This window comes from Pyrus communis, chromosome 12 (assembly GCF_963583255.1).
Source record: "Pyrus communis chromosome 12, drPyrComm1.1, whole genome shotgun sequence".
In the NCBI taxonomy this organism is placed as follows: domain Eukaryota; kingdom Viridiplantae; phylum Streptophyta; class Magnoliopsida; order Rosales; family Rosaceae; genus Pyrus; species Pyrus communis.
In genome coordinates, this window is record NC_084814.1 from 13,201,115 (window position 1) to 13,273,203 (window position 72,089).

The following is a 72,089-nucleotide window of genomic DNA, read 5'->3' on the forward strand; positions in this document are numbered from 1 at the left end:
GAGAATACTCTATGATATGATTTAGAATCTCTGGCCAGAGTATGAATGAGATGTTGGAATGCGTTCCAGATCACATTCAAGGTAATCATATAAGTACAAGATTCACATTGGATAGTAGACATGAATAAACTATCAAACCAAACAATGTGATCAAGAGTATTGTATTAGAGAAAGACCGTATTGCATTTGTAATCCTAAACTGAATAGGTTCTCCACCTCTTCTGATTAGCTTGGGTAACCATGATATGCTGCTAGGTGTCACTCATGGTTTGTGGAAGCCCTAAACGTGTATAAACACTAAAGGGAGAATTGAAAGTAAGTTTCAATTCACAATCGATTTGAAAGAGTTTGAATCGCCCACTGCCTCGCTAAAAGGAACCTAATGGATCGTACACCGTGTAAGGTAGAGATTGAAGATTCAACGGAGATGAGTAAGAATAATTAAATGGTTTAATTATTTATGGCAAGGATTAATTAATATGATTATTAATCAAACGAATAAGTTCGTTAAAAGACCTCGGGATAGTTTTGGACCTTAAGGCCTAATGGGCTTCGAACGTCAAGTCCATTGACTTAAGTTGTGTGACAACTTAATGAATAATGATTCACAAAGGCCCAAATAGCCCAATAAATCCCATATGGCCGGCCATGTTAGAGAAGGAGTGGTTTTGGACTTATTTACAAGTTAGCCACTCAAATGAATTAAGGAATAAGTATGACTTTATAGCCAAAATTCATTAAGGGTTTCTTTTGGGGTAAAGATGAGAACACAAACCTCTCTTTGCTCTCAAAGAGGCCGGCCACCCTAGAGGAAAATAGCTAGCAATCTTACTTCCTCTAGGTCACTCATTTCTTCTACAATATGCCTTGGTGTAGAGACTTAGAGGTTCTCAATTTTGGGAACTTGGAGAAACCTTTTCATCCATCCAAATCCATGGATCTAAGATGCAAGGAATGAAGGCCCTCTCTTTGGGTGATTAGCCTTTGCTTATGCAAAGAGGAATCTACAAAGGTATTGATTTCTCAACTCACTTTGTTTTTAGTTGAGTCTTGGTTCACTTATCTACTAGGCTTTGAAGTTCATGGGTTAAGTTTTGTTTTTTAGTGCATATAAACATGATTCCGCCTTTTAATTGTTAATTGCATGTTGTTGATGTTGCTCAAATGAACTTGTTTTTCACAAATCTTCCTTCAAGGTACACTAAGACACAAACAAACATAAAAACAAAAACAACTTTTTTTTGGGTTCTTTAAACACTGTTTTTCAATTTTTTTTCTTCAAATTGTTGGATTTTCTGTTTAAGACACATAAAAACACTTCAAAACACACTAAAAACACTTAAAAAAACAGTGAATAACAACTTTAGAAGTGATAGCTGATAAAATCCCACGAAAATCATTCAAAAACAGCTTGTTTACCCCCCCTACCCACACACACACACACACACACACACTTAAACCAAACATTGTCCTCAATGTTTTAAGCATAGACTCACAAACAAACAACCAAATAACACAACTAACAAAAATGACAAACATGGCAAAGTAAAAGCAATAAAGAGTAGGGTTTAGGAACGCAAATCTGGTTATGGAGTGTTGAAGCTTCCTAGTTCTTATTTATTTGCGTGGGTTGCCTCCCAAGAAACGCTTGCTTTAACATCTTCCAGCAAAACGATACCTCCTTTTAGGCTTCATTGGAGCCCATGGCATGGAGGGGTATATCCTCCACTACATGCTCCTCAAAGTGGTCATAGTATGGCTTCAACCGATGTCCATTGACTTTGAATTCATTTTTGGTCTTTAAACTTTGAATTTGAAATGCACCATAAGGAAAGCCATTAGTAATAACAAAAGGACCAATCCACTTAGAACGTAACTTACCTGGAAACAATCGAAGGCGATAATTGAAGAGTAACACTTTCTGCCCAATTGAGAATGTCTTGGTACGAATCATCTTGTCATGGAATGCCTTTTTTTTCTCCTTGTAAATTTGGGCATTCTCATAAGCTTTATTCCTTATTTCCTCAAGCTCGCTCAATTGAAGCTTCCTATGGATTCAAGCGGCATCAATATCCATATTGAAGGTTTTGACGGCCCAATGTGCTTTGTGCTCTAATTCAACGGGAAAATGACATGGTTTCCCATAGATGAGCCGAAATAGGGACATCCCAATTGGTGTTTTGTAGGCCATACGATATGCCCACAATGCATCATTCAAACGCAAGCTCCAATCCTTCCGATTTGGCCCAACGATCTTCACCAAAATCTGTTTGACTTCTCGATTAGAAACTTCGGCTTGCCCACTTGTTTGAGGATGATAAGGTGTCGCCACCTTATGTGTGACATTATACTTCTTGAGCAATGCCTCAATGGTTCGATTGCAAAAATAGGAGCCCTCATCACTTATAAGAACCCTTGGCATTCCAAATCTTGCAAATATGTTAGTTTTCACAAATTCTACAACCACTTTGGAATCATTACTACGGGTGGCTTTTGCTTCCACCCATTTCGAAACATAATCAACTGCAAGTAAAATATAAACACAACCATGAGACAAAGGAAAAGGAACCATAAAATCAAAACCACAAACATCAAAAATTTCAACCACAAAGATGGTGGCTTGCGGCATTTGGTATTTTGAACCAATGTTTCTGGTTCTTTGACAACGATCACATGTTATGCAAAATGTTCTAACATCCTTAAAGATAGTAGGCCAATAAAAACCACATTCAAGTACTTTACGTGTAGTCCTTTGAGTGCCAAAGTGACCTCGACATGCATAAGTGTGACAAAAAGTTAAAATTGAATTAAACTCTGATTCATGCACACATAAAACTGAGCCTTTTTTTTTTTAAGTTTATCACGTTGGTGTTTATTTAGGTTGCTTGGAACTTGTTTAGACACCAAACAATTCACTAAATCGGCATACCATAGCTCACTTACCTCAACGTACAGCAGCTGCTCATCTGGGAATGTCTCTGGGATAGGCATGGCATCTTCTTCATGCACCATACGGCTCAAATGATCAGCCACCATGTTTTCACTTCCTTTCTTGTCCTGGATTTCAATATCGAACTTTTGAAGTAGAAGCATCCATCGAATAAGCCTTGGTTTGGCCTCCTTTTTGGTGAGTAAGTACTTCAACGCTGCATGATCAGTGTAAATTATAACGTTAGTACCAAGTAAATAAGAATGAAAATTATCTAAAGTAAAAACAACAGCAAGAAGTTCTTTTTCCGTTGTGGAGTAGTTCAATTGGGCATCATTCAAGGTCCGGGATGCATAAAAGATGACATGTGGCTGCTTGTTCTTCCTTTGGCCTAAAACAGCTCCTAATGCATAATCTGAGGCATCGCACATAAGTTCAAAAGGAAGGCTCCAATCTAGTGGAACAATGATAGGGGCCGAAGTGAGTATCTCTTTGAGGTGTTTGAAGGCCTTCTCACATTCCTCATCAAACTTGAATAGGACATCTTTTTGGAGAAGTCGGCAAAGGGGGTTGGAAATCTTTGAAAAGTCCTTGATGAATCGCCTATAGAATCCTACATGTCCAAGAAAAGAACGAACCTCTCTAACCGAAGTGGGAGAGGGTAAGTAGCGTACAAGATCTATTTTTGATTTATCAACCTCAATACCCTTGGCCGAAATTATATGCCCTAGAACTATGCCTTGTTTTACCATGAAATGACATTTTTCCCAATTTAAAACAAAGTTAGTTTCAATGCATCGTTCCAAGATTAATGTGAGATTATGTAAACAATCATTAAACGAATCACCAAATACACTAAAATCATCCATAAAAACTTCAATAATCTTCTCCACAAAATCTGAAAATATACTTACCATGCATCTTTGAAAGGTGGCAGGTGCATTGCATAAACCGAATGGCATACGACGATAGGCAAAAGTACCAAAGGGACACATGAAAGTGGTCTTTTCTTGGTCATCCAGAGTTATGACAATTTGATTATATCTCAAATAACCATCAAGAAAACAATAAAAAGAATGACCGGCTAACCTTTCAAGCATTTGATCAATGAACGGCAAAGGGAAGTGATCGTTCCTTGTGCTGGCGTTGAGCTTCCTATAATTAATGCAAACTCTCTAACCTGTTTAGATACTTGTTGGCACAAGCTCATTCTCAGCATTCTTCACCACCATCACTCCATATTTCTTTGGCACAACTTGAACTAGTGAAACCCAACGGCTATCCGAGATAGGATAAATTACTCCACAATCAAGTAATTTGATAATCTCTTTCTTCACAACTTCCATCATTGGAGGGTTGAGTCGACGTTGAGCCTTTCGAGTTGGTTTAGCCCTCTCCTCTAGAAGTATGCAATGCATGCATGTTGTAGGGCTAATTCCCTTAATGTCGGCCATGGTCCATCATATGGCTGTTTTGTGCTTTTCAACACTCGAACCAATTTCTCCTCCTCCATTGCCATGAGTGATGAAGAAACAATGACGGGCAGCGTTTCTTTGTCTCCCAAATAGACATACTTCAAATGACTTGGCAATGGTTTAAGTTCAAGAATGGGTGCCTGAATCACTGAAGGTAACAACTTGTTAGTAGAAACGGGAATTGAAATTGGGATTGGGGGCTTACTTTGATATTGATTCAAGTACAGCCACCATCTCGCCAACTTCATCATTATGCACAACCAGATTGGGTTTTAAGCCCAATCCTTCGGCAATTGTTGTTTCAAGGGGATCTTTGTCCAACGAATCAAGAAAGTCCTGCGCCAATGAATCAAATATATCAATATAGAAACAAGAATGATCATCTTTAGGATATTTAATAGTTTCAGAAAGATTGAAATCAATAACTTCCCCATCAAATTCCATCGTTAAAGTCCCTTTGAACACATCGATCTTGGTGCGGGCTGTTTTCATGAAAGGTCTCCCAAGTAGGATCAGCAATGGTGTAGAATGGGTTGAATCTTCCATGTTAAGCACGTAAAAGTCCGTTGGAAAGATCAAATTGTTAACCTACACCAAAACATCTTCCAAAACTCCTTTTGGATAAGCATTAGAACGATCGGCCAATTGGATAATCACACCATCGTTTTTAAGCTCTCCTAAGTTCATAGATGCATAAATTGAGTAAGGCATGACATTAATTGAAGCTCCTAAGTCTAGCATAGCATGTTCAAACTTAGTATTGCCAATAACACAAGGAATTGTAAAACTACCCGAATCTTTGCATTTAGGTGGTAGTTTTCTTTGTAACACCACAAAAACATTCTTACTTACCTGGACCACCTCCTTGTTCGAAATCCTCTTCCTTGTTGTGCAAAACTCTTTCAAGAAGTTAGCATACTTAGGAACTTGCTTGATTACATCAAGGAGCGGGATATTGACTTGAACTTTCCTAAAGGTTTCCAGAATGTCCTTCTCATTCTCTTCTTTCTTTGATTGCCTAAACCTGCTAGGAAAGGGCGCATTTAGTGGAATAGAACTAGAAAAATTCAAATTTGGACTTACCTTGGTGGTGTGGGACGGTTTTGGTGCACTAGGGGGTTGCGACAAGCTTTGTTCCACCCTTGCCATGGCTTTGACCAATTCATCCTCTTCTTGCAGTAGCTTTTCCTCTTCTTGGCTTGTTTTGGACGGTTTTGGGGTGGTTCCAACCTCCTTACCACTTCTCAACGTGATTGCCTTGGCGGTTTCAAAACCTCATTTCGGATTGATAATTGTTGAACTAGGCAATTTACCTTCCTCTCTGAATTGGCCTATGAATTCCGCCATTTGTCCCATTTGCTTCTTCAATTCTCCCATCTCCTTGGCTTGATTTTGATAGCCCTGCGATAAGGTAGTTAGTAATTGAAGAACATTATCATTATTCATTGACAAACCTAAATTTGGTTGGGTAAGTTATGATTGAGGTTGAGATTGTGTGAATGGCTTTTGATATATCCCAGGAGGTGGTGGACAAAATCCTCCTCCATTGCCATGAGTTTGTTGAGGTTGTTGAGGCTCCCTTCACTTGAAATGTGGGTGATCTCTCCATCCCGAATTGTATGTATTTGAGTATGGATCATTCCTTTGCGGATTTTGGCCTTGATAACCTATGGCATTGGCGTTTTCCCATCCTCCATTCTCTATCAATTGAGGACATTGATCATTAAGGTGCCTTGCATAGAGCACACGCCACACACACTTGGTGTACTTCCTTGCACTTTGGATCCTTCAACAACCTGAGACATAAGCATAGTGAGATTAGCTAATTGAGATTGAATTTCAGAAATTGCACTTACCTCATTCACTTGTTGTTGTCGTGGAGTGTCTCTTTGTCCAACATATTGTTGTGCATTCAAGGCTCGATTTGCAATTAAGACCTTGGCAACCACCGGTGTTTTGTCAACCAAAGCACCCCCTGCTGAGGCATCTAGCATTTGTCTCTCAATTGGAAAGAGTCCTTGATGTGATAAATAATAACACTCAAATTAAACCCTCTTTTTAACAATTAGTATAGATATAAGTAGGGATCGTTCTAGGCCGAGGATTAGGAGGGATTGCTAATCTAATGAAAACTGACTCAAAGATACAAAAATATGCTTAAAAACACTTAAACAAACTCAAAGACTTAACTAAACTTATATGACTCAAAACAAACTTAAAAGACTCAAAACAATAAAAAAGACTCAATTTAGACTCTAGGACTCAATTTGGACGAAAATAGAATTGGTTTTGACTCAAAATACTTAAAAAGACACTTTAGGACAGATTTGAAACAAGGAAATAAAGGGGATTGGGTTTTTGACGAATTTAAGAGAAAAACAAGTAATTAAAAGACTTGAGTAAACTTTGGACGAATTTGGGAAAAACAATCGATGATTAGATAGCTAGAGGATACTTGTCCACACATGATACATTCAAACACAAATTGATTTCCGGTTGCTTTTCCGATAAACCATGAACCTCAACATCCCAGATTAACCGTGACATCACTAATTAACCCTCAGATTTTCCTTAAGTTAGTGGATTGGATGACATCATATGACAACCCAAATCATTCTTCAAAAGTTCCCTACATGACATCATAATAGAGATACAATCAAAGATCATTACGTTCAATGAAAATCATAAGCATTGACAAAGCACTTGTAACTATGACATCATGATACTCATGCTAGGAATTTACTTAACATGATTGTGAAAACAATCTTAACTACTTGTGAATATAAGTTTGTGACGATTATGTGAAACTCCCTTATATTCTAGCACCAAATTCAAGCATGCAAATTAAGTAGGCCTCCCTAATCAACATACAAGAATAAGTTATCCATCAAACGGTTATTTTAATTGCATCCATAACTTATGAAATCACAACTGGAATTAATCAATTCATATGATAAATATAATCATGGTTTCAAAGCCTCCCCTAGCTAAAACGAGTTTAACCTCTCATATTCACAACAAAACAAAGAAATCTTGAATTAAACATTGAAAACAAAAGATAGATTACACCTAAAAATGTTCCAACACTCCAACTTGAATGCACAAACGTCCAAGGCTTCTTCTTCTTCTCTTATTCCTTGCAAAGCTGCGGCACAAGAGTCTAGGGGTGAGTTTGGATGAATTCCTGGGTTGTGAATGGATTTAGGTTGGTAGGGTGGTGCGGCAAAGGTTAGGGAAGGTGTATGAGTGTTTGGGTGAAGGTATGGAAGTATGGGAATGGGGGAAGAATGGGTTGAAGGCTGCGGCAAAGAGACTTGTTTCTGTGAATGATGGCAGATTGTGTGTAAGAGTGATTAGGGTAGAATAAGGGTGTGGCTTTGGTATTTATTTGAGAGAAAGAATGCTAAGGTTTATTACATAGTCTATGAAAGGTTTCAACCCCAAATCCATAAGGAAAAGGAGATATGAAATCAGAAATCAAAGGGAAAGGGGAAGGAAACTTGCAACATTCAATTGTATAAAAGGGAATGTGATTTAATGCTGAAATTAGGCAAGAATTTAGGATAGAAAGGGTATGTAAGGTACGGCTAAGAATGGGGTGAAAAGGAATGTGATTTTGTGACATAAAATAGGAAATAGGTACTTCCCTTGCACGGCAAGGAAGTGATGTGTGATGTGTGCCACGGCAAGGACCATAAGGGTGCAAGGAAGACTTGGTTTGTGTCCTAAAATGCATAGGAGTCTTTAATGTTGCTGAAACATAAGGTCTTTTAGGATTAGGAAAGGTTAAACCAAAATAGGAAACCTTGGCTTAACTTTCCTACTTCAAATAGGAAACCTTCTTTGACTAGGATTCCTCCTTTGATTAGGAATCCTCTTGTGATTAGGAATCCTAACACCTTTAGGTCTTCAATTTCGTCCATTCCTTTTGCTCCAAACATATGCTATCCATTCCAAGTCCAATTTTGCTCCAAAATGCTCCAAAATGCACATTTTTGCTTTCTTAGCCATATGAACCCAAAAACACACGAAAATAGCTTAAACTACTAAAATAACTATGAACTAACAACATAAATGTATGAAAACAAGCTAACTAAGTCGCCTAAATATGCTCTTATCAGTCCTTCGTAGAAATATTGAATTAAAAGTTCTTCCTTCATTTGATGTTGAGGGCATGATGAAACTAGAGTCATGAAACGTTCATAATATGTTGGTAAAGACTCCCCTTGGTTTTGTTGAATGCCACTAATTTTCTTCCTCAAAAGAATCACTCTTGAAGTTGGGAAGAACTTCTCTAAGAATGGCCGCTTCATGCTTTCCCAAGAAGTGACGGTTCTGAGTGCCAATTCGTAAAGCCAATCTTTAGCCTTTTTCCAAAAGAGAGAACGGAAAGGCTTTCATCTTCAAAATGTTCCCATCGACATTGATGGGTGTCATGCTTGAACATACCACTTCAAACTCCTTAAGAGGCTTGTTTGGATCTTCCATGGACAGCCCATGGTATTTGGGAATGTGATGCAACAAGCTAGACTTCAATTCGAACTCATCGGTCTTGCCTTGAGCTGCCATAGGATATTGAATGCATAAAGGCATGACATTGTCTAATCCCGAGGCTGAAAGTTCTTTGATTGTTCGATTGTCCGCCGCCATGCTTTCTTCTTCTTCAAATTCTGATTCGGACTCTGAACTTGAACAAGTTGGATTAGGTTCCGGTTGCTTCCTCTTTCTTCTCAAAGTTTGTTCAAAATCGTCGTCCAAATCCAATATGTTTACACGAATAGGTTGAGAACGATGAGTCATAAACTAGTTCCTGAAACAAAGAACAAAAACAAATCAACAACCACTTTAAAGGGGCACGGCAACAACAAAAAAAAAGACACAAAGAAACACTACGCACTTTGACACGACACAAACAAAAGGGATAAGCAAGTTTGCTAATCCTCAGCACCGGCGCCAAAATTTGATGTGAAAATTAACTTGACACACAAATTAAACCCTATTGATGACAATTGTAGTATATATGCAAGTAGGGATCGTTCTAGACCGGGGATTAACTAGGGCTGCTAATCAACACAAATAAGACTAAAAAACACTAAACTAGACTCTATAGATTCAAAACTAACTTAAAACACTCAAAACAACAACAAACAATCAAAAAGACTCAATTTTAGACCTAACAATTGATTTTGACGAAAATAAAACTTAACTTGACTCAAAAGACTAAAACAAAACAGATTTTGACTTAAATAACAAGACTAAATGAAAGGGGGATTGTTTTTGATGAAATTAAAACTTAGAACAGAAACTTTGCATAAAACACTTTGTAAAAACGAATTTGGGTGACTTAAATCAGTGAAAGGCTAGTTAGAGGGTCCTTCTCCACACATGATATATGTATACAAACCTATTTCCAGTTATTATTCCTTTAGACTATGAATGACAATGCCCCAAATTAACCATGAAAAGCATAAATTAACTTTCAGATTTTCCTTAATTCATTGAATTGGATGGGATACGCATCACAACCAAATTATCCTTATCAAGTTCCCTAATTATGAAAAGCATGATAGAAAATCATATCAAAGGTCATTAAGTTCTTTGAAAACCATAAGCATTGACAAGGCATTCATAACTATGAAAAGCATGATACTCATACCAAGGATTTACTTAACACAATCATGACTAGTGACTTCCACTACTTGTGAATATAAGTTCATAACGATTAGGTGAAACTCCCTTATACTCTAACATCAAATTCATGCATGCAAATTAAGTGTCGACCCCTAATCAACATACATAAACAAGTTTTGATAACTTTAGACAAGCAAATCACATTCAAGCCTTAAGAAACAATAACTGGATGTAATCAATTCATATAAAACATAAAATCATGGCTTTGAATTCACCTCCAACTATAAAGAAATTTGTTCCACATGTTCAACATAATTGAAAACTAAGTTAAAATAAACATCGAATTAAAACTAAGGATAGAAAGAACCAAGAAACGCTCCACACTCTAATGGCATGCACGGCACTTCCTTGGATGGCAGATTGCACAAGTCCTCTTCTCCTTCCTTCTTTGCTTGCAGCACTATGGTGATGTGGTGTGAATTGTGATGTTTGATGGCTGATTGTATGAATGAATGAATGAGTGAGTGGATGAATGGATGGTGCGGCAAACACTTGCATTTATAGGGCTAGAGAATACACAATTTCTGAAGGAAAAATGATTGCACAATCCTAGGGAAAAAGGACTTAGGGTTCCACGGCAAAGACCACGGAAGAAAAGGAAAAGGATTGCAGGTTCTTGAGCTTCTAGAAGAGGGAGAGGTGCCACCTTTCTAGGGATTCTAGAAACAATGTGTTTTGTGGCAAAAATTGGATTTCTAGAAGGGATAAAGGGTGCGGCACCTATTTAGGAACAGATAGGGTGTTCTAGAAAGAGTATTTAGGGCAGATTTCTTGACCTAAAGGGACGAGAACACACGACATAGGTGTAAGAGAGGGATTACAACTCCTAAACCTCCAAGGAATGGCATATATGCGACACATAAGGGATTAGGCTTCTAGAATCTGAGTTATGTGTTTAAAGGTATAACTAATCCCTTCTAAATAGCTAGAATTAAGGCACAAACTAATTTGGATAAGATAAGATTGGATAGGATAAGATAATGTTGGATAATGTTCCTTATTTCTTGCTCCTTCCTTATCTTCTTTGCATTTGAACTTCTTTCTCCAGATTTGTGGCCGTTCCTAGTCTCTCTTGACTTCAAATTTGTCCATTCACTTTGCTCTATAGTTAAGCTATCCAATCCATGCGCAAAACAGCTCTAAATGGCTCCAAAATGCACTTTCTTGCTCATTTTGCCATTAGGATCTACAAACATTCGAAAATAGCTTAAAAGACTATAATAAGTAGTAATTAACTATCTAAATGCAAGGAAACAACATAACTAAGTAGCATAAATATGCTCTTATCACCCGGCCCGTGACCCCACCATATCCCGGGCTCGACTCTACCGTAGCACGATATTGTCCGTTTTGGGCCCCTACCACGCCCTCACGGTTTTGTTTCTGGTAATTCACAAGAGAATTTCCCAGTGGGTCACCCATTATGAGATTGCTCTTGCACAAACTCGCTTAACTTCAAAGTTCCGATGAACTCTGAAGCGAATGAGCTCCCAAAAGGCCTCATGCTAGGTAGAGATGGGAATATACACTTCCGACCAGGATTGGCTCTGATACCAAATTGTCACATCCGGGCCTAGGCCCCCACCACATCCTGGACTCGACTCCACTGTAGCATGATATTGTCCGCTTTGGGCCCCTACCACACCCTCACGGTTTTGTTTCTGAGAACTCACAAGAGAACTTCCAGTGGGTCACCCATCTTGGGATTGCTCTCGTGCTAACTCGCTTAACTTCAAAGTTCCGATAAACTCCGAAGCCAGTGAGCTCCCAAAAGGCCTCGTGCTAAGTAGATATGGGAATATACATATATGGCTTACAGGATCCACTTCCCTGGGCGATGTGGGATGTTACAATGAACTCTGAGATGTGATTGATAATTGTTATAGATGGCGATGATTCGTGATGTCTTGATTTTCGTGCTTGGGAATCATAGCGCGGACCTCAGGTGAGTGGGTATTTTCCTTTTATCCTAATAGATGTGACTGATAATTCCACAAATACTTTTAAATTGTCACATCCCGGCCCGGGCCCCCACCACATCCCTATCTTGACTCCACCGTAGCATGATATTGTCCGTTTTGGGCCCCAACCACGCCCTCACGGTTTTGTTTCTAAGAACTCACATGAGAACTTCCCAGTGGGTCACCCATCCTGGAATTGCTCTCGGGCGAACTCGCTTAACTTCGGAGTTCCAATGGAACCCAAAGCCAGTGAGCTCCTAAAAAATCTCGTGCTAGGTAGAGATGGGAATATATATAAGGCATACAGGATCCACAAATTGTCACATCCCGGCCCGGGCCCCTACCACATCCCGGGCTCAACTCCACCGTAGCACAATATTGTTCGTTTTGGGCCCCGACCACGCCCTCAAGGTTTTGTTTCTGGGAACTCACACGAAAACTTCCCAGTGGGTCACCCATCCTAGGATTGCTCTCGTGCGAACTTGCTTATCTTCGAAGTTCTGATGGAACCCAAAGCCAGTGAGCTCCCGAAATGCCTCATGCTAGGTAGAGATGGGAAGATACATATAAGGCTTACAAGATCCACTCCCTTGGACGATGTGGGATGTTACAATCCACCCTCTTTAGGGGCCCGACGTTGGCACACTCGCACCACACGACAAGCTGGCTCGACTCTACCGTAGCACGGTATTGTCCGCTTTGGGCCTCGACCACACCCTCATGGTTTTGTTTCTGGGAACTCACATGAGAACTTCCAGTGGGTCACCTATCCTGGGATTGCTCTTGCGCGAACTCGCTTAATTTCGGAATTCCGATGGAACCCGAAGCCAGTGAGCTCCCAAAAGGCCTCGTGCTAGGTAGAGATGGGATTATACATATAAGGCTTACAGGATCCACTCCCTTGGACAATGTGGAATATTACAACCCTAGTGCTCAAATTTATTTTCAAAACTGTTTTCTTTTGTTTTCTTTAGGATAAATTAGAATTAGATGCCTCATTTTATATTTTTGTAAATTAAAAATCTGTTACTTTTCAACTTTTGATTAAAGTGCTTTTACTTTTAATTAAACTTTATATTCCTGGTATATTCTTAATTTAAGTATTTTATAAATTCTTTTAAATCCATTTCTATGTTAAAAAAAATGCACTCAATAATATTCATTAATTTATTGCTATTTTTATGAAATCTCATCCCTTCCTCAATTTAAGGATTCAATTATATCTACTGGGGTTCAAGATTAATTGGATGAAATATAGTTTTTCCAATTTCTAACTCAACATTTTATATAGATTATTAAAAAAACAAGAGTTCATTTATAATTAAAATTGAGATGTAGACTAGACTGCCTAATTTCATGCAACAGAAAATAAATTTGAATTTTTTACCAACTACTTATAGTAGAAACGTGAACAAAGAGGTTTCACATTTTTATTTTTATTTAAAATGAGTCCTTATTCCAATAATTAATTATTAAGAGTTGACAAAATATTTTTTAGTGCAATGTTTTAATGTGAAAAGTTATCTCTTTTTTTTTTGGGTTACACAACTTACACATAACGTACCATAAGTTTTGTACGTACCAAAATAAGGATAATACAACGTACTAATAACTTGGTACGTACTAAATAAAGAATTGCATAACGTACCAAAAACAATATTTTATAACGTACCAAAATACTAATACGTACCCAGATTAAATTTATATAACGTACGAATAACGTACCAAATGATTGGTACGTTATATTTAATATATGTACATGTTATATTTCATAATTGTATGTTAATAGGATGTTTATGTGTTTTTAGAATTTAAAACAGCAAATTATTTGAATAAGAAAAATTCATTTTGAACGAATTATGATAAGATAAGATAAGATAGGATGTTTGTGGTGATTTTAGAATATTTGTGATATTATTTTCTAAACTAGTTGGTTAATTAAATACAATAAAAATCATAAATTTTAATTAAAAATTAGTAGAATAATGTTTGATCAAAAGTTTAAAAGTTATAGATGTTTGATTAAAAAAATTCAAATTTGAGGCATCTATATCAAAATACCCATTTTCTTTACTTTTCCAATTTATTTAATTGTTTTTTCTAATTAAATTTGTTTTTAATATTTTAGGTCAAAAAATCAACATTTTCTAAACTTTGTTTTCAAATAATTAATTAAAATTTAGTTTTAACATAAATTATTCATTCAATCTTTGTGGAAAACAACCTTGGTTGAGCTACTATACTATGACCAGCGGCGAAGCCGGGATTTCTTGGGGGGAGGGGTGAACTTAAAAGAGTGTAAGGTTAAAGAAAAATGACAACAACTACATCTTTTTATATAGTAATGTCTTCCATAATTAATCAATACAAACAAATTACAATTGTTGCCGATGAGATTTTATGTCATGAAAACGTCGCATAATAAGTTCATTATCAATAAAAGTAAATACATCTCTCTCAATGTAAACAACCATGCTATCACTCAACCATTGATCTCTCATTTTGTTACGCAAGGGTGTTTTCACAATCTTCATAGCAGAAAAAGTTCTCTCCACCAAAGCGGTTGCAACCGGTAACACCAAAGCCAATGTAAGAAGCTTGTACACTAATATATAGCTTTCACACCTCCCAGTCTTTGCTAACTCTTTTGCAAGATCATTAATTCCTCTCAATGATGAAAACTCACTATGCATCTTCATATCATGAATCTAATTGTCAAGTTGAATTGGAAGATTCATGAGGTCCATACAATCAAAATCTTGAGGATAAAGTTGGGCTAAACGAACAATTTTTGTTTTGTCAAAAGATGCAAAATTATTCACCGGACTCAAACATGCCATACAAATAAGCAACTCGGTGTTTACCTCATTGAAGCGATCATTCAATTCCTTTAGTTGCATATCAAGGACTTGAAAATAGAGGTCCACACGATAGTAATGGAAGTTTATGATTTTTAGAGCTTTACGCCTTGATTTTCCAGGTACAAAATGCAAATCCTCCATGTTAGGAATGATAATATCATGCTCCTCACAAAACTTTTTTACATATGAAACAAGTCCCCAAAGTCATCATCTCTCAAAGATTGTAGTCTTTGCTTGCATACTTCCACTAACGTCATCGCATTCACAATATCTTGATCTTTCTTTTGCAATGCTTGTGATAACTCATTAGTAATTCCCAATATAAGTCTCATCAAGAAAAGGTGAAACGAAAAATCAAAAGTTTGTATGTCTTTGAATAACCTAGTTGCTTCACCGAGATTATCTTGGTTGCAATCACTTTTAATCCATTCAACCACCTCCACCACTGCTTCAAACATAACAATAATACTAACTATAGTACCATAATGCGAGTTCGACCGTGTATCACATGGATGCATGAGACTACTTTCTTGATTTAACCCTTTACCCGTTTCAAGATTACCAAGATCAAGAGCTTTCTAAATTTGTTCTTGTTGTTTCTCTCTAAATGCATCATGACGCTTGCACGACGATCCAATAAGATTCACCAAACTACTAACATTGATGAAGAAATTGGCAACATCCTCATTTTCCTTTACCACGAATACAAGAGCTAGTTATAGTTGGTGTGCAAAACAATGAATATAAAATGCTTGAGGGTATTTGTTCAAAATCTTTGTTTTAAGACCATTTAACTCACCTCTCATATTACTAGCTCCATCATAGCCTTGTCCTCGTAACTTGGACATACTCAAATTTGTTGTAGCAAACAATCTCTCAATGGCCTTTTCAAGCGAGCTACTAGTTGTAGATGAGACATGTTGAACACCCAAAAACTTTTCAATTGCTTCTCCTTTTTTGTTCACATAACGCAATACCACCGCCATTTGCTCTTTAGTGGAAGCATCACGTGATCCATCAACCAAGAGAGAAAAAAAATGTACCTTCCATATCTTTAGTGATTGCATTAATAATTTCAATAGCACAAGCACGAACAAGATCCTTTTGAATATCGGAAGAAGTATACTTGAGATTCTTGGGAGCATTCTCAAACACAACATTCCTAACTTTCTCATTATGATCAGCAAGAAATTGCATAAGTTCTATATAATTACCCCTATTGCTTGATTTCAAAAATTCATCCTGCCCACGAAAAGCCAAACCCTGTCGCAACAACCATCTTGTGCAATCAAATGCTCCACTCAGTAAAGTGTGATAATTAACGTGAGCTTCATCAGTTTGTTTGATCACAAATGTTTCAATGTGTTGTTTTTGTGTCATCAAGTCTTTAGCTTGTTGCATAGCTTTATTATAAAGACTTCCAACACCTCCCTCACGGACTTGAAAATTTTTGGGTCCTTTCCTCCAATTTGAACCCTTTTTTAGTGAAGACATCACTTCCACTACCACTCACTTTATCAAAATCACATTTAAAAAGATAGCAATAACAGCATAATCTTTTACTATATGATGAGTATATTTTATATTATATATTTTACCCTATTCTTAGTATATTTTGGTTAATAATTTGGAACAATTTTGATACTTTGAATTGTATTTTTAATATAGGACTTTCGACTTCCTCTGGAGTAAAACATGGTCAAATGGATGAATTTTGGAGTAATTCCAATTGGAGGACGTTCGTGAGTCACTTGGATTGATCGTACCAAAATATCAGATTTTTCTACCAAGCGATTATTTTCTGGCAATAAAATAAAGGAGCAATGTGCAGTGCTGGAATAATGACGTTTTGGGCTTGAATTGCGTTTTTGGAGCCCAAGATGACATCGGATGGGTTCATGGCCTTCTGGAGATGTGTTCAGAACACCCTAATCCTTAAAACAAGCTATTATAGGCTGGATTTGGAGGAGATTTGAGGCTAAAACGTGGCTGGACAAGTACTTGGCAGATTCTCCTAGTTTAATTAGGATTTTATTTTCTATTTTATTTTCTTATTATTTAGTTTCTCAGTGGGAATAAAATACTTGTTGTTAGGGTTTGTGCACTGGCTTTAGGGGATAGTAAAAGCTTTGGCCGGTTCTAGCTTTGGGATGTTTTGCTTTTATGAAACTTTGGAGATAGAGAATTTTGCTATGGTTCTTGGAGATTTTCTACTTTTAAGGTGTTTTCATTCCTTTTATTTTTAATAATATTTTCAATGATTTTAATTATGAATATGCGTAACTAATTCCTTTTGCTAGGGCGAAGTCTTGAGCCTTAGCATGAATATGTAATTTTTATTTAATTGCTTGTGATTGATTGCATGCATACTTTGAATTATTGATCACCGTGATTAAAACTATCTAATTGTCTTAATGCCTGATCACCATTAGGATCTTTAGAAAAGTAATTTAATGCAATTTTGGTTGGAAGATTCCATGAAATTGACGCTGGCTTCTTGTGATTAATAATTGTAATTTCACTTAAGATGAACAACACGTTTTAAGGGTTGCATGGTTTTTCAAAGGGTTTTCATAAAGCATAATGATTCTTTCATGTTCAAATTTGATCCGAACATCCGGACGGGTTACATGTTAGATATACATTCTATGTTGGAGGTTCCAAGTAGAATATAAATTAGGAAAACCTAACCTTCAAAGTGGCATGTGTAGATCATAAGTAATTGGTAAAAATACATAGGATTGCTAGGTGATGGTGGAACCCTAGTGCTTTCTTAATTTGATTTTTCCAAAACAGTTTTCTTTCCCTTTCATCTTTAATATTGCAAATTAGTTTATTTTCATTAATTAAATTCGTTTTAATTTAAGTAGGTTATAAAACCAATCAGCTCAATTTTCTGCTTTACAATAATTAATTGGAATTTGGTTTGTTTTGAATTATTTAATAATCCCTGTGGAGAACGACCTTGCGAGAACCATTTTATACTGCAACAACCTTATCATTCTTGCAAGTAATATAGGAGTTTTTAACTCGTTTGCGTGTGTGGTAAAATCTCTATCACTATACTATACTCCAACCACTTAAATTTATCAAACCAACCTGTGATAAAACATCGATTGTTGCTAGCTTTCCTTGGCGTGATGTGAGATTTAGGTTGACAAGGTTCATTTTGGAGGTAGTATCTACGAATTGCTTCATGACAATTGAGTGGATAATCAAGCATTCGACATCTCAGTCCAGGGTCTGTAGGAAGATTAGCTAATATTTCATCCAACTCAGTAACCCCACTTTGTTGTGCGCTACCAGGAATACTCGAAGGAGGACTACTCGGAATATTTGAAGATGGAGGAGGACTACCCAGAATATTTGAAGGAAGAGGAGGACTATCCGGAATATTTGGAGAAAGATTTAAGCATTGTTTCTTATAGTATCGTTCCATTATGTAATTGTCCTAGAGTATACTACGAATTTAATTAATCAGTACCAACAATCATATGAATAATCAAGAATTTAATTTTTATCCTAGAGTAGACTACGAATGTAATTAATCAGTACCAACAGCAACAATGCATTTGAATGAGGGTTTTAGTTGGTTGAATTGGGGTTTATTATGTTAATGTAAATATGATGTGAAAGCCTTCACCATGTTCATTTTTTTTTTCTTGCTAGACTATGTGTGATTCAAGTTCCTATATGTATATATAATGTATCAATCATTTTTTATGTACTTCAAAAAAAAAAAAATCAATAATCATAGTATTCATATGAATAATCTATAATCAATAACCATATAATGTATAACCCTATAATCCTATATCAATTAAACAAAATTTTGTATTCAATAATCAATTAGGGTTTGAAATAAATTAAAATTAAAATTTTACCTGGAGCTGCTGGCGTGGCATCTCAACTCTGGACTGGACAGTGGTCTTGGTGGCCAACCAACGGAACGGGGAGGGTTTCTAGTGTTCCTGGGATTTGGGACAATTTTGAAAAGTTAAATCTGGGATTGGGAAGGTTTTGTCATGTGGGGGAAAAGGGGATTAAAGGTTAGGTGGGGGATGAGATTTGTTACCTGGGAAAAGGGTAGGAGTTAATTGAAACGGGGTAGGATTGGGATGGGGATGGGGACCAATGGTCCCCCCCCCTTTTTTTTTTTTTATTTTATTTGATCAGACCCAAACGATGCCGTTTACCAAAAAAAAATTATTTTTTTTTTACCAGGCCCAAAACAATGTCATTTTGGCCTGAATTTTAAAATTAAAAAAAAAAAAAAAAAAAACCCCTACACGCATGGAGCTGCACAGGCTTCTGGTTTCAGAACCACTGCACGGTGCTTCCCAGTTTCCGGCCGAACCAGGGGGGTTCAAGCGTCGCTCTTGCTTTTGTTTTCCGACGAGCAAAGGGGCGGTCGCCCCCCTTCGCTCCTATGTAGCTTCGCCCTTGACTACGACGACCTTGTACTCTAGGAAGTATTTTTAAGTGTTTTTATCCCTACTTTTGTAGGTGGTAAAATCTCTAAGGGGACACAAGGTGGGTCGAGGGAGGTGCTTGCTGGGTTGTCTCTGAATGGTTAAGGATTCTTCAATTAGAGAGAAGCATGGAATTTGGTTAATAGAATAGTTTATGTTTGGATATCAGAACAAAGAAAGCCATGTTTGGTGTCTGGATGGGTAAAATGACAAGTGTCATTTTTACAGTGTGCCACGTTGTGAGGTATGTATCGTTTTATTTTCACACACTAATTACAAGTGCATATTCAATTATATCGGTGAGATGTATGCTTATGTGCCAAGACATGGCCATCACGACTTTACATGATATATTTATCTACAATTTTTAGTCATATAATTTTATTTTGTTGGTTCACTAACCATTTTAATAAGATGATCTACGCATTCAATGGATTATGCTAACTTGTCGACATTAGCAGCTCAACAAATCATGCTTTTGTCCTTTTATCGGTCATTCATTATTTATTAGTACCTAGTCACATAAAAGTTCATTTTAGAATTTCATAACTCCATGCTGCTAGGTGCTCAATTGGTGATGCATATCTAGGCAAGTTACATATAATTGTTTGAATTCTAGTTTTCTATTTGTAGAAGATCATGCCCATGCACCCTACCCCATGATGAAAGTCTCATTGTGTTCCATGCTTCTTATTAAGCCAGTAACGCTGTGAATTGAACCCTGTGACTCCGATGCTTAGATTGGTGATGCTGGAAATTGGGAAGAAAAATTAACGTGCTGAAAGCTGCTTATGCAAACATTCCAATATGACATGCCAAGCAAACAAAGAAATTTGACAAACCCATGCTCTAGGGCTAAAACAAACTCATGTCAAGCAATGCAAAGAAAATGAAGACAACACATCAGCCGAATTCCAATCACGCAAGAACCCATCTCATAATCACTCGCTCATCTATTATCTATCACTATGCTCTTAAGTTATGCCAAGTATAATTGAATTAGTGAGCTTTCCATTCAACATGCTAGGCACAACAATGAATTCACACTAAATCAAGCAAGCATGCTACAATCATAACCACATGAAGATCTATAGCAAGCTAAAATTTGCCAGCGTTGAAAAATGAGAGTTTGAGGCTCTGCCTCTAACTATCGGAAGAGTATAAGAAGATTCCTACAAGAAAGGAAAAGATGTAGACAAGCAAATCATGTAGATCATGGTCGAAAACAGGCTTTTTAGACAAAATAGTCATTGAGATTTGCATAACCCCTCACTTTGGTCCCTTAGATTTGAAATCAATAGAAATGGTCCCTAAGATTGTCTACTATCAATCATTTTGGTCCTTCAGTAAAAAATTATGTTAAATAAGGATCAAAATGACAAAATTACCCCCTCAATATCATAAACAATAGGCCAAAATTATTTGACAAAATTTGAGGGTATTTTTGTTATTTTATCCTTAATTTATGGAGATTTTCCACAGAATGACCAAAATGATTGATTGTGGACAAACTCAGAGACTAATTCTATTAATTTCAAATCTCAGGGACCAAAATGAAGAGTTATGTAAATCTCAAGAACCACATTTTTGTTAAAATGCCTAGAAAACATGCAATTTGGAGAAAGGAGGAGCCATAGGATATGAATTAGACCTTACCAAATTATTTCACACCGTTTGAGCAAATCAATTATGAGGCCGGCGCAATATTACCTCATAATCAAGCTAATCAAGCGCATTAGACTTTGGTACTGGAAACATACAGAGTACACGCCTCGTGCTAAGGAAGAAGGAAAAAAAAATATATATATATATATAAAACTGTTATTAGCACTCCAAAAATTTCATTCTACACTCCTTGTAGGTGTATTTTTCTTTGTAATTATAGAAAATTTAGAGTTCAAAATGAGATTTTAAGAGTGCAAATAACAGTTATGTGTGTGTGTGTGTGTGTATATATATATATATTAGTGCTAAAAGAGAGAGAGTACACGCCAAGCTAATCTTATGTTCACGGCTATCAAGGCAAAACAAGAATAACATACTTTTAGGACAAGCTAAACCACTTTCGTGGTAGATTAATCGTAAACAAATTGAATCGACCATCAAAGACAGCCGTTTAGTCAACTAAAACTTCATTCAGCAGTGCTGGAAGCTTCCCCAAACAACTATAAGTCTCGTCATTTCATTCACATGCTCAAGTATTCAATGCTATAAAAAACAAAGAAGTTTCAAAGTAAATACAACAAGTACAGCAAGCAAATTCTCATGCAAAATCAAGCTTGGAAGCTAACACAATTTGAACTATTCCTGATAACATGGACTTGAGGGCTGGATATCTAATGCCTTACAATCATTGCCAATTTAAAATTCTCATGCATAGCCAAAGACTTGTCTGAACTCGGTGCAAGGAAAAAGTCGACAGCCACCTGCAAAGGAAAATCGTTAATCATGCAAACTGAAGGAAAGTACAAAATAAGAAAATTACAAATGGAAAGGATCTGATGATGTCAAAAGTCATAGGTCTATGCTGGAAAGTCTTCATTAAAGCAGCCCAACACATACACACATATCGGTTGATGACGTTTGTCATGTTGGTGTTCCCAGGTAGGTTTTGTACACCTCGGTTGCGGCAGGAAATGAGGGTGCTGGTGTTTACTCCGATCCTGTTGGAAGTTGCTGCTGGAAACTTAGGCAGTAGTCCTACGGTGGTAGTTGTCTTTCCACAGACTCTGTTGCATGAGAATCAGCAGCCTAACCCACGGAAATGGCCTGAAATTACCATTATCTCTCTTGCATCAAAATTAGTACCCACAGTGCTACTTTCCACTGACCACCAAGCCTACAATCCAACATTCTATTCCAAATCCACATTCACCTCATTGCCATAAAACATTTCCCTGAGCAACTATGCCAAGGCATCATGCTTTCCTTCATTGCCTTGGTGATTACATAAAAAACTATCATCCAACTAAAGCTCCTCATACTTTGCCCTTCCAACCGCTGTATATGTATCCGAGTTGCTTGCCATCACCATCATCTATCCAATTCTCATAAAGGAAATTCCATTGCACATCCCAAAATGTTCCAGGCATTGACAAGCACATAACAACTCCTTTTCTAGCCGTTGAAATATTAATTTACAGTACTAGCTTCAGTATAATCCTTTGCATGGAACTAATATTTCATCGTATATCCAACAAGAAGCCATAACCTTAATGTCAAGTCAGTGCTCAAATTACAACATGCCAAGCAAAACAAAAGAACAATATCTTCTTTTACATGTCATGCAAACCGTTTGAGCAAGCCAAAGCCAAGAAAAATAAATTAGGAAATCTCAAGCAAAAACTTAAAGCATGCTAATCAACTTTCAAGCCATGCCTATGGAACATGCTAAGCAAGTTGCTTAATGGTTCAAGCATAATATATTCATCATGCCAAGCCAAAGACAAAATTACAAAGTGTCAAGCAAGCTCCTCAATGGTTCAAGCAATCCTCATGCAACATGCTAAGCTAAGAATGAGACATGATGAATTACAACATGTCATGAAAACCGTTCAACCCAACCAAGTAGATCGTTTCTACACCTCATGGCATCTATTCAAGTAAATTGCCAAGAACACTCCCCATTTACCATGGCAACTCCTATAAAGAGTCAGTGAGCAACCTTCGGAAAAACTTCCCATATAGCCTAAACTTGAGGCGTTGCAAAATCCGATAGTTGTCACCATATTTCACAAACTACGTAACCCATGCTTCCATTTCCAAAAGATATCACTTTTAGCGGAAACTACATTCAAAATTCTAAGCTTTTCTAAACACACTTTCGTTCCCACTCAATGTATATCTTAGTCCATATTTCAATTTCCGTGCCTATGTCTTGCTCCATTGCTCGAGTTTAGTCCCTGTAACCCGACCTTCATCTATTGAAAAATCTAAAATGCACCAACTCTCATCTCAACGTTCTAACAATACATGCCATGCGACCCATTCAAGCCAAACAAATAAAGGCTTCCAAACGAATCAAGCCAAGCATATCAAAGCAAAATCAAGCCAAGTACGGAAAGCTTCTAAAGCAATCGAGCCAATCAATGCCAAGCAAGTTAAGAAAAATCCACCCGTATAACAAGATCTCTTACATGCGGCATACAAGATGAGACAAAAAATCAGTTTTAATCAAAGTAAAAACAAAATGAAACTGCCAACTTGCCAAGCAAAGCCCAACAAGCAATTCGACGCCAAGAAAAAGTGGGGTAAACCTGCTAAAGCTAAGGGAAAAAAGGAAATAATCTATGATCACAACAAAGCCCAAGTTGCTATTTAAACGATAGAGAGTGTGCGTAACTCGCTGCCAGAAGGTTAAAAGTCATTCCTGCGGGCTGCTGTCGCTGCTAGACCTCAATCGCGTGATCTATGTCTACCCCAAGAGATGAGAAATCCTTAGACCTTATCTTCCACTGATTTCATTTCACTACCATGTGTTTGCATAATAAATCACATCCCTATCTTTAATGCATAAATTGCTCGTTATCCACATAGAGCAGGCTTATAAAATAATGTGCGATCAGGTTAATATATGCCATGCCATCAATTCATATGAGTTCCAATTTAGAGTGTATTAATTTCTTTTGCCAAGAAAGTGCATAAGCCTGCATAAATTGGCTCTCTACGCATACTTATCATGTCTAAGTGTCATTGAATAGTTAAGACTTAAGACTTGTATTACTCACTATATAGATGATCACACATATTTTTATTTCATGGTTTCACTCAGTGCTTACCATGCACACTTAGTACGTAATGTAGTGCACTCTTATGAATTGGTCAGTACATGAGTAACTTACATGCTAGAAGTTTGCTCATGAGACCAAATATATTGTGGTAAGCACTTAGTACGTAATGTAATGCACTCTTATGAACTGGTCAGTACATGAGCAACTTAGATGCTAGAAGTTTGCTCATGAGACCAAATATATTTGTTAATGCTCAAATACATCTTGTTAAGTTATGCTTGGAGCTAAACCTTGAACAGCTCGAGCACTAAGCCCACACTCTATATTCTCCACTATAAACATACACATTTAATTACTGCCGGAATAAGAAAACAAGCAAGCTTCTCAATGCAATATGTGTAGAAACCCACGCTCAACAAGGCTAAACAATTTAAATCAAACATGTAGTGCCATTAACAAGATCATGCTAATCGCGCGAAGTAGGAATGCATACCAAGCTATTAACTATGTGACTGAAATGCTTTCGAAATACAGAAAAGAAAATCGTTTTTCCTGCACCAAATGGTTCGAGCAAGAGATTGAGTACTTCAAGCCATGCAAACATGCTGATTCAAGAATTCCTAGCATAGTCGATATTTCAACATACCTAGCAAGTCTGAAGTATTATCAGCCCCAAGCAATTCAAGAAATTCAAGCATTACAGTTGACTCAGGAAACCTGAATCAAAGTCAACAGAGCCCACACCCTTTACCTTTTAGGTTTGAGTTAGCTACCAAACACATGTTAATTGTTTACCATAACCATAGCTTCTGTAACATCCCACATCGACCAACGGAGAGGAGATGATGTGCCTTATATGTACATGCCCACCCCCATATAGCAGAAGGCCTTCTAGGAGCTCACTAGCTTTGGATTCCATCGGAACTCCGAAGTTAAGCGAGTTCGGGCGAGAGCATTCCCATGATGGGTGACCAACTGGGAAGTTTTCATGTGAGTTCCCATAAACAAAATCATGAGGGCATGGCCTAGATTTACTTGTTTTTTTTTGCGCTACTGTTTCCACTACATTTTTGCATGCTAAGCACCCTCATGCCTTTACATCCTAAAAAATACCATTTTTCATCAGAAACTTTATGCGAACACCTTTTCCACCCGCAACTTTATGTGAACATCCTTTCCACCAGCAAGTTTATAGGAACACCATTTCCACCAACAACTTTATGCGAACACCATTTCCACCAGCAACTCTATACAAACATCACTTCTACCAGTAATCACATTCAAAATCATAATTATGCTTTATCTAGGACAATTCGAACAAATTTTTACAATATCGACGCAAGCTTCCTCCATCACCAAAACCATTGTTGAGACCCAAACTTCTTTTGTGGCCAAACCTAAAGAACTAACCCGATCTTGACATGCCAAAGATTTTATGATGACCAAGCACATGATGAATGAAATTGTTATAACGTGAAAGTTCAACCGACTTATGCTAAAGTGTCATGCCTACAAGATGATACCGAGGTTAATAGACAATACCAAGTTATGAGCTATGCAAGTCAAAATATATGCCTAAACCATTTGAACAACATTCACGTGATTAACAAATTATTTCCAAGAGAGATAAGTTTTACATGTATCAGACACTCAGTTTTGGTGACCAACTGGGAAGTTTTCATGTGAGTCCCCAGAAACAAAATCATAAGGGCGTGGCCCAAAACGGACAACATCATGCTACGATGGAGTCAGGACTAGGATGTGACAGCTTCTCCGCCTAGATTTACTTGTTTTTTTTTGCCCTACTGTTTCCACTACATTTTTGCATGCTAAGCACCCTCATGCTTTCACATCCAAAAAAATACCATTTTTCATCAGAAACTTTATGCGAACACCTTTTCCACCAGCAACTTTATGTGAACATCCTTTCCACCAGCAAGTTTATAGGAACACCATTTCCACCAACAACTTTATGCGAACACCATTTCCACCAGCAACTCTATACAAACATCACTTCTACCAGTAATCACATTCAAAATAATTATGCTTTATCTAGGACAATTCGAACAAATTTTTTCAACATCGACGCAAGCTTCCTCCATCACCAAAACCATTGTTGAGACCCAAACTTCTTTTGTGGCCAAACCTGAAGAACTATAACCCGATCTTGACATGCCAAAGATTTTATGATGACCAAGCACATGATGAATGAAATTGTTATAACGTGAAAGTTCAACCGACTTATGCTAAAGTGTCATGCCTACAAGATGATACCGAGGTTAATAGACAATACCAAGTTATGAGCTACGCAAGTCAAAATATATGCCTAAACTATTTGAACAACATTCACGTGATTAACAAATTATTTCCAAGAGAGATAAGTTTTACATGTATCAGACACTCAGTTTTGGTGCAAGAAGCTTCCTTGCATCCATGCACTTATCCCATGCTTATTATTCCCCTTTCCTACCATGCCAATAAGCACTTGAATAACCATTTAGTGGGAACATGAAGCAATGCCATGTAGATGTCCGTGTCAAGAGTGATGAAATTGAGGTTCCACCATAAAACCAATAGGCAATATAGGGAGTAGCTCAAGATCATATAATCTCATAGCAAGACATGTCCCTCACTGATGTGGGACAAACTTTTCCTCACATAATCAAATCTCAACACGTCCCCGCACGTGTGGCCGATTTTCAAGCCTACACATGGACAGCAACTGAGTGATGCATGAGCACGTGTGGCCTTTGGACTTTTACATGAGGGACAACCTGTTCTGATACCATGATAAAATTAAGGTTCCACCATAAAACCAATTGGCAATATGGGGAGTAGCTTTAGACCATATAATCCCATATCAAGACATGTCCCTCACCGATGTGGGACAAACTTTTCCTCACATAATCAAATCTCAACAAAGAGCAAGCTAAAAAGCACATGAAGAACTAATCATGCCAAGTTAACTACAATCAAGTGACCATGCCGATCGAGCTAGTCATTATACCTTGACAAACCTTACTTGAAAAGCACTGTCAAACAATCAAGCTAGGCCTAGAGATCCGCAATTGTAGAGCATGCATGGGCACAACAAAAGACAACAATGACATACTAAATTATGAAGAAAGACACTCTTACTGCAAGAAGCACAAGCCTAATTTCATTAGAGAAATTTGTGCCCATACCTTCAAGCCTTATTACTCGCCTAAACATGACAAGCATCAAGACCCTAAAATCCCTAGTAAGCATGCAAGCATAGGAAAAGTCAAAAGAAAATTCTGCAAAAATTCTTCTTAAATGAAGCAATAGGCGAAAATTTCCAAAGAGAAGACATGCCCATCTCTCATGGAAATCAACAAGGAGAAGTGGGAAAGAATAAGGATTTGTCATTAGGAAAGAAGAACATTAAACTACTAGCCTTCAACCAATAAGAACACCGAAAGTCTTTTTCAGGAAAATGAACTAAGCACGGATAACTATGAAAAAGATCATCATGCAGTCGTCAGTTTGCACACAAGGGAAGGGAAAGACTCCCATCAGGCAAAATGTGTTTTGAAGTTTTGGCCCAGGATTTTATTTTTTGGCCCAATCCAATTCTCTCATAACCTAAACAATCACGGAGGCTAATGTTGGGGCCCAACAATCTCACCTACAAGCCCAATCAGGTCTCAAAGCCCAATATTTACAAAAGCTTCACAAGCCGAGCTTAAATCCATGCATACAATGCAAAACGAAGAGTGTGCAAATTTATAATCATGCCACACTAATAAAATAATAGTTTATTGGACGCTAATCTTATGCAAATCATGCATATTTATCGTGCCAAGCCGTATTGTAGTATTAATATATTAATATTATAACTTGAGTCACGCCAAGCATATAACATGCTTAAACGAGCCTAAGCTACATAATGGGGCTTGCCGAGTGGTTCATGGAATTAGAATTGTCGAAGACTTTAGGTTACTTGGGAGCACCAAAAGTCCAAGCTCATGATTTTGGATTCACGTGGAAGGTTTGAGAGGGAACAAATCAAGTTTCCCCTTTCTCTTACAAACCAACTAGGAACTTGGAAAACAACTAATGCCCAAAGTCGAGCTATCCAAATTAGAACCAAATCACAAGTTTACCTGAAGCCGCGCACCACATTACTAGAGAAAGAAGGAACTTTTCCTTTCCTTTCCCATCTTACACAGAAAAACAAGGAGAGAAAGCAGAGGGGAATGTTACCAAAGATGAAGTCGTATTGATTGACTTGGTGTAAGAAAGGTGTTGTGGGACTTGGTGCAGGAAAAGAGAAACTTTGGGCAGTATGCTCAAATAGGCTTCATGGGGCTCCTGGCCTCTACAATGTTATACCAAAAGGGAAACCTGTAGTTGCAGCCATGGAAAGAGGAAGGGAAGACTTAGCAAATTTGGAGAATGAGAAAAAGCCAAGGGATTCTCCTAGCTAGATCTTGGAAGGATCCATGCTTCTATATATAAAAGGCATCAATATGCTACAAAAGGAGAGACAATCACGTGGGGGGAAGGAGAATGACAAGGGTAATAATGCACCAAGCATAGCAAGCTTCTTCTAAGTGCAAGAAACCCTAATTCTTCAAAGATAAGCTTTCCTTTCATTCTAAACCTTCCAATAAGCTTCCTTACCTCCTGAAAAAAACTACAAAACCATAGAACCAAGAACAAATTCTCTCTCTCTCTCTCTCTCTCTCTCTCTCTCTCTCTCTCTCTCTCTCTCACGCTAAATAAGTGGGATTTTGGCTTAGACACCATGCGTCATTCGAGCAACTCATAATTTATTATGATTACTCATTAATTCCCAATGTTTGTTAGTTTAACAAATACTCCTCAAAGCCACCGAAATCAAAAGGGAAACATTCGACTATTGAGGGAAGCACTTTGCCAGCGAAGGAAACATTCGACTAGCATAGGAAGCATTCACACTCATCAGAAGAGCTTCCACGGCTACGGGAAGAGCTTTCACGGCTGCGGAAAGAGCTTCCACAGCTGTGGGAAGAACTTGAACTACCACAGGAAGCAATTCATCATCGTTGGAAGCACTCAACATAACACCAAACCAAGCATCCAAGAGCTGCTGGAAGAACAACAAAGCATTCCCTAGGACTTGCTTTTTCTTTGGGATGCTTTGGGCTTAGTCCTCGCTAGGTTAGACATGAGGTAGGTGAAGGTTTTGGCTCGCCTCTTAATAACACAAGCGCATCATAGCCCTTCGGCACAAAAACCAGCCAACATTTTTAAAGAAAGTTGAGCACTAATATGCTCTAGTACTGCGAAAATTTTTATCAAACTAATTTGATAATATTAAAAATATTCTTAAAAGCACATATAATGTCTCTTAACTTTTCGAAATGGAACAACACTCACCATCCTCCCGTCTTAAATTCTTCTTTCACAAGGCAATCAAAATCCTGTTCACGCAATCTTCACTAGAGGGTGTCTGACGAAATTTAACATACTATGTGTTTGATTTATTTATTTATTTTTATATGGTTTTGTAGTACCAAGATATTTTATAGAAACGATAAAGCACAATAACAAGTTTTTCAGGATAAGCACGTGGCAGATTTTATATATATGATAACGAAAACATTTGTGAAACTATAAGTATATCGTGTTTGATACTTCTTTGACAATGTCTTTGAAATTAGAAGACAATAAAGCCGTTGCATTTCCCTCCTCACATTCCCCACTCACCTTATCTTTTCATTAGTTGTTTCCCTTTGCTTTCCCTCCAAACAATCCACCAGAAGAAAAAAAATGAATCCAAAATCAGATACCAAAAAACATCTGATCTTCATTTACTACTCAGCTCACTCAGTAACCAGAGAATTAGTGGCCTTGCTCAGTTCCAATGGCCACCAAATTAGGCTTCAATTTAACATCTCCAACCCCTTTTAATCCCTCTATTCAGAGACCCTTTGTGTCTGTTTCTTCTCCCTCCTCCACGAGGGTTGAGTCTTTTCAGATCAGTGGCAGACAGCTATGCCTCCGCCTCCGCCGCCGCCGCCTTTTGGTACTTCCGGCCAAGGCTACTGCTGACCAACAAGGTTAGGATCATATGTCCATCTAAGCTTCGAGTTTGATTTTTTTGTTGTAGCCGCTTTAATTGTAGTTCTGATTAATAGTAAATGAAAATGATTCATCATGTAAAGCAATATTCTAAACTACGGGAACGGAAATTAGAATGTAAGTGCAAAGGGTGATCACACTATTCTGGTGAACTGGCTTATCCATAATAAAGGGTGTGCTAATTTATCAGCAAACAGATAGTATGTGGAAGATTCAATTTTTACTTCGTTACATAGGTAGGGGCAGATTAGTAGGACCACTAACCTAGCCACCGCCATGAAAGAATATAATATAACAAGAATCTTCAATTTGAGATTTATTTTCTAAGTTATAATGCAAAATGAATAAGGGACTTATTCATGACTCAGTCTTAAGTTATTTTAGCTTACACCATGGAGTGTGGACATTTTTTCCATATCAAGTTTTCTTGTACTATTTAATGAGTAATGTTATATAGACCACATTTATTAATCTCGTTTTTTATTGGTATGAGGGATCTTTTTTTTGTCAAATGATTGGTTTGTTAGATTAGATGTTAGATTAGAGAGCTGACGGGGTTTGAACATACGTAGTGGTGCAAAGGCAACACTTTTCTCCACCACTATGGTAGAGGGCCACTTGCGTACGAGGGATCCAATTGCATAATTTGATATCATGCGAGTCTTGTCTCTGTGAAAATTTTAATCAGCAATGTAGTCAATTCTTGTAAAAGTAGTCAGGAATTTTTGACGATATCGAGCTGGAACAACCTGTTTTTCCTGAATACCTCGATTCAACGCCAAAGAATTTCGTGCCGCTACTAGGGATGGGTTCGGTTTTTTGCCAAACTGAAACCAAACCAAAATTTCAGTTCGGTTCAATTTTCTTTCGATTTTCTTCGATTCGGTTTTTTTTTTCAGTTTGATTTTGTTCGGTTCGGTTCCTGTTATTTTTTATTTATAAAACCTGTTTTTTTATATGAATTTTTAGGGGGGAAAAAAAAAAAAAAAAAAAAAAAAACTTGTATTGGTAGATTAATAATAAAAAAATGAAAAAAATGGGAAAGTAACTATACAAGATCATATATTTAGAAATAGGCTTGTATTGGTAGACTAGTAATCTAATAATTCATCTCAATAAACTGACCATGCAACTACAAGTACAAGTGTCAAACTATTCATGGCTTTTTTCCAAATGAAGTTATCAACTACAAGTCTTTGGCCTGCAACAGAAGTTTCACATAAAAAACAAAAACAATGACAAAGTCAGACTAAAAAAACAAATGAAGGTTCATAATAAATAAATAAAAGAAACAAGTGAAGGTGTCGTGTTTTTAAGGCTCAAATAATGTCGTGAGTCATTAAGTGTAAACAGATTCGGTTCGGTTTTCGAACCTTCAAAACTGCAATCAAACCAATAAAGTTCAATTCGGTTTGGTTTGGTTTTTTCTTTTTTGGTTCCTTTTTTTTTTCGGCTTGGGTTTGATGGTCGGTTTGGTTTTTTTCGGTTTTCGGTTTTTGAACCCACCCCTAAACGCTACCATACCGTAGTCATCTTTACTTGGTGATAAATGAGTAGGTTTTTTTTTTTTTTTTTTTTTTTTTTTTTTTTTTTTTTTTTTTTTTTTAATTTATACTCTTTGCATGGTTTGTTTTTGGAATATTTGCTGAGTCAATTCCAATGTCCTTTTTTCAGGCAAGGTCGAAAACGATGACGTTGTTGACAGTAAGATTCTGCCGTATTGTAGCATAGACAACAAAGCGAAAAAGTCTTTGGGTGAACTTGAACAAGATTTTCTTCAAGCTTTACAAGTAATTTTACACTACATTTTAATGTTTTACAGTACTATAGTGTTTTGCTATTGAACACACTATGATTCTATGGATGAAGCGATGCAAGAAAGTACTAGGTCTGGATCTCAACCAAGGTTCCGACTTAGTTCTTCGACCGCTTTCACAACTTATCCCGGTGGCATTTTGGTTACCTTCTTCAAGAAGTCAGCTAGTTTTTTATTAATTTGGATGGAACGTGTTAAGGATGTTTGCATTTGAGATACTAACTGGTCTCTTCTTTTTTTTTGCTCGTAAAGTCATTCTACTATGACGGAAAAGCTATTATGTCAAATGAGGAATTTGATAACCTCAAGGAAGAACTCATGTGGGAAGGCAGCAGCGTTGTCATGCTAAGTATGTACCGTTTCATTTGTTCAAAGAATGGGACTTGGCACCTCAATGTTTTGGGATTTCATAATGGTAATATTTCTAAGATATATTTTCGGTTTCTGTTGTTTAATTTTACCATGCAGGTTCCGATGAACAGAAGTTTCTGGAAGCCTCAATGGCCTATGTGTCTGGCAAACCAATTTTGACAGATCAAGAGTACGATGAGCTGAAGCTGAGACTAAAGGTTAGTTTGTGCTGGGTTCATGTTTAGGCATGTAAAATATGATTAATGGTATACTTTCTTCTTGCCATCGGTCTATCGTTTCCATTTGCTTCAGTTGGTGAACATGATTTTTTTTCTTTTCCAGACAGAAGGGAGCGATATTGTTGTCGAGGGTCCAAGATGCAGTCTTCGTACTAGAAAGGTGCATAATGCTGAGTTTTACTCTTTCTCTATATATCCATCATATGAATTACCGTGTGTACGTTTAATTTCGTGGTTTTATAAGTACTGCATTGGTTTAAATGGTTCCTATGCATCATGTGCCGCAAAATGTGAATGTAATTACTAAATATCAAAAGGATTATCTCTTTAAGAGAAAACATTTCTTCAGTTTTTTGTATTCGTGTGTTTGGTTATACATGTATGATGAAAATCCATTACTTCAATACTGGATCTAAAGATTCTAAACGGGCAATTTCACTTGCTTGTTCCCCCAAACCTCCCTGCACTTCTGCAGATTGATTTACCATGTAAAAAGTTGTTTAAAGTTGTTATGCACTACTTGTTTTCAGTAAATTCTTATGTGTATTTGGATATTTAGCCGTCCTTTTTTCAACCTCTAATATAACTTTTTGCTGAGATTCCTTGCTAAAACTGAGTTGTGCTTGTATTGATTAACTTTCTCCCAACAGGTTTACAGTGACCTGTCTGTTGACTATTTGAAGATGCTCCTGCTAAATGTCCCTGCAACTGTTGTCGCGCTTGCAGCGTAAGTCAACTTCTTATATCATCAAGCATACGCTTGAAACTCACAAGCTGATGACATGCAATAGATTCTAGGCACTGTTATTACATGCTTGCTCCTTAACACGTAACCGAAATGTAGATCATTAAATCTGATGGCTCCAAAACCAACTGCTTAACCACTTCTCTTGTCACTGAAGTTCTCGTCAAGTTTTCGTAGATGATATTGAATCTACTAATTAACAAACATTTTTGTTTCCCCATCTGCTAGGTTCTTCTTTTTGGATGATCTGACCGGTTTCGAAATCACATATCTTTTGGAGGTATATTGGTTTAACCACATGAACTTTTGGTTTCTGTACGTATCCATTTTATGCTCCTTCAAAAAAAAAAACCTTTGGTAAATTCTTGGATTGCAGCTGCCGGAGCCATTCAGCTTCATTTTCACATGGGTTGCTGCTGTGCCTGTCATAGTTTATTTAGCTCAGGCACTCACAAAACTAATTATCAAGGATGTTTTGATCCTAAAGGTAGGTGTTTTGTCAAATGCTACCTTAATTTGTGGATACCATATTGCTTTTAACATTTCACATTTATTTTTCTAGGGCCCTTGTCCAAACTGTGGTACAGAGAACTTGTCATTCTTTGGGAGCATACTTTCAGTTTCAAATGGTGGTTCTACCAACAACATCAAATGCTCAAAGTGAGTATAAAACTAATCACTGATTCTAGACAAAGCGTTGCAGTCAGTCATGCACACGTGAATGATTTCTGACCGTGTTTAGATACATGTTGACTCCACAGTGGAGCTCACTTGCACCAATAGTCAGAAATCATTCACGCATGTGCAAGAGCAACTGACGATAGCATTTTTTTTTCCTTTTTCTATCGACTTTCTTTGTTTTCCACTTGTGTAGTTTCATCTTTTGAACTTTACTTGGCTCCTTCATATAAGGAGTCATTCCTCCTTCATTGATAATGTGGCATCATTTCATTACAAAATCATAAAAATCCAAACCGTTCATTCTCTTTATTATTGTATAATGACTCATTTAATTTAGAAACTAGTTAGTCATTAGTATGAGTCAAAAAAGTTGGCGATTCACCATGAAGATGTTATTTGTTACCGTTGGTTTGTTCAACGCATAAGAAAAAGTAAATTATTTTGCAAATTGATTGATTTTTTTAAGAGAGAATCTTTAGACAATGACAAAGACAATGAAATGGTTTGATTATAATGTTTGCACGATGAAATGATGTTGATTATAATGTTTGTACGGTAAAATGATGTAACGTCGTCGTTGAAAGAGGAATGGCCGGAGTCAAGCATTATACTTTTCTCTTGATATGGACTCTGCGCTTCTTTGGACATGATTTACAAAAGTTTTGCTTCCATTTAATTTTAACTGTGATGAGTAACATTTTACTGCAGCTGCGGAACTCCATTGGTGTATGATTCAAAGTCGCGCCTGATCACGTTGCCGGAAGGAAGCAATGCTTGACTAGAATTTGTGCCAAGTTTTTTCTTGTGCTGAAGAAGAAGAAGAAGAATATGTACTTTTTTTTGTTTCGTGAGGTCTCTCCGGAACATCTCAACAGTTGATTGTGCATATGAATACAAGGAAAGAGGAAGATGATATCATATGATCAGACGGTTCAGTTTTACTCTTGTGCCCTACATAAGCCTGTAGGTCGGAAACACAGTTGCCGGTGCGCGAAACTTAGAAAAATAACTCAAATTCTAACGGCCTCCAGAAAAATGAGAATCAAATCAAACCCTAATCGCGACAAAACATGTGACGCGCTCCTTCCCACTCGATCCATCCGAAATGCTGCCTCCGAAGAACCATCAGTGCTAATGCTACAGCCATCTTCTCTATAGGATCGCCACGTCCAAATAATCTCCCATCTACATAAAATGATAAGATGTGAGAACACCCCCTTTTTGGGTCAAACCCAATAGAATTTGACATAAAATTTCAGTTTACCAGAAAGTTCAGATCATTCAGTGTCTTGCTTTCATCCACTTGTCTCCCGTTTCCATGAGAATTCCTCATCCCAACCTTAAAAACCAAGAAATACACGATTTTAAAAATAAATAAATAAAAAAGGAGAGGGGCAAAAGTAGTTCTCAATTGTATGTGCATGAGTACTTCTCGATTGTGTATGTACCTAAGCTTAATTGTTTCGTTTCCCACCTCGCTAAATGCTGGAAAACAAGTAAACATCATACTGCATACGCACCCGTAGACTACCTCCAAATGTAATGGAAGATAAATTTCAAAATAAAAAGAAAAACGAGGGGACAACAAAACCAACTGGAAAGAATTTCTCGGGATCTGATCGGTATGAGAAATAGTAAGGAATTTTCTAAAACAGCAAGTTTTAAACTAATAATTGCATACAACAGTTGAAATACAATTTCACATGTTTTTACCGCAAAGAGGTGAAAACACACAAAGCAATATCGCTTTTCCTATTGAGAGGATTTATTATTTCGACTTGAATGAGCATAATTTTGAGTTGAAGCACAAAAGAGGACTCATTTATCCGTAGAGTGGATCATAAAGAAATTGGTTCTTGGGTAATCTATCTCATCTTGATACGTGGATTTGAAGATCTACAATTGAAGGTAGCAAGTACCTGTTTCACCGCAAAGCGACTGTGCTTGTCAGGGTATACAAACGCAAAAGACAGTCTAGCATTTCTTCTGCTAGCCTCTGGAGCAATCTCTTTGACCTGAAGAAAAAACTAGAATTACCTCGGAGCAAGTAATATAATGTTATCCAACCAAATATAGGAAAGATGATAGGATGGCATGACATTATGAAATACAGATAACATACAAGATCAGTTAGCTCACGAAGTTTTGCATCTTTCCATGTATAAATTTGAACCTTATCTTTTGGTTCATTGCCTCTCACCGTAAATTCTACCTCACTGTGATGAGCCCCAATCTGCCAAAGAAAATAGTTAAAAGTAAATGTAAAAGGCTGAAACGGAATGTCAGCACCCAACCAATATATCCTTATATTAACATCATGATCCCAAACTTCCAATACCGCCAACTTCTCCTACCTTCTCAATAGGAACACGCGTTCCCAATTCTACAAACGTCTCCCCATAATCCGAAACAAAGTCTTAACGGTTAGTAACCCAATGCACTTTGTTTCCCTACTTAACACTATCTCAGAATCATCACCAAAATCTTCTATTCAACTGATTTCAGAGTCTAATTAGAGCAATAATCTTCAAGGCCAAGATAGGCTGAGAAACGATATAATCATAACAACCTAAATATTCCATCCTTTTCCCTTCACTCTATCAACTGGGCAAAAATTATACCACCACAAAAGCTTCCTAAGTCTATCCTCTGCAACAAAATCAGCAAAACCCGCTTCGAATCGAATACCTCTGAAGTAAATAAGATATGGGTTTTTAAAAAATCTGAATTTCCAACCAAAATCATTAACTCCAATTAATTAGAGGCCAAATTTCACAAGCATAAAAGATTACCAAAACCACTAAACAATTAATACCAAAACTGCAAAAAAATAACCTGCAGAAAACAAAACACTGGGGTTGCACATACCTTAGTGAAAACCCGAAGGAGCAGAGGGCAAGTCTGCATTGCATACAAAAACAAACAAAGCTTTTCATAAATATATCATATAAACCAGCAAGAAAAAAATTAATAATAAATTAAAATTTTGAAAAATACAGAAACCGTAAAGAAGTAACTAGCAGAGCTGAAAGTTAAAGACAGTACCTTTTCGCGGTCGATGGGTTCGGAGTGGGGGCGAGGTGGCGGGGGCGGCGGACCCCTGGAATGAGGCGGGGAGGAGGAGGGAGTTGTCTTCAGGGTGGACCTCGGGTCTGGGGCCCCGGCCCGCCCATCTTTTCGTCTAAGTTTCTCTCTTCTCCATCGTTGAAGTCCTAGCTTGAGAACGATTTCGGGTTTTTAGGTCGGGTTTTGGAGTTGATGTTATAGAAATTTACCATCCAGAAATTTTTCATTATGATCGGGACACAAGGCACATCATATGTTTTTATATAAATTATAGAAAATTTTATTTTTTAAGTTATTAACTTTGTAACGCACATATCTCACAATTTGTATAGTCACACGTAATGTATCACCCGTGTACCGGTCACAAAAAATTTCTCTTTAAGATGAACTACAATTTAATTATCATATGAAAGAAAATTAAGTCTCTAAATTATTTTTTTAGAAAAATCAGTCTTTGAATTATAAAAATAAAATTTTATTTAAACACATATAACCTTTTACTACATCCAATTTAAATTTTAAATATTAATTGTCTATTTTACCTTATTGTGTAATTACTATTAAGTACGAAATGAAATTAATAATAAAATTCAAATATATCAATAAGCTCACACACTATAATTAAATCCTAGTATCACCCTTTTATCTTATGTTCATTCCGACAAAAACTCTAATAGCTCAACTAATACTTGCACCATTCGCCAAATTCATTAATTGCCATGTGCACATGAGATTGCAGAAATATAGAAGGATTGGTAAGCCAATCCCACTTGAGGCTCTTCATCCACATTGGAGAAAATTGGATTTTATCAATTTGCCAAATAGTAGTAAACAACCAGTTCCTCCGGAAAAGTCACGAGTAAAGAGACACTTCTGCAAGTCTCATGATAGGGAATTTAACACAACGTAAATGGGCTAAAAACTCTTATAATACTTGCAAGAATGACAAGATTATTGTAGTATAAATGGATCTCGCAAGGAACGATCCACATGGATTATTAAAAATCGAAGCAAACCAAATTCCAATTAATTATTGTAAAGCAAAAAGTTGAGATGATTGATTTTTATAACATAATTTAAATAAAAGAATTTAATTAATAAAAGAAACTAATATGCAATATTAAAGATGAAGAAAAAGGAAACAGTTTTGTAGAAATCAAATTAAAGAAAGCACTAGGGTTCCACCATCACCTAGCAATCCTATGTATTTTTACTAATTACTTATGATCTACACATGCCACTTTGAAAATTAGGTCTTCCTAATTTATATTCTACTTGGAACCTCCAACGTATAACGTATACCTAACATGCAACCTGTCCAGACATTTGGATCAAATCTGAACATGAAAGACTCATTATGCTTTATGAAAACCCTTTGAAAAACCATGCAACCCCTAAGACGTGGTGTTCATCTTAAGCGAAATTACAATTATTAACCACATGAAGCCAGCGCCAATTTCAGGGAACCTTCCGACCAAAATTGCATCAAATTACTTTTCTAAAAATCCTAATAGTGATCAGGCATTAAGACAATTAGATAGTTTTAATCACAGTGATTAGTAATTCAAAATGCACATGCAATCAATCATAAGCAATTAAATAAAAATCACATATTTATGCTACGGCTCAAGGCATCGCCCTAGCAAAAGGAATTAGTTACGCATATTCATAATTGAATTCATATAAAATATTATTAAGAATAAAATGAATGAAAACACCTTAGAGTAGAAAATTTCCAAGAACCCTAGCAAAGTTCTTTGTCTCCAAAGTTGAATAATAATAAGTGTAGAAAAGACTAAGAACGGCAAAGCAATATATTTGCTAAGCCATAGCACAAACCCTAAAAACAAGGTGCTTTATTCTAACTAGGAAACTAAATAATAATAAAATATCTTAGAAAATAAAGTCCTAATTAAACTAGGAGAATCTACATAGAAACTGTTCAGCCATGTTTTAGCCTCAAATCTCCTCCAAATTCAGCCCATAATGGCTTATTTTGAAGATCAGGACGTTTTGAACACATCTTCCGAAGGCCATGAACCCATATGAGGTCATCTTAGGCTCCAAAAACGCAAGTCAAGCCCAAAATGTCACTATTCCAGCATTGCACATTGCTCCTTTATTTTATTGCCAAAAAATCATCGTTTGGTAGAAAAATCTGATATTTTGATACAATCAAGCTAAGTGACTCACGATCGTCCTCCAACTAGAATTACTTCAAAATTCGTTCATTTGACCATGTTTTTCTCCAGAAGAAGTCGAAAGTCCTACATTGGAAATATAATTCAAAGTATCAAAATATTAACCAAAATATACTAAGAATAGGGTTAAATATATAATATAAAATATACTCATCATCTCATAATTGGAAAATTTCCAAGGAGAAATACCAATGTTCTTAGATTATAAACTTACTTGCCCGTTGATAACTAGAAAGGGATTAATTGTTTGATTTATTGCTTATGTGCATCAGAAGAAGAAAAAAAAAAAAGCAAATGTCTGGGTCTGGTAGCAAAAAGAAAAAAAGCAGTACAGAAATCCTAGTCATATACGACATATGCAACTATTGAGCTCACGGTGGGAGGGGGGAGTCAAAAGGTGCATCTTCGAAGGAAAAACAAATTACTTAGAGATGTTATTTTATAAAGAGGATAGGTGTAAATATAATTTTACACTTTGAATTGGATTTGAAAGGGTAGTTTAGGTAATAAATTTGGGTTTAAAGAGATCCTAATTCTTTAACAAAAAACAATATGGGTGAAGATAGTAAGTTAAGGGCGCGTTTACTAATCTGTAATCAAATTGAGAGGAATTGAATTGAGTAGGAATTGGATTGAGTAGGAATTGGAATGAGGTGGAGTCAAAATCGGATTCCTATTGAAACTGTTTACTTAAATGTTCTGGAATTGGATTCGAAATGACACTAATTTCATAAAGCTGTTTACTAATTTAGCAGAATCAGAATATAAACCAGTATGATTACTAAAATGCACTTGTCCCAAATCAAATATTTTATATACTTTTTTTAATAAAATTTGATATAATATATAATAGTAAGAAAAAAAATTATTTAAATTTTAACAATTCCGGTGTTTGTTATTTTTAATAAAACTTGAGTTCTGTTTACTCCTTTTTTTTTCTTTTTTTTTTCACTTTTTACTATTTAAAGAGTAAAAAATGCATTCGACAAAAAAAGTTAAAAACCCAACAACAAAAATAACAGGAGTCGGGAAAGGTTCTGGAACCTTTACGGTTCCACTTCCACCATAACCTTTTTTACTCTCCCCCCTTTGCCTCCTCAATTGATTTTTGCGATCATCTCCTGACCTTGTTCTATCGGCTTGAAAATCTCCTTTTGTCGGGTCATCGAGTTGTAAACGATGAACTCCTTGTTGGCAACCATTCTTGGATCATCTCAATGTGCAAATCATAAGGTTTGCTTTTATCTATATACTCCTCTGCATCTGTCTCTCCACAACTGGAATGGAATCTGTGACTGTCCAAAGTTTGTTGGTAGAACTGTTGGGGTCGATTGGTGGTGGGTCTTGGCAGTATAGGAGGTGGTGCGGTGGTGTGAGTTGATTAAGGGGGGGGGGGGATGAGTGTGCTTTTCGTGGTTGAACCGTGATGAAAGGGGGCAGGGTAATTTCAGTAGAGAAGTCTAATTCTGGAAGTTGGCTTTCTTTCGGAATTCAAATACCTCCTCCAAGTTGGTAATTGGATTCCGACAATATTAGGAATCTGATTACTAAGTTTAGGTGGAGCCCACAAATAATTTCATTCCCAAAATTTAGTAAACGCCAGAATCAGTTGGGGAAGAATTCAATTCCGTTTCTTCTACCTCCATTCCGATTTCGTAAACAGGCCATGAGTGTAATAAGAGGTTACATGGGTTCAAATGTAAATTACATTTTAACCCCTCAAGTTTGGACAAAATTACAACCTCATACAACATCATTAAAACATTTCAATTCCATACTATCATTTAATTTCAATATCATACGTCCTGTTAAAAAAATTTGTTAACTCAACCATTAAGTGATGATGTGGCACATATGGATTAATAAAAAATAATGAATTAATAAAAAACACATTGGGCCCCACCACCCATCCATCCACACCTTGTATCATTCCCATCTATTCGTCCCCTTCGTTCGTCCCCTCCCTTCACCACCAAAACTCAACTTCCCCCTCTGTTTTTTCCCTCTCCGTTTGCCCCCTCCCTTCACCACCAAAACCACATCTACATACTAATTCCTTCCCCTTCCATCCGTCCCCCTGCCTTCGCCCCCAAAACCACATATGCACCCTTGTCCTCTAATCCAAAACCCTCGAAATCACACCCAATTCTCTGCAATTCAATCTTCTCTCTCTGCGATTCAAGCTCGTAAAAACCCTAATTTCAACTACCCCAACTCGAAGCTTCCCACTATCTCTCTACGATTCAAGCTAAAAACACTAATCTTCTCTCACTACGATTCAAGCTCATAACAACCCAAATTGCAATAAACCTTCTTCCGTTCTCGTACGGAGCAACTAGGGAAGCTCAGTCATCTAGGTCGAGTGCTTCACGTTGCTCAAGGCAGTGAGAGATCTAGGAGTGGATTGGAGCCTCGTCGCAATGGGGGTTCGTGGGTCAGGTCGAACTCGAGCAATGACGAGTTTAAAAGGTGGTCCAGTTCAAATAAGGGGAAGAGTCACTGTGGGTCAGGTCAAACTCAAGCAATGACGGATTTAAAGGGTGGTCCGATTCGAATAAAGGGAAGAGTCATTAGACTCGTAAAGCAAGAGCTGGAATAACTGGGACAGTTGGGTTGGCGTTGGCATCGGAGGTGGGATGCTGCAGAAGTTGGCGTAGGTGGTGGTGGTGGGCTGATGGGAAAGAATGATGTTTTTAATATATTTATATTCTGTTTTTTAATTTATGTAGTGGGGCCAACTATGTTTTATTAGTATTAATTAATTGTTTTCTATTTGTTTTTTTAGCCACATAAGCACAAATGTGGATTCATATGTGCTACGTCATCACTTAACGGTTAAGCTAACATATTTTTTAACGGAACATAAGATATTGAAATTAAATGATAGTAAATGTATGAAATTGAAATGTTTTAAAGATGTTGTATGAGGTTGTAATTTTGCCCAAACTTGAGGGGGTAAAATGTAATTTACCCTAAAACTTTCCATTACAAAAATTTGCCAATTACATCTCTAATATTATATTTGAAGTTACTATATTCAATTTTCCGTCAATTTAAGTCATGTTAATTGCATATGATACACATTGGAGGGTAGATTGGTAATTTTCTATAAAGAAATAGTTTATGCAGTTAACTTTGGAGGGTAAATGAGACGTTAGATTCACAACCTACATGAAATGCTTAGGGCTTATAGGCGAGATAATGACGGTATTATACTCTAAAGTGTGTCAAGTGAATTGCTAATAGTAGGTGTCACACCCGAACCCGCCGTTACCAAGATATTGTCCGCTTTGGCATTCCCTGGCCCGAAGGCAGGGCTACCGCACGGTTTTGTTCCTGTGGACCGGTACTCGGCCGAAGCCAGCGCCTGCCAGACCCCTAACCGGGCCGCCCACAAAATGCGTCTTAGAGTGGCAGCGCAGCGTACTGGGCCCATCTAGGATATTGTCCTCTTTGAGCGGAACCCGCCTTCCGCGGTCCGGCCCTCTCAAGGTTTTGTTTCCCTCTGGAACGCGTCTTTATAACCAACAAGGTTGCGAATGGATATATAAGGCCAGGACTCGACCCTCGTGTGGCCGATGTGGGATAGGTTTACCAAGCCTATAATTATAGGCTTGGTAAACCTATCCCACATCGGCCACACGAGGGTCGAGTCCTGGCCTTATATATCCATTCGCAACCTTGTTGGTTACCAAGACGCGTTTTGTGGACAGACCCGGAGGGGTGGCAGGCGCTGGCTTCGGCCGAGTACCGGTCCACAGGAACAAAACCGTGCGGTAGCCCTGCCTTCGGGCCAGGGAATGCCAAAGCGGACAATATCTTGGTAACGGCGGGTTCGGGTGTGACAATTTGGTATCAGAGCCGGACTCGTGCTGGTGGTGTGCCGACGGGGACGTCGGGCTCCCTAAGGGGGGTGGATAGGCTTGGTAAACCTATCCCACATCGGCCACACGAGGGTCGAGTCCTGGCCTTATATATCCATTCGCAACCTTGTTGGTTACCAAGACGCGTTTTGTGGACAGACCCGGAGGGGTGGCAGGCGCTGGCTTCGGCCGAGTACCGGTCCACAGGAACAAACCCGTGCGGTAGCCCTGCCTTCGGGCCAGGGAATGCCAAAGCGGACAATATCTTGGTAACGGCGGGTTCGGGTGTGACAGTAGGGATGCTATTAGCAATTTTTAATGAATTCAGGGACCTAATTTTCACTAAAATAATAGTTTAGGAACTAAATTGGCACTTCATCCTAGAAATTTATCGTGTACTGAAACTTGATTAATTTTGCAGGTTATGGGTCATGACAATTAATAGGTATGGCATACAAGTACCAAAGTATAAGTCGTAAAAAAAAATTAAAAAAAAAAACTAACGAAGTGGTGGAGAATTCGCAAATCACTGGCAAAAGTCACTTTGTTTGTACTTCACACCATTTGTTGTAAATAGGCGTGGAGGGCTCATTTGTAAATATACCAATTCTCACTATCTCCATAAGAGATCAAGAAGCTATGTTAAGGCTAGAAAAAAGAGAGAAAATTAGAGAATTATTTTTGTATTCCTATTATTTCAGATAAGAATGTAAACTTCTCCTGCTGCTCCGAGAACGTACGCATACTTGTCGAACCTCGTAAATATTTTGCCTTATTTACTTTAAATAACACTACACATATATCGTCTATTTCACAACACCTTATCAGCACGACAAGCTCTCGTGTCGGTAAAAACTATGGGACCATGATTTTCTAGGCCCATGACACGTGGCACCTTGGGTGGCAAGAAGGATCAGAATACCATAGCAAGTGAAGTTCAGATGATTAGATTAGTCAAGCTTCCTAGTTAGGATCTATAATACCCTGAAAATTTAAAAATGTATGAATATGTGGAGTAAATTGAGAATAAATAGATTTATGGTTATGAAAATTTGATTAGAGAAATTTTAGAATTTTGTTTTCAGGAATTTATATTGATTTATTTGAATTTAGATTTTAATTAAACTAGTTACAAAGTTTGAAATTTGGAAATTAGTTATATAAAATCCGTAAACCTTTTGAGGTCATAATTTATATTTTCGAATAAAGCTCGACCCTACGAGCGTGTAGGCGAAAAACGTTCGACAAAGGAGTTATAACGAATGAATTATTAACGTTTAAAGTTAAGGACATTTTAGTAATTTTACTTTAATCTAGAAGGCTCCAGATTTTCTGGTGTAATGAGTTGTGCCACGTGTGTGGCTGGGGGATGAAAGGAAAAGAAGAGGAATGAGATAGATGAATGGCTGAGATGAAAAGGAAAGAAGAGAAAGGAGAGAAAAGGGTGGGAAACTGCCTAATCAGGGAATGAGCAAGGAGGAAAAGGAGGAAGATCCGGGCGACCCGTTTCCCTATCGCGACCCCGTATAATTTATGGTGAAATTCATCAATTTCTCGAAGAATTGAGATGATTTACGACCATCAATCCTCACGTCGTTACTCCCTCTGCAATTTTCCACCAAAAATGGAGCTGATTTGGTCTTGTTTCACGACAAACTTGTGTCGTGGGTGTCCCGAAGCCACGACGTCGATTTCGCCGTGTCCATGCATTTCGTCGTGGACCACCATCATCAGTTCACTCACCTTGAACTCAGTAACAAATCCCAACCAAGATTTAAGGCGTCGGAGCTCAAAAAATGTCGAATTGAAAGGAACTTATTTCGAGGGTTTCCGGTGATCCCTTCCAGATTTCAAGTGTTTCCTGGCTGAACTGGACTTTGGCCCAGGTATGAAAGTTATTCCTCTCGTTGCACTCTACAACCCTGTAAAATTTGGTAAATTTTAGTGGTCGTCAGAATTTGGGGTTCCCACTCGCCAGAAACCGCCATCGGCGGCGACACATGGCCAAAGGCTCGACACTACCTTTTCATATAGATTTTGATATTTTAAATCCATAATTGGTACCCATTTGATGTGATTCAATTGTGAAAGCAAATTTTAAATAATGGAGATTAATCTTGTGGGGAATTTGATTTTAAAAAAAATAAAATAAATTTTGGTGAATAAGATGCAATTAAGTCTTATGTTTTTGGTAAGTAGATTGGGTTATAGTTTTTGTGAGTGATTAAGAAATTTTGAATAAAGAATTGTGGTTAAGGATAGTAAAATAAACAAGAGTAAGTTATTCCAAAATAAAATTTTCTAGTCGGGGCGTTACAGGATCAGAGTAAGTTATTTCAACAGGCTAACCAGTCAGACAACTATTCAGCAACTTGTATCACTTGTCTCCCAAGTAAGGAGACCTAATTCAAGTCAAATTAGGATATCTTAGGGATTAGGCAATAGTCGCAATCTCAAGAGGATTGGATATGTTATCATAGATTCCCTCCTAGATAGCTTCCCAATTTAATTAGAACTACTTTCCCTACAAGGACTCTCAAGATCTCTATGAATACTCTAGCTTGGGTATTTACAGAGGGCTTCAACCTTCTTTGGAGTCTTCATCTTCTCCAATACACACATATTCTCTCTAAGCCTAACAAAGGCTCATTTTTCATACACATAAAGATCTATGCGCAGACACGTCCATGGATAAATTCATAGGCTTTTTTCATGGATAGTACACGATGTGCACGCATCACACCATTATTTACTACACCTGTTGTTTGATTCTCCTTCCTGTAGATATGTAGGCATTCCGATCTGGATTTAACCACACCCTCAATTTACCATATTCCTTCCTTTGCTGGAGATCATGCCCAATTTCTATGAAATTGGCCTCCGTTTGCGGATGTGTGCAAATTTGGTTCTAATAATTGGTGTTTTCATTGAGAGAGAACTCATATTCTGTCATCCAACGACCTCTGCCATAAGCAACGATAAAAACAAGAAGATCTTGAAGATGAAGCTTTCATTGATGCTCTAAAGAACAAAATCTCCTACAATTCAAGACAACCACCAATCTAATTCTGGTGACTCACACGAAAGTTACTTTTTAAATGATATTGTTGCTGCTACTATCCATGACCAAGGCCTAGGTTTTCCAGAAAAAACACAAAAAAGAGGTTTTCTAATACCTTTGGTTATTGTCCTCTAATATGTGATTACTTCGAAAAGTTTCAATCACTTTAGTATGAAACAACTAAGAGCACAATCTGACTAATTATTATTGTTTTGCGAAATGGGTATATGCTGATTGCACATCCCCATTTTTCGATCCTGCAATAATGGACTAACTCAGTCTCATACTATTCTTGTGGAGCTAGTAATCCTGACAACAACACAACTACTCTGACGAGCATAACAGAGTTCCAACACTGGAATAAATTCACTGGGGGCAAGTCAGCCTAAGAAAAAACACAAGCATCAATTCCAATACAAAGCAATGATCATACTTCCAAATTGCTAGAGTTGCATTTTACGTTAATGCAAGAGCAATCTCACTAATGCTCTAGAAAAAGCTTAAGAAAACTGCCTCATACCTGAAGACGAAACTTGAGATAAAGGATCTTGAGAAAACTCATTTATACCTAAAGCACAAGAGTTGTTCTGATGGTAGTTTGATCCATCATTCGAACTACACCCAATAGGTGTTACCTTTCAAGTATATATATAATCATCCATACGATATATGCGATGAGATCTTTCAAAATATTATAAAACTTCAGCTTTGCGTTTTGCTATATTTAGCCCATTGCATTAGACATGACATGTCTTTCATTGTTGATCTGTTGGTAAAAATGCAGCACTGGGCCTACACACAGCCACTGAATTGGCATTAAATACATATTTTCTATTACCCTGAAGGTAATATAGATTTGGGCTTATCCCTACCCATCCCGAGCAGATCCAACCCCATGATCTTAGGAAATATGTTTGCCTTGTTTGTTATGTTGATGCAAGTTACTTATCAAACCCACACAAGGCACGACTCCACATGGTTATGTCTTTACCGTTAGGGATACCACAATATCTTGGAGGTCCACGATATAGACCTTAGTTGCGAAATTCAAAATCGTTCCAAGACTCACCACACATGGTTGAGAACTCTTGCTGAGCATATTCGAATTACCTGTGGTTTTCCTCCATCGTTGAGATCCAACGACGATCCATGAAGACTATGCCACATGTATTAACTAGACTATGACATGATACATCAACAACGTCTATGCCAAGCATATTATGTTTACTTTACATCAGCAAAGCATTAGGAGGTTGAATTCGATTCCAAACAACTTTTCCAACCTTTTCACGACGTCAATGTCGAAGTCTATCTTCTAGAAACTTGTTCGAGAAATTAGTATGCTTAACTATCTCATATGCAATGTTTGTAGTTATCATTTGGAAGTTATGTCAAACTCATCGGACTATCCAAAAGTATACTCACTTGATCATAATGTACTCTTTTCCCTACGATTAGAAGTATTTGTCCCATTGGATTTTTGCTTCCTAAGCTTTATGGAGGACCCATCCTAAGTTGGTTATACCCTTGTGAGCTTTTCTACTTGCATGCAAAAGACGTAGTTTGATTCAATTCAAACTTCTCACATGTCCTATTAGTCTATGAATTTCATCTCATCTTGGGTTTTACCATAGTGAGGTTTCGTGAGTTTTACCTTTTTATGTTATTATTCCATTGATTTGGGACTCACATTCGCTCATTGTGCTGCTAAAGACTTGATGCACCATTGAGTTGAGTATTTACACACTTAAAGGGAAGGTAGTTTAGGAATGTAATTGTATACATCCTAGTATGGGAATCTACCTGTTTTTAGATAGTTTCCTAATTGTATTGTAATACCTAAAGGGTAAGGAATTTACCTTCCTTACTACTATAAATAAAGGCATAATGGGGGTAAGAAATCACATCTCAGAATTCACTCAATTCTCTATTTCTCTATGCATACCACACCTCACCAGTCCTCTATAACTCTCCAATTAAATAGGCCTACAACATTTTAACATACATTTGTGTCAATTAAAACTTTTAGAAATAAAATAAGAGCAAAATTTGTAAATTAAAAATATGATTGACTTTTTGAAAAAGACATTGACAAAACCTGTTTTCTTACAAATAGCCTATCACAAAAAGCCAGGAAACTACTTTATTTCATTTCGTGAGAGACCTTCAATCCTACTCAAAATCTGCGTTTTCCCCCTTTTTGTCTGAAGGCTTCAATCCTGCTCAAAATCTGCGTTAGTTGCCAATTTCCCTTTTCTTCTTTTGGTCTCCTATTTTCCCCTTTTCTGCTGCTTTTTTCCCTTGCTCTTCATCTCGATTTTTCCTTCTCATCTTATCTTACTGGCATCCATTTTCCTCCTTCATCTAAACTTCAATCTTCAGCCATATTTTCTATGGAGATGGTGCGTATAGTTCCAGTGCTTTACCTAGCTCGGGTGTTCCTGAAACCACCACCTTCTCTCTATTGTTTGCTATTCCTAGCAGCGATGCTCATGGTTTTGCATGGACTTGTTTTGCTTGATAGCCAACTTGTTTATTTCAGTTGTTGGTTTTCTTTACTTTGTGACTGTGCTCGGAAAGCAGACTGGGGTTGGATGATGAGATTGCTGAGGCGATATTATGTGGTGAGCATGGATTTGTGCATGTCGAGATGCATTGTTTTGGCTAAGGCGGTAGTAGTTGATTTCTTGATTTTCTGTTTTTTGGGCCTCAATTGTTTAGTTTGGCCTTTGTTGGTTTGGCCCCTTTTTTTGGGTTGTTTATGCTTTTCTATTTCTGGGCATTTCATTTGTAGATCTGTTTCTTTGTAGTTAATAATATTTTCCTTGACCAAAAAAAAAAAAAAAAAAAGTTAGGAAACTAGCAACAAAAAACAGCCATACAATTCATAACACCTACAACCCAATTATCGTATTAATCTAAATTAAATCAAATGAAGTTAAACTCACTAAAGAACTATGAAATTTTAAACTCACTAAAGAACTATGAAATTTTAACGTGGAATAATTTAGTATAGTAGACTTCTTCAATTATAAGTAGAAAGTCTTAGGTTCGACTTGCATATATACCGAATTCAATACTTAATTGTTAAGTTGGCCAAACATGTAGCTTAACCTGAATCTCTTATAAAATGGGATATTATTGTATAAAAAAAGTGTAATGCTTGAAATGTACTATTCCATGTTGTTCAAATATTACACTTCATCTCCTTGTGCTCTTTCTAAATGCTTGGTCCTTACTTGGATTTGTTGAAGTATCTCCGAGAACACCAACTATACTTTTGTTTCTTTAGGCCATCTTTAACCGGGCCGGCTAAAGAGCTATAAGTTAAAACATGGCCCTTCTTGACATAAAACCTATATCATTTCTACACTATTTCTACACCATTTCTCACATTCTTTTCACCATTCTATACTATCTTGCCTCATTTTTTTTTTAATTTTTCACATTCTATTCACCTCAAACACTTTTGGGAATTTTTATTTAAACCCATGTAACCTCTTTTTACACCCAACTTAAATTTTAAATGTTAATTGTCACACCCCGACCGAGATCAGGGCATGCTGGCCGTCACGTGGAAGTGACGTAACCATGTTCACAGTGCGGAAGCTAAAAAAATAATAATAAAAGTACAAATAAAAACAAACTTAGCTATACACAAGGTAAATAACATACATGTGCAAGCGTAAGTGTGAGAAACAAAGTTCAGAGCACGGAAGACCTAATGCAGTCCGGGCGAAACAACACTAAATAAACACACCCAAAGGTGGTCCTACACTGGTGATAATCTATCAGGTAAGTCGGGAAAATCCTCTGCGGAGCCACCAAAAGCGCTAGCCAAACTAGAACCTGGAAGGGCGCAAAACAGAAAGCGTGAGTGGGCAAAAACAAAGCTTTTCAAAAACCATTTCATAAACAAAGTTCTAACCCCTCGCCGTAAAACCTGTATACATCCCAGAAAAATAGAATATATATATATATATATAATAACCATGATCGGAAATATGCCATGCCAAATGCCTCGAATTAAAATGCAAGTACTCAGGTAATGCCAATCCATGCCATATAATCTGTCAACCGGAGTTACCTAACGTGACCTGTACGGCTGAAACTAGAACTCAAATCTCCAACTCACTAACTACACCTGCACATGAGTTGGAACCACCTAAAGTGGTATGTACGACAGGACTGGGTGTATAATAAGTACGCTCAAGTGCTACGATCACGTGAAGACTGGGCGAATAATCGCGAGTCACCAACGAGTCAGAACCACCTAAAGTGGTCTGTACGACATGACTGTGCACCTAACTTGGATCCAAGATGAGCGTGTGCGGGAGGTGAACATCACGTGAATGACTGTGCCCAACTCTGGGCGGGAGCACTAACACCGGGGGTGCAGGTTATGAGCTTTCTATGCATCTCAAATCACTACTAAACATAAACAAAAACCATAACTCACCTGGCACTTACCTGTGCGTCCGCAGCACCAACACATACACACACACACACACACACACACACACATATATATATATATATATATATATATACTTATGCAACTAATAATGCATAATTAAATGGGTAAACATAATGCATGGCATAAAAACGTATAGACGTTTCATTTCACTTTCTGGGAAAAACATAAGTATATAGGTATATACGGAAAACCAAAAGCCCACTCACTGGTATGTAGAAGGGTCGTAACCCCCTTGCCTCGACTGACCGCGCTCGTCCTCGGGATAGGTCTCACCTATATGCGAAACAACTATAAATACGTAAATTTTAAAGCACATAACCAACAATATGAAATAACTTCTCATACAATGCTCAAATGGGGTGTATGAATACACCAATGTGATCTACTCAACCTCATGAACACCCTCATATTTTTTAAATAATTTTCCGACGCCGCACGCGCCGGCTAAGGCACGGCCACACGCGCCGCCCACGCGCAGGCACGTGCCTGGCACACTGACGGCGTCAGTTGTCGCCATTAGGAATATTTCGTTAACTCTGACGGATTCCGTTAACGCCATTAGGAATATTCCGTCCAAACTGAAAAATTATTTCGTCATCTTCTCCGGCCAAACTCCAGCGTTTGGTATCTTCTTCGTTTTTCAACCAAATTTCACAAAATTGGTACCAAAATGAACCTTACAACAAGAGGAACAAATCCATACCACTTTCAAGCACTAAAACCCACAGAATCTCGCTGGAAAAACACCACCAACTCTGGCCAAACCTGCAACTCACGATCCCGACGTCCAAAACCTTCAAACGAACGACCCCGAGCCTGCTAAGGACCTCACCAAACTTCTTACAAGCTTGAAATTCCCAAAAACACAAGAATTAACGTGTGCATGAACAATGACCAAATCGGGGATCCCGAGTTCAACGTGAAAATGAAGGTATCCTTACCTGAAATGGGTATGGTTGAACTCCTAAAGACCTCACGAGCACAAATATGTAATTTGTTTCCACGATTCGTGAAGTTTCCAAGGGTTATGGTGTTGTCCGTACAAGAAGATAGGAATAGGAGAGAGAGAGGGTCTCGGGACAGGGCAGAGAGAGAGAGGAAATGAGTGTGGGTGTGTGTGTGGTCCAAAATCAACTAACCAAAGCCTAAAAATGACCACACAACGAAACAAACATGGGGCAAAACTGTCATTTCACCCCTACGGTATGAAAAGTCCAGGACGGGCTGTCACATAATTGTCTATTTTACCCTATTGTATAATTAATATTAAGTGCAAAATGAAATTAATAATAAAACTCAAATTTCTCAATAAACCCAGACACTATAATTAAATCGTAGCATCACCCTTTGTTTATCCTACGTTCATTCCGGCTCAAACCCTAATAGTTCTGATAGAGAAAACAAACTTCTCTATTGATAGATAGTGATTTTGAAGTTTTGAATTCTCCACTAAGGTATGACTCGATTTATGAATATTTTGTTTGTTTGCTTCTTCTTTGGATTAAATTTTATACTTATTATATTATATTGTATTTGTTTTTTTCTGCCATGTGTCTGTGCCCCAATACACCATTGCAAGGACTTTTGATTAGTAGTGCAAAGACATATAACTTGATTTTTGGTGTAAATAAAGATTGCCCAACCTCATAAACCTTAACCACTATAACTAGCAAGTGGCATGTCTCCATCCAAATCCAAAGCATCAAGGTCAAATGTTTCTGGCAAAGTGATGGATTGAACTGGAGCTTGCATTGCATTCTCTAGCAAATTCAAATCTATGGAAGGGTCTCTTGGATCCTAAGTCTGTGGATGGGTTTGGTAGCAAAAAGAAAAAAAAACATCCATGGAAATGCTAGTCATATGCAATTATATAGGGGCAAAGGACGTCTCTTTAAAGAAAAAAAAAATATTCAATTAAAGATGTTATTTTATAAAAGGAATGGGTGTAAAGATAACTTTACATTTTGAATTGGGTTTGTGAGGGTAGTTTAGGTCATAAATTTGAGTTTAAAGAGATATTAATTCTTTAATAAAAAACAATATGGGTGAAAAGAGTAAGTTTGATGTAGAAAGAAGTTAGATGGGTACAAATAAAATTTCCTAACACTTTTTTAATATCTGGAGGCTTATTGATTTTGTGACAAATGACACTTAGAATATGTTTGGAAAGAACAAACTTAAAATAATAAATTATTGAAGGGGCTAAAAAATAGCCCTATTTGGTTATATACCATTTCTAACTGAATAGGGCTATTTTTTAGCCCTCTCAATAATTTGTTATTTTAAGTTTATTCTTTAATTTTATTAGTAAATTGAATTAAACTACCATATTAAAAAAAAATTTCCAAACATATACTAAGTGTCATTTGTCGAAAAATCAATAAGCCTCCGGATATTAAAAAAGTGTGTTGAGATGAATAGAATGTGAAGAATTGAAAAAAATGAGATAAGATAGTATAGAATGTTGAAAAGAATGTGAGAAATAGTGTAGAAATGACTAAAGATGGACTAAGGATACTCATCACTGCACTGCAGAATAATAGTCCACGGTCTGGAAAGAGATCCTCTCCGGATCCCTTCTACCTAATCTCACTCATCAAACAATCCGGACCCTTGAAAGTTGATTCAATGGCTACAAATAGAGATCCACTCTAAAAGTTATAATAACTTTAGTTATTGGATCAAATTTCAAAAATTCGAATTGTTTGATGAAGAAAATTAGTTGGAAAGAATCTGGAAAGAATTCCTTTCCCGACGGTCCAACAATAAAGGCCAGAAAGAAGTCGATTTCTTGAAGCAACCGTGATCTCATCATGTCAGGTAAATATTGCCAAACCGACGCGTCTCAATGATCTCATCTTTAGCTCACAAGTTATTCTCAAAACAAAAGCAAAAGCAAAAGCCGAAGTACAAGCAAAGCACCCCAAAATTCAGGGTCACACTTCTCCTTTTTCTGTACTTGATTATTGACTAAAAGCAGCAGAATTAGAAGCTTCATATTGTTTTCTTCAATTGGCTGCCTACTGAGGGAGAGAGTAAAAGAAAGATGGGCGTTCTGGCTGCTGCTTCTGTGCTTCCTTCAGATTTCAAGCCTTCACTCTCTCTCTCTCATCACATTACCAGAACACCGAAGAAAAGAAACAGGGCCATATTTCCTGTAAGTTTCATTTTACTTTTAATCATTTTATGCGCACAACTTTTTTATTCAAGCTATATTCTAATCGAATCTCCCATATGTTGGCGAGGAATTCTAACTTGGGTGCTTTTGGATTTTCAGTTTTTTGTTGCTGAGTATTGAAATAGAATTCTGGGTTTGATTTTGATATGATTTGATTAGGTTAATGCAAGGCTATTTGGGCCAGCAATATTTGAAGCATCAAAGCTGAAGGTTTTGTTTTTAGGAGTGGATGAAAAGAAGCACCCAGGAAAGCTTCCAAGAACTTACACACTCACTCATAGTGATGTCACCTCAAAACTCACTCTGGCAATTTCACAAACAATCGACAGCTCTCAGGTTTTAAGAATTTTGAATTGAAGTCTAAATTTTTCGATTAATTATTGTAACAAAGAATTTAATGGAAATTGGGAAATTTGATGGTGCAGTTGCAAGGGTGGTACAACAGGATGCAAAGAGATGAAGTTGTGGCTCAGTGGAAGAAAGTCAAGAACAAGATGTCTCTCCATGTTCACTGTCACATAAGTGGAGGCCATTTTCTCTTGGATTTGTTTGCAAGGCTCAGATACTTCATCTTCTGCAAAGAATTACCTGTGGTAAATCGGCAATTAATTAATAAATTTTTATCCAACTAATAATTTTCCGTTGTACATTTGATACATGGATTTATTATCAGAGATCACATCCGTAACAGTTGTGGCTACGAGTGAAAGTTGACTTCTCTGATTGACTTATTTGTCTTGATGATATTCATTAAAACCAATATTCCCTTCCCTTGGTAGGTTTTGAAGGCCTTTGTTCATGGGGACCGCAACTTGTTCAACGGCTACCCAGAACTGCAGGAGGCTTTGGTATGGGTCTACTTCCACTCGAGCGTTCCAGAATTCAACAAGGTGGAGTGCTGGGGCACACTCATAGACGCCGCCGCCGCCGCACCTTCTAGCGAATCATCAGGCGGGGCCCACCACCAGGAAAACAAGGGCAAGGGGGAGGAGGCCACTTCTCCAAGCAACTGGGCGTTACCACAGCCGTGCCAAGAGGACTGCGACTGTTGCTTCCCACCAGCGACTTGGATTGCATGGCCCCAACAGCTTCACCAGGCAAATCAAACTAGGGTTGGGACCCACCAGAGGTTTCAGGGCTAACCCAAGTTACAAGCTAAACATTTTTTTTCTTTTGTTTGTTTAATTAATGTAAGTAGATATATACCTATTAGTTGGTGCTTATCTGTTTGGTCACAAGCAATCGTTCGACAATCATCGAATACATTTCCAAACTTTGCCAACTTATGTTTTATATATGGTATTTAATCCCATTACAAGTTTGGTAAATACATTATGCGTTGTTTTATTAACATGAGTACACGTCGCATATTGTTGAATACACCTAACATCTATTTTCTCAATTAAAATTTATCTTAATACGCTTTATTTCTTTTTCATACTACCCTCACATCACACTTTTTTTTTAATTTTTATTTGTTTTTTAAGGAAACGATAGTAGTATTGTATTTCAAGAAATTACAAGGTACAAGAGGGCCAAATAATGGCTGGGGAGTCTCCTCAACCACTAAGTCAGAAATGAATACCGGTGGGGAATCAACCGAATTACAGCAAGTCGGTGACCAAGACACGACGTGCCATATTAAGAAATATAAGCTTCTCCCGTCGTTGATTTCATGGATGATTTCGAGAAATAATACGTATATTGCATGACGAATCGGGCACCGTTGATTTTGAAATGAAGCAGGTAAAAGAATACTGTGATAAAATTAAGGGTAAATTACATTTCACAACCCTTAGATTTCGATGTAATTACAAATTCATATAATATTTTTAAAACATTTCAATCTTATATATTTATTATCATGTTATTTTAATATTGTACATCTGTTAAAAAATTTGTTAAGTTAATCATTAAATGATAACGTAACAATTATAAAATTTACAGATTTAACTGTTAACTTTGCATCACGTGGATAAAAAAATAAAAGTAAATTTTTTTTTATTATTAAAAACTTGAAAAAATATATAGAAAAGGAAAAAAAATGGGAAGTTCATCTCTTTACTCTTCCCGATTTCGTCCTCACCATCGCCACCCTTCACTCCATTTTCCATTCCGTCCTCCACCTCGTCGCCGAGCCCACTGTCGACGACCAAATCCAGCAGGCCGCTTACATCAACTCCAAAAACTACCTCGAGGCGCGATGGGTTCCCAACTCCTCTTCCGACGAGACCCATCCCCGACGTTCTCCACCTCTGATGCGCTTCTTCTCCAGCAAAGCTCATGACAACTGCAGCTCTGCCTTTTTTCTTGTACTTAAACAGCAACCATGCCAATTTTTATTTCTTAATTATATTCTTGTCTAGCTTAATTAATGATCAAAATCAGATTTTGAATTCGACACAAAAATTCGATTTCCAAAAAATTTTACTGAAACTTGATATGAGATACAAAACCGACTAAGATTTTGAAAAATGGAGTGGCTAAATTGGGGGGCGGCGAAGATTTGGAATAAGGGCAGGAGGAGCGCAGAAGTGGCATTGGAGCAGAGATAGAGGTTAGATCTCGGCGCGGCTGCGTCGCATTCGGGGTCACCTGAATGGGGTAGCTCTGCGGTTTCGGTTTCTGGCAATGATAAGGGTGAGCGTTTCTGCAGAAACTTGGAATTCGATTTCCTCCTCCTCGATGGGGCTCTTCGATTCGGGGGCTTGGGGTTTGAAAATCACCAAACAGAGACTTGTGTTTGTTCCACGAGAAACACTGGGTTATGGTGGTGGTCTGACGTCGACGGGGAACGGCGGTGAAGCCGTCGTCTGAGTCGTCAGGGTAGGTCGGGAAAATCGTCGGACACGACAATGAACAGTGGCAGTAGCCACTGAATTTGGGGCTCAATGGAGATTTGCAGAGAGAGAAATGAGGGAGAGAGATATTGAGTTAGGTGGTTTTGTTTAAAATTAGTTTTTTTATTGATTTTTAATATTTTTATTTGCCACGTTATAAAATATGTGAACTTAATATTTGTCACGTCATCACTTAACAGTCAGATTGACAGTGTGACTAATATATGTATGAATTTGTAATTAAATGATAAGTAAATGTATGTGACGGAAATATTTTAAACATATTGCATGAGATTACAAATACACCTAAACCTGAGAAGGTCAAATGTAATTAAGCCCAAAATAAAAGAAGAAGCAATAGTAGTGTTTGTATTGGGTGGCTGTGCTTTTTGAATATAGTTCAAGTCTAGTTTAGGAGAAAAATTTATGTGGGCTTGTCTTATCACTGGACGATGCGACACGAGTGGCATAACCATTCACTCAAAATTTTCCACGCAGTAAGTTTTAAGTATGATATTTACCATATTTTTGTATTTAAGGTCTTCATAATTAATATTCTAATTCATCTAATCTACTATAATTTTCCTTTCTTTATCTGTCTCATTTCGTTCTCAGGTTGTCCCACTGCTTTTCTTGCATTTCTTCATAAACATATGCAACAATAGGAAGAGAAAAAAAAGGGAAAAAGAATTCATTTAGAACCAAAGAAAACATCAACCGTGTTATAATTGAGAAAATAAACCACCCTATAAAATCATCGCCTAAATGCATTTTGAATGAATCAATAAAATAATGGAAGCATCTTTATCTCTTCTTATGGGGTTTGAATTTCTGTACAACAAACTATAAGAAAATTTTCGTTTGAAAATGGTAGATTTAACTTGTATCATCTTTCTTGGATAGTAGAGATTTGTGTGTTAATCAAGTCAAGCTCATAGGATAAAATCAGTTACTGAATTGAAACCAAAGAGGACAAAATCAGTTGCTGACACACCCTGACCCAAAATCAGGGCGTGCTGGCCGTCACGTGGGAGTGGTATAACCATTTGCACAGTGCGGAAGTTAAGAATAATAATAAAAGTACGAATAAATAAAAACCAAGCTATACACTAAGTCGATAACATACATGTGCAAGCATGAAAAATAATAATCAGAGCACGGAAGACCTAGTGCAGTCCGAGGGAAACAAACACTAAAATAAACACACCAAGAGGTGGTCCTACACTGGTGATAATCTGTCAGATATGCCGTGAAACCCTTGAGAGCCACCAACAGAGCTATCCAAACTAAAACCTGGAGGGGCGCAAAACAGAAAGCGTGAGTGGGCAAAAACAAAGCTTTTCAAATTCATTTCAATAACAAAAGTTTTAACCCCTCGCCGTAAAACCTGTATAATTTCCCAGAAAATAGAATATACCCATAAATAAATCATGCTCATAAATATGCCATGTCGATGCCTCTAAATAAAATGCAAGTACTCAGTTACTGATAATCAATGCCAAGTAATCTGTCAACCGAAGTCACCTAACGTGCCCTGTATGGCTGAATCTAGAGCTCAAATCAACAACTCACTAACTATACCTGCACACGAGTCGGAACCACCTAAAGTGGTCTGTACGACAGGATTGGGTGTAAAATAAGTACGCTTAAGTGCTACGATCACGTGAAGACTGGGCGAATAATCGCGGGTCACCTACGAGTCAGAACCACTTAAAGTGGTTTGTACGACAGGACTGTGCACCTAACTTGGATCCAAGATGAGCGTGTGGTGCGGGAGGTGAACATCACGTGAAGGACTGTGCCCTACTCTGGGCGGGAGCACTAACACCGGGGGTGCAGGTTATGAGCTCTCTATGCATCATACATCACTCCTAATCACAAACATAAACCATAACTTACCTGGCACTTACCTATGCGTCCGCAACACCAAACATACATATATGCAACTACTAATGCATAATTAAATAGGCAAACGCAATGCATGGCATTTAAAACATATAAACGTTTCATTTCGTTTTCTGGAAAAATCACAAGTATATAGGTATATATGGAAAACCAAAAGCCCACTCACTGGTATGTAGAAGGGTCATAACCCCCTTGCCTCGAGTGACTGCACTCATCCTCGGGATAGGTCTCACCTATATGCGAAACAAGTATAAAAACGTTAATTTAATGCACATAACCCAAACTAGGTAAAAACTTCTCATACAATGCTCAAATGGGGTGTATGAATACACCAACGTGATCTACTCAACCTCACGAACATCCCCATATGCTTAAAATAATTTTCCAACGCCGCATGTGCCTGGCACACTGACGGCGTCAGTTAACGCCGTCAGTTAACGCCGTCAGGAATATTTCATTAAGTTTGACAGATTTTGTTAAAGTTAACCTAACGCCATTAGGAATATTCCGTCCAAACTGACAGAATATTTCGTCGTCTTCTCCGGCCAACCTCCTGCGTCGTCGTCGTCGCTGGAAAACCGAGAAATTTTCCAAACTTCATATCTCACTCGTTTTTCACCCAAATTTCCCGCAATTGGTACCAAAATGAAGCTTACAACTAGAGGAACAAATCCTTACCACTTTTAAGCACTAAAACCAACGGAATCTCGCCGGAAAAACTCCACCAAATCCGGCCAAACCTGCAACTCACGATCCCGACGTCCAAAACCTTCAAACGAACCACCCCGAGACTTTTAAGGACCTCACCAAGCTTCCTACAAGCTTGAAATTCCCAAAAACACATGAATTTACGTGTGCATGAACAGTGCACCAAATCGGGGATCTCGAGTTCGACGTGAAAACAAGGGTTTTCTTACTTGAAATGGGTATGGTTGAACTCGTATGAAGCTCACGAACACCAAGGTACAATTTTCTTCCATGATCTGTAATGTTTTCGAGCACTTTGGTTATTGTCCGTACAAAGAAGGAAGGAAATGGAGAGCGAGATAGATACGGGATAGGGCAGAGAATAGGAATGAGTGTGGGTGTGTGTGTGTGGGACAAAATTAGCCAACCAAAACCCCAAAACTTCCACACAACGAAACAAAATCACTAGGGGCAAAACCGTCATTTCACCCCTACAGTACGAAAAATCAGGGACGGGCTGTCACAACCTACCCACCTTAAAAAAATTTCATCCCGAAATTCATAACAACCACTTACACCAACCACTAGCGATCATAGAACAGCTGAGGATACAAATCTTTCATCTGATCTTCAGTCTCCCAAGTGGCCTCCTCCACTGAATAGTTCCTCCACAAAACTTTCACCAAATTCACTGTCTTGTTCCTCAGAACCTTTTCCTTCCAATCCAGAATCGTCACTGGTTCCTCATCATAAGTCAAATCTGGATTAATTTCTAAGGGTTGAAAAGGTATCACATGAGACAGATCCGCAACATAATGTCGAAGCATAGACACGTGGAAAACATTATGCATTTTTGCCAGCTTAGAAGGCAACTCAAGTTTGTAAGCCATTTCACCAACTCGCTTTATAATCATGTATGATCCGATATACCTGGGACTCAGTTTACCTTTCTTTCCAAACTGTACAACACCTTTCCACGGTGAAAGTTTCAGAAACACCCAATCGCCAACCTCATACACTCTGTCAGTAGCATGCCGATCTGCTATGGTCTTTTGTTGATCTTGGGCCGCCTTCAGGTTAGACTTGATTACCTCAACATTTTGAGTAGTCTCCTCAACAATCTCTGGGCCCACCAAAACTCTTTCTCTGACCTCAAACCAACACAAGGGTGTACGACAAGATCTACTATACAACGCCTCAAATGGTGCCATGCCAATACTCTAATGAAAGTTATTGTTGTAGGCAAATTCCATTAAATCCAACCGTTTGTGCCAAGCATCACCAAACTGTAACATTGAAGATCTCAACATATCCTCCAAAGTCTAAATGGTTCTTTCTGACTGTCCGTCTGTCTGAGGATGATATGTTGTACTATAAAGTAACCTCGTACCCAAAACTTCCTGAAAAGCCACCCAAAATTTAGAAGTAAATCTTGGGTCACGATCTGAGACAATACTCACAGGAACACCATGATACTTCACAATCTTCAAGATGAACAACTCAGCTAATCGGCCTAAAGAATACTTTTCCCTCACTGGAATGAAATGTGCTGACTTAGTAAGCCGATCAACAATCACCCAAATGTTGTCAAAACCATTATGTGTACGCGGAAGCTTGTACACAAAATCCATAGTAATGTTTTCCCATTTCCACTTTGGAACGGGAAGCGGCTGCAAAAACCCAAACGGCTTCTTCCTTTCAGCTTTAACTTGCTGGCAAACAGCACACCTACTCACATACTCAGCTATCTCCCTTTTCATACCCAGCCAATAATAAAATGGTCGAATGGTATGATACATTTTAGTAGCTCCTGGATGCATAGCATAAGCAGAGATATGTGCTTCATCGAGAATCGCTTTCTTTAAATCTAAATTATTAGGCACAAACATCCTACCCTCCTGCATAAGCATGTCATCCAAATCACGAATTCTGAGGTTTTTCCTCTTCCCCTGATTCCTTGCTAGGATTATTTCTTGAGTTTCTCCATTAGCTATCTGAGCTTCAAGTACTCGATCAATTAAAATTGGCCTAACTTGAAAACTAGCAAGTAAAGCCACCTCTTGATCTTCTGCCTTTAACCTCACTCCCGTGGATCTTAAGTCTGCCAGAAGATGAACATGACTAGTGTACAACGCATTGATACGGCCCTGAGACTTCTTGCTAAGTGCATCAACTACCACATTTGCACGACCAGGGTGATAATCAATCGTGCAGTCATAATCACTAAGCAGTTCCAACCACCTCTGCTGATGAAGATTAAGATCCCTATGCGTGAAAAGATACTGAAGACTCTTATGATCTGTAAAAATCTTGCATTTTTCTCCATAAAGATAATGTCTCCACAACTTTAACGCAAAGATAATGGCTACTAACGCCAAATCATGTGTAGGGTAATTCAACTCATGAGGTTTTAATTGTCGTAAAGCGTAAGCAATTACCCTACCATGCTGCATCAACATGCATCCCAGACTATTCAAGGAAGCATCACTATAGACTTCGAAGTCACCACTATCGTCCGGAAGTGCCAAAACAGGTGCATGAGTGAGACAATACTTCAACTGCTGGAAACTCTGCTCACAATTATCATCCCACCCAAATTTAACATCTTTCCTCGTTAACCTCATCAGTGGTAAGGCAATCACGAAAAAATCCTTCACAAACCGTCGATAATACCCTGTCAAACCAAGGAAACTCCTCACCTCAATGACGGTTCGCGGTTGCTCCCACTTCTCCACAGCTGCCACCTTCTGAGGATCCACCAAGATACCTTGAGCTGAAATGACGTGCCCCAAAAATGCTACTTGATCTAACCAGAACTGACCCTTGCTGAACTTAGCATACAGTTAGTGTTCCCTTAACCTTTTCAACACCAAAGTAAGATGTCAGACATGCTCTGATTTAGACTTAGAGTACACCAGAATATCGTCAATGAAGACAATAACAAATCTATCCAAATACGGCTGGAATACTCGGTTCATCAAATCCATAAAGGTAGCTGGTGCATTCGTCAATCCAAATGGCATAACCAGAAACTCGTAATGACCATAATGAGTCCTGAAAGCTGTCTTAGGGACATCCTCCCTACTAATCATCAACTGATAATATCCAGACCTCAAGTCAATCTTGGAGAATACACAAGCACCTTGAAGCTGATCAAACAAATCATCAATACGCGGCAATGGATAACGGTTTTTAATTATTACCCGATTCAATTGTAGGTAATCAATACACAGCCTCAAAGTTCTGCCTTTCTTTCTCACAAACAACACTGGAGCTCCCCAAGGTGAAGTACTAGGCTAAATAAAACCCTTATCCACTAATTCCTACAACTGAACTTTTAATTCCCTCAACTCAGCAGGAGCCATACGATAAGGAGTCAAGGATATAGGATTAGTACCTGGAAGCAAATCAATGGTGAACTCCACGTCTCGGTCTGGTGGCAAACCAGGTAAATCATCAGGAAAAACATCAGGAAAATGTCTGACTACCCTTACATCTTCCATATTACTAGAAGTAGCATTGTTCAACACCACATGAGCTAAGTATCCTTGGCAACCCTTCGATAACAACCTTTTCGCTCACATAGCAGAAATAACGCCATGTCTCACCCCACTCTGCTCGCCCACAAAAGTAACCACAGGTAATCCAGGACGATGGAAGGTAACTATTTTCTCGTAACAATCAATATTGGCATGATTGAAATGCAACCATTCTGTGCCCAAAATCACATCAAAGTCAACAATATCCAACGAGATAAGATCAGCTGGCATAATAACATCCTCTACCATCATTGGACATCCTGGGTACACACAATCAACAATACATCTCTCCCCTCTAGGCATAGCAAACTCTAAATCATACCCTAGAGGTGTAGGGTAAGGTTGCGTCACTTGAGCAAAGGTATGAGAAATTACAGAATGTGTAGCACCACAGTCAATTAATACTCTAGAAAAATAACCAAGGATATTTAACGTACCCATGATCAAGTCTGGATTATTCTGAGCATCATGCAAAAAGATATTATGAATACACCCCTGGGTCTGCTGCCATCTACCACGATCTTTACTCATCTGGCCACCACGACTCTGTGCACCACGCCCCTGACTAGGCTGACCAGACTGCCTCGAAGATCCTGCACTACTCACAGCAATCTCCCCCTGCTAAGGTTGTCCTCCCTGGTACCATTGAGACCCACCTGCTGGAACTGGAGGATACAATATATATCCACCCGAATACTGGGGATATCCACCCTGAAAATATGGATCCTGGGGATATGGATACTGTCCTGGGGCATAAGGAACAACATCGCCCTGATAGTAATAGGCACTACCATGACCCGTCTGCCCATAACTACCAGGACCAGAAACCTGCTGGATCAGTGCAGGTGGTGGCAAGAAAGTCTGTTGGGGCCTCTACTGACTCTGGGGACAATTTGCAGCCCGATGTCCCATCTGTCCACAAGTAAAGCAACCGCCGCTGCCTCTCCTGCACTCTCCAAAATGTCGATTATTACACGTGCGGCAAACCGGAGCCCTTTCTCTACCAGCATCACCCTGCCTCTAGCCTCTAGCACCCCCAGCAAATCTACCACCACGACCTGACCAGTGGCACTAAAACCACCACTAGAAGAACTAGAAGTAGTGCCACCGCGCTTAAAGCTCTGGGTCTTGTGAGGTCTAAGCGATGCCTGACCTTTGCCCTTGTCATCTTTCCTCTGGTTACCATCTTTTTCTTCCTCCTCACTCTCGCTGGGCATATTCTCGGAATCCTCAATCCTTAACAGAATCTCATAAAACTTCTGGTAGGTGTCACAAGGCGTAGTGGTCGCCATAGAATGCCACTTCTTCTTAGTACCCAAACAGAAACGACGAAGCATCTCTGCCGGATTGGCAGCAACATCCGGATGATAACGGGACAAATCAGTAAACCTTCGGCAATACTCATTTGCCGTCAACTTCCCTTGCCTTAACTAAGTGAATTCCTGCTTTTTGCGGTCTATATACTCAAGAGGCACAAACCTTCTCCTGAACAACTCTCTGAGCACTTCCCAATCAGTCCTCTCATCTGGGGATAAATGACGAATCTCCTACTCCCACCAGGATGCAGAATCCTTACCCAAAAACCAAGATGTCGTCTCAACCCACTTCTTAATAGGGAGATTTCCTTGATTATGCAAAACACAAAAAGTCTTCTCAATATGTTCTAACCACCGCTCCGCTCCTTCAAAACCCTCATGGCCCTCGAACTTATCCAACTTCAGATTCTACATAGTCTTCAGAGGAGTCCTCTAGGGAGGGTGGAGTGCCGATTGAATAGCGATGGCGATAACTTTCCCCAGTTGAGCTACATCGGGAAACTAGGCTCAACAAAGTGACGTGGTTCCCTACGAGGCGACATAGTTCTGATAGAAGACACCAAAACAATTAGAATACTCACAAAAGTACAGGACTGCCAAACCTATGCTCTGATACCAAACTAAAACACCACAACCCAAAATCAGGGCGTGCTGGCCGTCACGTGGGAGTGACGTAACCATGTGCACAGTGCGGAAGCTAAGAATAATAATAAAAGTACGAATAAATAAAAACCAAGCTATACACTAAGTAGATAACATACATGTGCAAGCGTGAAAAATAATAATCAGAGCACAGAAGACCTAGTGCAGTCCGGGGCAAACAAACACTAAAATAAACACACCCAGAGGTGGTCCTACACTGGTGATAATCTGTCAGATATGCCATGAAACCCTCGAGAGCCACCAACAGAGCTATCCAAACTAGAACCTAGAGGGGCGCAAAACAGAAAGCGTGAGTGGGCAAAAAAAAAGCTTTCCAAATTCATTTCAATAACAAAAGTTCTAACCCCTCGCCGTAAAACCTGTTTAATTTCCCAGAAAATAGAATATACCCATAAATAAATCATGCTCATAAATATGCCATGTTGATGCCTCTAAATAAAATGCAAGTACTCAGTTATTGATAATCAATGCCATTTAATCTGTCAACCGGAGTCACCTAACGTGACCTGTACGGCTGAATCTAAAACTCAAATCCACAACTCACTAACTATACCTGCACACGAGTCAGAACCACCTAAAGTGGTCTGTATGACAGGATTGGGTATAAAATAAGTACGTTCAAGTGCTACGATCACGTGAAGACTGGGCGAATAATCGCGGGTCACCTACGAGTCGGAACCACCTAAAGTGGTCTGTATGACAGGACTGTGCACCTAACTTGGATCCAAGATGAGCGTATGGTGCGGAAGGTGAACATCACGTGAAGGACTATGCCCTACTCTGGGCGGGAACACTAATATCGGGGGTGCAGGTTATGAGCTCTCTACGCATTATACATCACTACTAATCACAAACATAAACCATAACTTACCTAGCACTTACTTGTGCGTCCGTAACACCAAACATACATATATGAAACTACTAATGCATAATTAAATAGGCAAACGCAATGCATGGCATTTAAAACATATAAACGTTTCATTTCGTTTTCTGGAAAAATCACAAGTATATAGGTATATACGGAAAACCAAAAGCCCACTCACTGGTATGTAGAAGGGTCGTAACCCCCTTGCCTCCAGTGACTGCGCTTGTCCTCGGGATAGGTCTCACTATATGCGAAACAACTATAAAAACATTAATTTAATGCACATAACCCAAACTAGGTAAAAACTTCTCATACAATGCTCAAATGGGGTGTATGAATACACCAACGTGATCTCCTTAACCTCATGAACATCCCCATATTTTAAAAATAATTTTCCGACGCCGCACGCGCCGGCCAAGGCTTGTGCCTGGCATACTGACGGCGTCAGTTAACACCGTCAGGAATATTCCGTTAAGTTTGACAGATTCTGTTAAAGTTAACCTAACGCCGTTAGGAATATTCCGTTGTCTTCTCCGGCCAACCTCCGGTGCCGTTGCCGTCGTCGGAAAACCGAGAAATTTTCCAAACATCATATCTCACTTGTTTTTCACCCAAATTTCACAAAATTGGTACCAAAATGAAGCTTACAACTAGAGGAACAAATCCTTACCACTTTCAGGCACTAAAACCAACGGAATCTCGTCGGAAAAACTCCACCAAATCTGGCCAAACCTGCAACTCATGATCTCGACGTCCAAAACCTTCAAACGAACCACCTCAAGACTCCTAAGGACCTCACCAAGCTTCCTAGAAGCTTGAAATTCCCAAAAACACATGAATTTACGTGTGCATGAACAGTGCACCAAATCGGGGATCTCGAGTTCGACATGAAAACAAGGGTTTCCTTACCTAAAATGGGTATGGTTGAACTCGTATGAAGCTCACGAACACCAAGGTACAATTTTCTTCCACGATCCGTAATGTTTTCGAGCACTTTGGTTCTTGTCCGTACAAGGAAGGAAAGAAAGGGAGAGAGAGACAGATACAGGACAGGGTAGAGAATAGGAATGAGTGTGGGTGTGTGTGTGTGGTCCAAAATCAGCCAACCAAAACCCCAAAAAGTCCATACAACGAAACAAAATCACTGGGGGCAAAACCGTCATTTCACCCCTATAGTACGAAAAATCCGAGACGGGTTGTCACAGTTGCTTTCTAGTTTCATGATATGAAAAGTTAGAGAAGGTGGATTCTTATTTTTTCAGATTTTTGCGAAGAAAAGCAAGGGGAAGAGAAAAGACAATATGCAGCTGAGAAGAAAATCTGACAAGAAAAATGAGAGGAGGAATTGAGGAAAAAAAAATGAGAGGTGTAGTAATTTAGTAGAAAATTTTATTAAGAAAAAATTAAATATAAATTTATAACAACTATTGTAGATAATGCTTATTAAGTGGCATGTTTTGAGTGGATGGTAGTGTCACTCAACATTGTCCAGTGGCAAGCCAAGCCCACACAAATTTTTCTCCTAGTTTAGGCGTTTACAGACTTTGCATGAGGTAATCAAGGTTCGGTACGCATGGATGAGTCTAAACTGGAGGTTTTTGATCAGAAAATTCGTGTGTCTCTAAGACCGGCCTTGAGATTTCAAGGGTCTGTGGGAAAGTAATAATGCTAAGAATGTAGTTTCATTTCACTTGTACTATAAATGTGATAGGACTAAGATTTTCATACAACCAACTGATGGTGTGGTGTATTCGTGTTTTCCCTTAATTTTAACAGGCCAAGGGTTCGAATTTGTGTCATTTTATTGTGAAAATTCATGGATTTAATTAAGGGTAAATTGCGGGTTGACCTCTGAACTATCACTCTAGTTGAAATTGATCCCTTAAACTATTTAAAATCAGTCAATTAACCCCTTGCGGTTAGACTGCGGAATCAATTATGTCAAAGGGCAAATTAGTCATTTTATCATTAATTGTTACTTGTCAACTATAACCACCAATAAAATTTTGACATATGGACACAGAATAATTCAAAAACATATGGCATAATGAGAAAACATTAAAAAAAAAAAAAAAACCAAACATTTACATAACGGACCATCTCACATTGTCATTACACATTATTTTGTTTTCAATTGTCATAAGTTTATTGGTGGTTATAATTGACAAGTAAGAATGAATGAAGGAAACACTAATTTTCCTTTGAATTTGACCAAATAATAGATGGAATCTACGAACAAAGGGTTAATTTACCAAAAAAATTGTTTAGGGGGTCAATTTCAACTGGAGTAATAATTGAAAGGGTCAAATGGCAGTTTACCCTTTAATTAAAGAATTAAAAAAAGTTAAAAGAAGTCAGATGCAAGGTTCAAACCCACTTCCAAGCTCCCGTGCTAATTGATCACTTTTGTAAACTAGCTACACATTTAAATATATAGATTAGAATTCTCTCACCTCCTCTTTCCATCATCTCTTCTCACATTCTTTTATTTTGTCTTTCTCTTACTATAAAAAATTAATATAAGATATTGACGTAGCTTAACTGTGACCGCTCAATTAGAAAGAACATAGTTGCTAGGTTTTGGCGACTTTGATTTATTATGAGATAAGTACCTATTGTTTTGGTCGTCGGCGTTTGTCATGTGAAACTTACAAAAGTTGATTCAACAAGCTTGTAATTTAGTGGTTAGGAATTTGTTCTACAATGAAAGGGTAGTGGCCTTGAGAGCTGGGACAAGAAAATCTTAGAATCCATGTTTTGAAAATAATTCGCGGTGTTTTTTAAAAATAATTTTCTTTCTTAATAGCAAGGCTCAAACAGTCATTTCATAGTAAGGTATACCAGCCCTTAATAATACATTTTTAAGTGGGATGTATTCAACAATATGTAAGGTGCTAATAAAAAAACCTACACTATTCTTTATTTTTGCAATTTGCTTCAACGGAACGTAGAACTGAGTGGTACGGAAAATGAACATTTGAGACTAAAAAAGAAAAGATACACAAACTGAATGTTTGAGACAGAAAATGAAAAATTTAATAGTCGTAGAACTCAAATCTAACGGCTAAATCACATGTAGCCCTTAATGTTATGTAGTATTAACCTCTTGTGACCTTTTTTTTTTCTTCGACTTCAGAAACTTTTCCTCCTGCTCCTACTCGTTCTCTTCTCTTCCTCTTAAAATTTGGAACTTTTGTCTTCCAAATCAAAAAACTTAGAAGTTAGAACTTATTTTTGTTGTTAACGGTTGTGAGAAACCAAGAAATTTGGTGGAAGAATTTAGACTGAAAGGGTGGTTGTGTGAACTTTTCAATTCTCTTTCGGTTTTTGTTCTCGAATCAAATCCTTTAATTCAGTGTAGTTGAAGTAACCTAAATAGAGTGTTTTTCAGACATTTTAAGATTAAATTGAAAAAAAAACCTATATATAAATTTTTGAAAAAATATGTAATTTCATGTACCGTCGTTTGGAACCTTAATTTCAAGTACAAAGAAGACCCTTTAATTACATTCAATTTGTGGTTGCGCCGCCTTGTGCGATCAGATTTGGCGGCTCTGCCTTGGCTGGAGTGTCTTAATCTTCCACAAAGATGAGCCAAGCAGTGGTTCCATTCCCGAAGTAGTGTAGTTTTTTTTGTTGTTTTGCCTAGCAAGTGTTGTAGTCCCGCTTGTGCAGTAATTGGACGTGGCCTTCACCTTTGATGGATGAGTTATGCAATCTTGTCTTTCAACGATGACTTTATGTGATCACGCTCCTCTGTAATGACTTTATATGGCTTCACACTTTAGCGAAGATTGGTGTGTTTGCAGGTATAGGTTTGTTGAGTCTATCGGTTTTGTGATAGATCTGTATTGGCAGCATTTGTAAGTTCATGCAGGTAGTAGCCGTTTAGAGATTTACTCTAGTTTGTTTGGTGGCACGTCTATATTTGTTTGTGATGATCAATGAAATAACAATTTTAGAATTAAAAGTTCTCTTGTAAAATTAATCTACCAATTCTAGAGTAGTTTAAATTCTGTAAACAAAATATCACAAAATATTATAAACAAAATTGCGTTAAACATTCAAATCTGCATCTCACCTTTCACGAAGTTGCACATGCTGTCGTTACGAATCACTTGGTGGCGATTCAATCTATAGCCACAGATCGGAAGGGTGTTAATCCTAACAAAGGAGAAGGTTCTGAATTGTCAAACATTGTGAATTATATGGTTAATGGTCCATTGGTTTAAGGCAGCTCTATTTGTGAGCCCTTGCATGATGACGGAAGTTCAAACCTTGTCGGTGGCTAATCTAACATCTAATATAACAAAATTCAATGTTCGTCCAAGGATTTCGCACGTGTGAACGCGATGACACGAACTAGAGTCGCAAAATCAAATCACCTAATTTTCAACTAAAATGTGAAAACAAAATTGCGATCCATTTACAAAGAATGTGAAGTAAACTTACACCACAATAACCCAACTTATCTCCCAGCGTATCCTCCTCTTTAAATACACAAAGTACGGGCGCACCGAGAAGGTGAGCATAATTGATCACAACCCCCCTTCCATACATTATATATAGTAGACTACTTATGTGGGAAACGAGAGTAAAAATCGAAACCCGACCAAACCCATCACTTCATCTCTCGTCTTAGCCTTTTGAGGTCCCGGCATAATCTATGCTCGTCTGTGATATCATGTCAAAAAGGAATGACATCGTCCTGATGTTCCCATCCTCAGGCGGTCAGAGCAACTGTGAAGGTTGCCAAGTCAGTATATTGACGTCATGTACAAGGTCACCGGATAACCGTTCTTCCAAGAGATGATGCTCCAATTTCACTTTCTGTGTTCTGCAATAACGGTTTCATTCATATGACATGAGTTGTATTCCTCTTCAGCCCGAAATAGATTCAAGGGTAAAGGGTATGAAAGGGAACAGCTAGATGCAATTTAGTCTTTGGTTCAACCAATTTCACTTCACAATATATAACGTAAGATAACGTGATTATAAGGATATAGAACACAATTGTTAAGCGATGTCAGGGAAGGAAAATAATCAATGCTACTAAACTACCCTTGTTTTTCTCTAATGATCTTACTGGTGAGCAACTCCTACGAACTAAAATAAAATGTGGACTTTACAACGACAGAAAAGGAGTTCTTAAGGAAGCATAATCAATTATGTATCCTTTATAACCTAGTCTGATAACAATTAAGGAAGAGCTATTAACCAAATCGTTTGCGTTAAACATTCCAATCAAGTACTGAGTCTTTTACCTGGGACTTAGGGGAAGGAAACACGTTCCAAAATCTTAGTGTTTCATCTCCTGCTCCAGTGACAATTGTCTGAAACAATAATCAATATGACAGATCAAAATATGCCTAAAGGAATGAAAAGTAATTTGCACAACCATAAAAAAGGGGTAAGTAAATTCAGAAGGAATTGGGTAAGAACCTGTCCATCAGGCGAGATGGCAAGATAAAGAACTCTGTATGAATGGCCCGTAAGAGTTGCAAGCTATATCAGCAGAAGAAGATGAAAAATTAGCAAAGAAAATAATGACGTTTATTGGTTACGACCACAGGGAATTGACAAGACTTTTTTTTACCTTTGACATGGTGGGATATCTCCAAACTATTATCTGATTTTGGGAGTACCCATGGGTGCTGACTAGTTCATTGACATTTTTCGACCACACAAGATTGCATACCTGCAGATATAGAATGGATATAAGTACAGCCTAGCATTGTTATCAGAAATAGGGAGGGATTTCAGTCACCAACTAAATTCATGTCTATGAACTGAATATATCAATATCATCACAAATGAGATGAACCCAAATTTTTTTCCAGGTGAATTAGTTTTTCTTTTGATTTAGCCCCTATATGAGATACACAACAAAAGTAACTGGATTCAAGTTGCGAATGTTTTAACCCCTGTTTCCTCCCCTTATTATCACATGGAAAAGGTGAACTGTAAAAAAAAAAAAAAAAAAATTGCCAATTTCCATCACTTTATATTGGCGAAACTCACTAGAAAAAGAACTATGTTAAGAAACAACAACAGGGTTTATAACTATTGAAATATTGAATTTCACTGCAATCAGTCCAGGTTCTCTAAATATTCCTCATCGGGAAAAGCTTCCTAATTGCATGCATGTTCAAATAAGCAACAAGCTGTTCACCTGACTCCCAGTGTCCATGCAACTCAAATGCGAGTTGGTGGTTGTATTCCAGAAGCGAATACAACGGTCTGCAGTTCCTCCCCCAGACGCAAGAAGCCCATGAAGATGGGGAGACCATGCAATAGCTTTCACAGCTGCAGTATGCTCACAGTATTTGAGCACCGGTTGAGTTGAATGTTGATTCCAAACAAAAAGCTGTATAGCACATTATTGGT

General features: G+C 37.9%; 4 protein-coding genes across 4 annotated transcripts in view; 2 read left to right on the plus strand and 2 right to left on the minus strand.

Annotated features, from left to right (window-relative positions):
- The first annotated feature begins 29,777 nt into the window (after positions 1–29,777).
- LOC137710862 (PGR5-like protein 1A, chloroplastic) lies at positions 29,778–34,952 on the plus strand. Its single transcript, XM_068450014.1, has 10 exons — positions 29,778–30,187; positions 31,884–31,999; positions 32,278–32,374; positions 32,494–32,594; positions 32,719–32,775; positions 33,266–33,342; positions 33,589–33,640; positions 33,737–33,847; positions 33,923–34,020; positions 34,750–34,952. The coding sequence occupies exons 1-10, from the start codon at positions 29,992–29,994 to the stop codon at positions 34,817–34,819; spliced, it is 975 nt and encodes a 324-aa protein (XP_068306115.1). The 5' UTR covers positions 29,778–29,991; the 3' UTR covers positions 34,820–34,952.
- Positions 34,953–35,093: 141 nt separating this feature from the next.
- LOC137710025 (histone deacetylase complex subunit SAP18-like) lies at positions 35,094–37,278 on the minus strand (the record flags this gene model as incomplete). The annotated part of the gene is made up of 6 exons (XM_068448990.1): positions 35,094–35,226; positions 35,306–35,380; positions 35,961–36,056; positions 36,164–36,274; positions 36,910–36,942; positions 37,087–37,278. Coding segments are annotated over 6 exons (540 nt in total), but the record flags the coding sequence as incomplete, so codon positions are not given.
- Positions 37,279–53,461: 16,183 nt separating this feature from the next.
- Positions 53,462–55,158, plus strand: LOC137711575 (protein STAY-GREEN homolog, chloroplastic-like). The gene is made up of 4 exons (XM_068450826.1): positions 53,462–53,866; positions 54,047–54,223; positions 54,313–54,480; positions 54,667–55,158. The coding sequence occupies exons 1-4, from the start codon at positions 53,756–53,758 to the stop codon at positions 55,027–55,029; spliced, it is 819 nt and encodes a 272-aa protein (XP_068306927.1). The 5' UTR covers positions 53,462–53,755; the 3' UTR covers positions 55,030–55,158.
- A 14,914-nt stretch (positions 55,159–70,072) lies between these two features.
- Positions 70,073–72,089, minus strand: part of LOC137710692 (B-type cell cycle switch protein ccs52A-like) — a 4,689-nt gene continuing 2,672 nt past the window's right edge. The window contains exons 6-10 of the mRNA XM_068449794.1: positions 71,875–72,069; positions 71,299–71,400; positions 71,145–71,207; positions 70,967–71,035; positions 70,073–70,539 (exon numbers count right to left, since the gene is read on the minus strand). Of these exons, the coding sequence (XP_068305895.1) occupies positions 70,486–70,539; positions 70,967–71,035; positions 71,145–71,207; positions 71,299–71,400; positions 71,875–72,069 (483 nt within the window). The 3' untranslated portion in view covers positions 70,073–70,485. The remainder of the gene's footprint in view (positions 70,540–70,966; positions 71,036–71,144; positions 71,208–71,298; positions 71,401–71,874; positions 72,070–72,089) is intronic.

Excerpts from the sequence above, each read along its gene's own strand:
- LOC137711575 (XM_068450826.1), top strand. The coding sequence starts at position 53,756 with ATGGGCGTTCTGGCTGCTGCTTCTGTGCTTCCTTCAGATTTCAAGCCT. Across the intron at positions 53,867-54,046 it reads GAAACAGGGCCATATTTCCT|GTTAATGCAAGGCTATTTGG; the intron begins GTAAGTTTCATT and ends TGATTTGATTAG. Across the intron at positions 54,481-54,666 it reads TCTGCAAAGAATTACCTGTG|GTTTTGAAGGCCTTTGTTCA; the intron begins GTAAATCGGCAA and ends TTCCCTTGGTAG.
- LOC137710862 (XM_068450014.1), top strand. The coding sequence starts at position 29,992 with ATGGCCACCAAATTAGGCTTCAATTTAACATCTCCAACCCCTTTTAAT. Across the intron at positions 33,641-33,736 it reads AAATCACATATCTTTTGGAG|CTGCCGGAGCCATTCAGCTT; the intron begins GTATATTGGTTT and ends CTTGGATTGCAG. Across the intron at positions 34,021-34,749 it reads AACAACATCAAATGCTCAAA|CTGCGGAACTCCATTGGTGT; the intron begins GTGAGTATAAAA and ends ATTTTACTGCAG.